At 35.8% G+C, this 72,089-nt stretch overlaps 1 protein-coding gene and 1 long non-coding RNA gene across 2 annotated transcripts in view; one reads left to right on the forward strand and one right to left on the reverse strand.

The window, feature by feature from the left end:
* Window positions 1-5,784: 5,784 nt before the first annotated feature.
* Window positions 5,785-32,508, forward strand: LOC100167471 (toll-like receptor 6). The gene is made up of 2 exons (XM_003248912.4): window positions 5,785-10,108; window positions 31,514-32,508. The coding sequence occupies exon 1, from the start codon at window positions 6,198-6,200 to the stop codon at window positions 10,077-10,079; it is 3,882 nt and encodes a 1,293-aa protein (XP_003248960.1). The 5' UTR covers window positions 5,785-6,197; the 3' UTR covers window positions 10,080-10,108; window positions 31,514-32,508.
* A 37,830-nt stretch (window positions 32,509-70,338) lies between these two features.
* The window catches only part of LOC115034304, a 16,448-nt gene continuing 14,697 nt past the window's right edge, over window positions 70,339-72,089 (reverse strand). The window contains exon 2 of the long non-coding RNA XR_003839663.1: window positions 70,339-70,897. This is a non-coding gene — a long non-coding RNA (uncharacterized LOC115034304). The remainder of the gene's footprint in view (window positions 70,898-72,089) is intronic.

Below are 72,089 nucleotides of genomic sequence, written 5' to 3' on the forward strand. Positions count from 1 at the left end.
TTATTTAGATAATTATTTATACTTATAATATATAAAATATTTAAATAATAAATAAATTATTATTAATAATAATTTAAATAATTTAAAATAACTATAATATCTGATTATAAGAATAATACTAAATTGAAATGGACTACTTTAATATTTTATATTAACATAAATATTTTTTTGAGGCTGGGTACACATATTTTTATTTTATATCCAATTTTGCGTAACGCTTTGTCTATCGTCATAGAAAATAATAAAATGTAAAACTTACCTAATTCCCACTAGGTATATTATATATACAATTAATGGTTACTTATTGGTACAAATTTATGATTCATGCATTTTTTTCGAAGTGGAAAATATCGAGTAGCGTGATACGTTTGTCAATACACTTTTTTTGTTACATAATTTGAGCTATAATAACTTTTCGTTAGAAGCTGATAAAAATAAATTTCTTTGTCAGTGTACAGTAGTGTTGTCAGTGTTATTAACACTGCCCGTGTGACATAAATGTAGCAACCCACTCGCTATTTTCCATTTCGAAGAAAATGTATGAATCATAAATATGTATTAATAAGTAACCATTAATTGTTTATATACCTAGTGTGAATTGGGTAATTTTTACATTATATTCGTTTCTATGGTGATATACAAAGCGTTACCCAAAATCGGTTAGAAAATTAAAATATCTGTACCCAGCCCAAAAACATATTTAATATGTTAAAAATTTAAAAGAATCATAATACATAATACATATACTTACAGTGAAAACTCGATAACTCGAATTGGTCGGGAACAAACAAAAATTCTAGTTATCGAAAATTCGAGTTACAGAAAAAATGTTGTGCACTTTGGTACATTTTATTGAAATGCAGGGGCCAAGACATTCTTTCGAGTGATCGAAAATTTGACTTATAGACGTTCGAGTTATCGAGGTTCTGGTGTACTACTTATTAGTATATTATATTAAACTACAAAACATATATTTAAATAATACAGGTATATTATAATATTTAATTTTACCAAATTATGTATCTTAACAGTGCGTATAAAAACAAACAAATTATGTTAACTATTTAATATAGTTGATGATGAAAGTATAAGACAAATAATATTATATAAAAATATGGTAAATAATTATCTGGATATTTAAACATTAAAAGATGGCCGTTTTTGTTATATCCATAAATAAGATATGATATAGATGAATCCTTCAAAAGCTATCTAAACGATATCGAGTAGATGAAATATACAAAAACTAAAAATGTATCTAGATAATGCGCCGGACTCTGCAGATAATGAGGACATACGCATGCGCGTGATAAGGATATTATATCGCATTCGTGCAATCGTGCGTATTCTAGAGGCGCGGCTGACCGATTGACTTCGAACGGCACTGCAAATCAACGGCCGCAGACAAATTGGATTTAATATTTAATGTCTCTCGCGAGTGTATACAGCTCGGTTACATATTACACTATGTGCTGTGTATGAGGGTTGAAGAATAATCGCAGGATAAGCGAACAGGGGCCGTAGGGAATAGACCTGCAGGAGGTACATTTTTAAAAAGAATTTATAATACGACTGCGTTGTCGTGGAGCCGTCATTCGTTTTTCTTATACAGTGCATGGCGTTCGTGTGTACACCCAGCGATATATAATATGATATTATATATATAGACGACATACTCAGGTATATAATATACAAGATGGGAACTAAACATTAATAATTAAACCTTATTAAAAAAGAAAGTCGCCTACCAGCTCCACTATCCGTCGCCCATACGCACGACAATATTATAATAATATATACATTATTACACATTATAATATTATATTATTACTCTATTATTATTATACGACATAAACATCAATCGATATTACATCAAAATACCTATGCGTATATACTATTGTTTTAAAAAAAAATCTTGTTCTGACGCGACGTTCTTTGGGTAACATCATTTAGAACGAAATTGACCAGTCAGCGGAGTCAGGTGCACGGACATCTATAAGTGGCAGCCTTTTAAAAGGCAAATAGGTAACAAAAGCTGAATCATTGAGAATAAATGAACCATAACTTTTGACTAGATTTTTTTTTAAATTGTACAGCGTAAGGCTGAACTTTAGAAAAAAAAAATACTTTAATTGCCTATCCAAAACGCCGTGTTGTCGTGATATTTGTAGTTGAATTCAGAAATATTGTCTTGCCGTTCATTCTCAGTAGCTGTTATATTTCGAGTTCTTCAAACTTCATGATCTTTCTATGATGTTTTAGAATTGCTAAAATGAAACATTCGCATATAATTTAATCTTCGTTTGCATTTCTAATTGATTGAGCATCTGCAGTTACCTGACATGATTTTACTCATATATATCTTATTGAGATAACCCTAAGTATTGTACGCGACGATTACCAGACACTTTAATCAATACTTAATAGTTATACAAAACTAGGTAGAACAAACCGATATTTTATTTTGTTTTCCGATAGTTTTTTGGCGAACATTTTAATACATCTGGATATTATTATATATTTTATTCTCTGGATAATTTTTCTACATAATTTTTTATTTGTTTATTTGTTCATAAATTCATAATATAATATATATCATTATTTATTATGTAGGATATTTTTGGAATGTGAAAACCTAACATCTATTTCAAACACACCAACCATCGATCACCACCCCGCGTGGTCTTGTTTTCGCGTGTCAACCGGTGATTCGGGAAAATAGTTCCATAATGAGATACTGCTGCGTATTTTATTTATATAGTCCTGTAGATAAAAAGTTTGAAATTAATGACAACAAGTATACACACAAAACACACATACGCTACCCACCCGTCGGTAAGCCACTAAAACGTCGATGGTTTTCAAGTAGTAGGTACCTATTCTAAACGTACCACTCTATATAAAAAATGTTCACTACATTTAAGTGTTTACCTTGGCATGAGTATATTTTATTATTTTATTTTCTAGCATTTTTTTCTTTATGTAACTTAAACATAAAACGGTTCTTCCGAAGAGAATGTTTTAATGTTTTTTTTCTATTGACATTTGAAATTATACTGTGACGAATACCTTGCAGGCTTATCAACTTTTGAATTTATTCTAATTTGTATTCATATCGGTGTATCAAAATTCGTTTTTAACGTATTGGCCCCGTATTAATATAAAATATACGAAGTCCAAATAAATATGACGTACTATGCCGTTATTGAAAAAAAACCAATGGAACGTAAAATATACCTTTAAACGAAAAATTCAATGCACTGTGTGGAATAAAAGGTCACGGCCATACAGAAAATTAGTTTTAGAAAACATATTTTTAGTAAAACAACAGTTTCTACGCCGTTTTTCTGGATATTTTATGCCCTTATTTTTTTTGTTTTTAAAAAAGGTAAGTGGGTACAACGGTACTATAACATATTTTTTTTATTTTTTTGTTTATTTAGTGAAAATTTACGATCCATACAATAAGTGGTACAATAAGTAAATGAACACAATATTATAAAACAATTAGAAGGAAACATCGTTTAACTGTTAAATGTTTTGAAACTATTCCAGCTATATTATAGTACACCTACCTATGTATAGTATAATCGTTTCAATAAACTCGTCAGACATTATTGCAATATCGCGTGTCTCGTTTATTGTTTTGAAATCGGGGCCAGCAGATGTTGGAGTGCAGAACGGATATAAGTACATTCGACGAGCACACGATTTGTTTTCAAACGAATTCTCTTAAGTTATAATAATAATAGTAATAATATCATATTATACAATATATATTTTGCGTTCCAATATATGCAATAAATATATATGTTTCGCCGATTAAGATCAACTTTACGGAATGTCTTTATGCGCTAAAGAATAAGGAAAATGAAAAATAAACCACGTGCGTGCATATGACATATACAGAGCAGCAGCTGTACACACGATATGTGGTACTCTTTTGTCGGAGTAGGTATACGTAGTTTCCGATTTTCTGAACTAATATAATGGTCGCGAATCGCGACATCTGCGTAACAAACGTCCCTAAATTGAAAAAAATAAATAACAATAATAACACACCACTTATCATTCATTTATATGATGTCGATTCCCGAGTCTGCTTTTTATAATATACTTTTTTTTTTAAAATTGCCATTTCGTTTCGTATTTATTCTTGTATGAATGAAAATAAATAACAATAATAATGATGATGATGATGATAATAACGGACCGTCGACGACAACGGCAGGCAAATGTCACGAACAAACATCGTTTATTGAAAACTCGTTGCGAAGATATAACGAAAAAACGGGCGAGGCCGTCGTATATTATATAATAATAATATGCGCCTACCTAATAACATTAATCCTAATTTAATGATTTAATAGTTGATATCACAAAACAACGTCGTGGAGTCCATAGGCGCAAATAGCGTTTGGGATTTGGGTGGGGGGGGGCTAAGGCATTTATTTGATAATATTGAATAAGCTTAAAACAAAATGTAGGAAATGTTTGGGGGAGGCTAAAGACACTTTTTGGGGGCTCAGCCCCTAAAGCCCCTCCCCCATATTTGCGCCTATTTCGTGGACGTTTCGCGACAGATTAATAGCATTTTTCCGTCATCAATTCTTCGACCGGATTCCGACGGTAAAAATTTCGACTCAACCGGGCGCGTTGTTCCGACGTTCGAGAGGTTCGTGCGCGCGTTTGGTTGCGTGACTGCAAACTACGAGGGGCCGCACGCCAATTCCAATGTTTCGCTAATATTAATACAATATTGACACACAAGCACACACGCGCCCTACGACAATCCGGTGACTGGTGTGCGAGCGTGGACAAAACTTTTACGAAAATAATAAAATGTAACGACGGTGACGTTACCATACACGTTCAAACGGGCACGTCGACGTCGTTTCCGTTACCGTTGTTTCGGTATTAGGTGTAATAATATAATATTATTTATTATTATTATCATTCCGAACGTTGACGGGATCGCGTGGTGGAACAAATTTGGTGTAAGACGTCGAGTGACGTCGAACAACCGAATGATAATATTCTTTCGTAATACCATGGGAAATGTGTGTTCCGGAAATACGGCTAATAAGCAGATCGATTTCGAAAATCGAAACGATCCGGTGGTGAGTATCCACGTTTGGTGGGGTGTACGCCCGTTCGGCGAGAGTAAAAGAAATTCCGGACACAAAGAGACGCACGACGATATTGTTGTTGCGGCGGATTCACGACGATGTGCCCTTGTGCCGCGGCTCGAGATCAGGTGGTGGCGGTGGTCAATAATACTATCATATTATTATAATATATAATATTATACATTGTATTTTTATTGTTGTTTTTATTGTATATTTGTACCTAAAACCTTCGGGTCGTCGTGTAGTGTAGTAGTAGTAGTGGTGAAAAAAAACCCGAAAGAAAACATAATGTTATCCGAAGAGAGCCCATTGTGCGACCTTGCGTTATACGACCGACCCCTGTGTCTATTGTCGGTGCGACACATATTTTCGACGGGCGGTGGGAGGGTGGAAAAAGAAGAGGGCGAGAGAAAAAAATAAATACAGAACCGAAAGAATAATATCCCTCGGCGGCGGCGTAACCACCGCAGTTACTTATGCACAGAAGCCGCCGCCGCCGAATCCCGGTGGGGTGGCCGCCGCCGCCAAACAAGTGGTTGCACTTCGCGCGCCAGCGCTCGACGGCGGCGGCGGCAGAGACTGCGGCCGTCCGCCGCGCGCTCTGGGAGCTGAAACGCGGTGGCCTTCCGCCGGCCGACACACACGGCCGCCGCCGATCGCCGCGACAGTTTCTCGCCGTCGACCGTACCGTTCGGTCCGCAAACGTTTTGCTCGACTTAGCGCGCGAGTGTCCGTATTTATTTTTTTTCCGTGTCCGTGTCCGTGTGTGTATTTTATGTGCGTCCGTCGTTTTACGCGTTTGTGATTTTTTTTTTTCGATTTTTCCGTCGTACGCCGTACGCGAGCCGGAGACACTCCTAAGTGTCAAACAACAATAATAATATATTCTTATAATAATAATTATTATTTTTTTTTTTGGGGAAAATTAGAAAGAAAAAAATCGTAAAATTTTTTTTCCCGTTTTTCTCACGCGATGTGCGTCCGGTGACGGTTTCGGGAGTGAGTTTTTTTTTTTTTTTTTTGACCCCCGACCGACCGATTGCTGCCGAAAACTGTATACCGCCGACGATGACGTACCGTCAACGATACGCCGCCGGCCCGTTGGCGTGGCTGCTGATGTCGGTGCTGGTGTCGCTGTCGGGCACCGCTTGCGCCAACAACGGCGACCCGGTGTGCGACTGGCAGCGCGTGATGGCCGCGGACGAGGCGCAGCCGCTGCGCGTCGTGCTCAAGTGCTCGTTGCGGACCATCAACAACGCGGACAGCGTTATATCTAACCTGACGTCCGCCCAAATGGACATGATCACCAGCCTGACGCTCAAGTGTAGCGACGTAATATTTTTCGAGAGCAGCCTGGAGAACAGCTTCCTCACGCAGCTCCGGCGCCTCAACCATCTGGACCTAGAGTACTGCAAGATCAAGTACGTGCCACCCGCGGTGCTCAGCACGTCCAGGGAACTAAAGAAATTGCGCATCCGTACCCACAACACCGACTGGTCCGCCATGACCATGGATTTCCATTCAGACAGCCTGCGCGGGCTCGTCCAGCTCCGGGAACTCGACCTGTCCGACAACAACATCTGGAACCTGCCGAAAGAGCTTTTCTGCCCGCTGGTCGGACTCGCCAACCTGAACCTCACCAAAAATCGGCTGCAGGACGTGTTCGAGCTGGGCTTCTCGGACTGGGGAAACGGTCCGACAGCACCCGGTAAGACGTGCAACACCGCGCTTGAGGACTTGAACTTGGCCAACAACGACATCATATCGATGCCCGATAACGGACTGACCAGCCTCAGGGCGCTGAAAAAATTGTACTTGCAAGAGAATCAGATCAACCAGATCGCGGACCGCGCATTCGTCGGACTCACGTCCCTCAACGTGCTGAACGTGTCGAGCAACCGGCTTTCGGCACTGCCACCCGAACTGTTCCATTCCACTCGGTATCTGCGCGAAATTTACCTGCACAACAACTCAATAAACGTACTTGCGCCGGGATTACTTGAGGGACTCGACCAGTTGCTCGTGTTGGACATGTCGCACAACGAGTTGACCAGCACCTGGGTGAACCGCGACACGTTCTCCGGTCTCGTCCGGCTGGTGGTCCTCAACCTCGGCCACAATCAGCTGTCGAAAATCGACTCGCACGTGTTCCAGGACCTGTACAGCTTGCAGATACTCAATCTCGAGCACAACAACATCGAAATGCTGGCGGACCAAGCGTTCGCCGCACTCAGCAACCTGCACGCGCTCACGCTGTCGTTCAACAAACTCAAGCACATCGAACCGCTGCACTTTTCCGGGCTGTACGTCATCAATCAGCTGTTCTTGGACAGGAACCGCATCGATACGGTGGACGAACACGCGTTCCAAAATTGCACGAACCTGCACGACTTGGGCCTGTACGGTAACGCCCTCCGGCAGGTGCCCGCCGCCCTGTCCAAGCTGCACATGCTCAAGACGCTCGACCTGGGCGGTAATGTCATCAGGCACGTGAAAAACGCGTCGTTCGACGGACTCGACTTGCTGTACAATTTGATATTGTCCAATAACGAGATCGGCAACTTGACCGCGAACACGTTTTCCACGATGCCTCTGCTCCAGGTTCTGAACCTGGCCTTCAACCGACTGACGCACGTTGACCAGCAAGCGTTCGGTACGTCCAACAAGCTGCACGCCATCCGGCTGGACGGTAACGCGCTGTCAGATATAAACGGTATGTTCGACGGCTTGTCCAAACTGGTGTGGCTCAACGTGTCCGACAACCAAATCGCGAATTTCGATTACTCGTACTTGCCGTCCAGCGTCGAGTGGTTGGACATGCACAAGAACGCCATCAGCAACCTGGGCAACTATTACGTGCAACGCGACACGATACAAATAAAAATGTTGGACGCCAGTTTCAACCGCCTCACCGAGATCACAGACACGTCGATACCGGACAGTGTGGAAAACGTGTTCCTCAACAACAACCTTATACACAAAATCAAAATCAACACGTTCCTGCGGAAGGCCAACCTGTCCCGAGTGGTTTTATACGCCAACAAAATGGAATACATCGACATCGCCAGTTTGCGGCTGGACCCGGTGCCGGAGAGCAAGGAACTGCCGCAGTTCTACATCGGTGACAACCCTCTGAAATGCGACTGCACCACCGAATGGCTGCAGCGCATCAACCAACTGAGCGTGCAGCGCCAACACCCCCGCATAATGGACATGGACTCGATCATGTGCCGGCTGGTTCACTCGAAGACCGAAAAGTACAAACCGCTGTTGGACCTGAAGCCGTCGCAGTTCCTGTGCGAGTACGAGTCGCACTGCTTTTCCGTGTGCGAATGTTGCGACTTTGACGCGTGCGACTGCGAGATGACGTGCCCCGACAACTGCACGTGTTACCACGACCACGTTTGGTCGTCCAACATCGTGGACTGTTCGAACGCCGGGTACAAATCCATCCCGGCTCGGATCCCGATGGACGCGACCGAAATATATCTGGACGGCAACGATCTGGGTGAACTGTCCAGCCACGTTTTTCTCGGCAAAAAGAAATTGCAAGTGCTGTACATGAACAACAGCAACGTGGTGTCGCTGCACAACAAGACGTTCAACGGGGTGCCCGACCTGCGGGTGTTGCACATCGAGAACAACCAGCTGGACCGGCTCAACGGCGGCGAGTTCGAGACGCTGCCCAAGCTCGCCGAACTGTACCTGAACGACAACCGGATCACGAGCGTTGCGAACCGATCGTTCGCTCCGCTCAAGTCGCTGCAAGTGCTGCACCTAGAAAACAATCAGATCAACGAGTTTCGACCGTGGCAGCAACTGAACGCGGCCAACACGCTGACGTCCGTCTCGCTGGCTGGCAACACGTGGCTGTGCGACTGCGACGTGATCGTCGGGCTCGAGGGGTGGCTGAAGAACAACGATTACCCGCCGTCGACGATGCTGTGCTCGGACAAGATGACGCCGGTGGCCTCGGCCATCCAAAAGTGCCAGTCGGAGCGCGACACCGGGCCCAGCATCCACCGGCCGTTCTACAACACGTCCGTGCTGGGCACCGACTACGTGCCGTTCGTGGCCGCCAGCCTGGCCTTGTTCATCGTCGTGTTCGTGCTGGTCGCTCTGGCCCTGGTGTTCCGCGAGGACCTGTGCTTATGGGCGCATTCCCGGTACGGTGTGCGCGTGTGCAAGTCGCCGTCGTCCAGCGAGACGGACAAGCTGTACGACGCGTACATGGTGTACAGCATCAAGGACGAAGAGTTCGTCAACCACATACTATCCACCAGCCTGGAGCGGTTCGGGTACAGCCTGTGCCTGCACTACCGGGACATACACGTCATCAGCCCCGCGTACCTGATGGACAGTTTCCTCGGGGCGTCGGACGCGTCCAAGCGGATAATCGTCGTGCTGTCGCTATCGTTCCTGCAAAACGAATGGGAAAAACCGGTGTTCCGGACCGCGTTCCAGGCGTGCCTGGAACGGGCCAAGACGAAAAAGCAGTCGGTGGTCGTTTTGCTGACCACCACGATCACGCCGGACCGGGAGCTACAGGCGCTGCTCAAGTCGTGCGACGTGGTCACGTGGGGCGAGAAGCGGTTCTGGGACCGACTCCGGTACCTGATGCCCGACCCCAAGCCCATGGCCAGCGCCGGCGGTGACCTGAAGAAAGTGATATGCGACGGCCGACCCGTGGCCAGGTACACGGCCGCTCCAACGTCCCTCGAGGCGTGGATCCGCATGAGCCCGGCCTCTGTGACGCAGTCGCAGGCGCCCACGCAGAGCTCGTGCATGTCCGAGGAATCGTCGCAGAGGACCACCGACGAGGACGAGGACCCGTCCAACCACAGTTACGTGTCCATCGATTACCAGCAGAGGCATAAGCTGCACCACGTGTACAGCAGCATACCGGACCCGATTTACAATCAAGCCGGAGGGAGGACTTATTTCGTTTAGAGTACATGATAGTACCGTCATCATAGTCGGTGAGTAAAAAATAATAATCATATTATAATAATTAGGTACGCAACAGCAATAATAATAATAACGATAATAATCATACCAAACGACTACGACAGTCTAGTTCGAGTGGATTTCCTTATACAGGAAACTGCGGCGCTCGATAATTTGCGGTCTCGAAGTCACGTTTTTTATTTATTTATTTATTTTTTATATGTGTTCTGTCTGCACCTCGCGAAATATCTCTTACTCTCAGATATTCTCCGAGCGCAGACGAGCAAAAAAGAATAATACTGTTAGAGAAAAACCAATAATATAATATAATAAAAGTCCTAATATTAGTATTATTATTTTTACATTCGTAGGTACCTATATAAAAAAAACACACACACACACGGTAATAGATATACTCAGCGTCCCGCGAAAACCATATAATATTATGTAATTTACGCAGAAAAACAACATTCTAATTGCCACGATTCGCGTGCGCGCGAGCACACAAACGATGACGCGTTTACCTAGGTATATAGTCTCAAACCGTATAGTTTTCTTGCACGACGGTTAATTATTATTAATATCGTCCTCAGCGCTTCCCGTTCGACATTTAATAAACTACCGACCGTCGAGTATCTTTCTTTTTTTTTACTCCGCTCCGGGATCGTCACCGACCGTCGCATTATAATATAATAATATAATATAATATTTTGAATATTCTAATGAGCCATCTCCTCCGTGACTTACGGGTGGGTGTAGGTGGGTACTTTGTGTACCCGTTGCGTCGTACAAGTCGTTAATAATAAAATAATCATCGTCACGATAAAACGCGACCAGGAGGAGATGCGCGCGGACCGTCGCGCGACAGCCACGACGACAATTCGTCTCCCGCTTGATTTCCGGGCAATCACGACCGCGGCGCGCGCTCATGCCAAACAACGCACCGCGCGCGCGACAAAAATCAAAAAACGATAAAGTGTGTGGGCAGTGCGCGTGCATGATGAGATACGCGGCGAGCAGGAGTGAAATAGTAATAGTAAAAAAATAAAATAAACCAACACGACTAATCCCGAATATCTACACAACAGTTTACGTCCATGTACCTTATATATATCGACGGCACATAGTTCGGAAATTATTGGTTTTACGTCGAACCGGTTTCTCTACATATTATTTTTTTTTTCTTCACCACCATTTTTTTCCTTCGGAAATTTCGCTTCTGCCCGTAGATCGTTATTTTTTATTTTTTTTAACGATATACGCCCAACGTTAATTGCCCCGATCCTGTTTTTTACCGATTACTTAGGTTCTCTCTGATCAAATATTAATTTAAAATATATATTTATACATGTACCTATATATAATATACAATATATGCTGTGGGTATAGGTTTTGTATAATATTATTATATTATCATACGCTCGGCCGATATTCGGCACGCTCCTTCCCCCACCCCACCCCTTGCACAATATTACGCGTACATATTATGATTCGTTGTCGCGCGGTGACTATATTATATTAGTTGCATAGGAAATTAGTACTTAAACAAACTAACGGAACGTGAAGTAGCCAAAATGAATGATGACTATACCTATATAATATATATTATATGGCCGGCAATTATATGACGTAGTACCTAACCGTTTTACGCAGACGACGGTGACTTGTCGAGGCCCGCTAATTTTTTTCGGATATAGGTACTCGCCGAAAACGTACAAATGTGAACCTAAAAAAAAAGATGCGACAGACACCCCGTGGCGAAGGATCGTGTAACGGCAGTTACTTGTTGTTAAATGATAATATAAATAAAAAAAAAATATATGTTAAGTATTTATTTTATGAGCACAAAAAGAAATTAAACATCGAGTACCCTGCTGAATGTCCTCTGACGACCCTACGGTACCTATGGACCCAGAATTCATGTCTTTGTTCCAACGCAACGGTAACACGGGATTTTTTTCAATTGTACCTACCTACTGGTTAGTGGGCATACACGTAACCGTACGTTCTTTTGAGAATTCTTTTTACAGTATAGTATATAAATATTATATCGTATGACGTCGTTTTTTTCCTGCTTCGTACAAATAAATAATATTATTTGTATCAATACCAATATAGAACGATAATATGCAATATTCGTGCAAACGCATTATTAGTAGATACAACTATTATGTTGTTATCCTGGAATTTGAACACTCGGTATGGAAAAAAAAACCGACTGGATCGAGTTTATAGTTCGTGTGATTTACACGAACAAAAAATAGTTGTGACATTCTATGAGATGTTGATAATCGAGTCCGACGGTTTTCATCGTACAAGGAGACGGACAAAAAACCATGTGATAAATAACAATTATGTATAGGTACTCATAATAATGTATATAAGCGAGTAGTACTTACTAATATTACACTTGTGTTTTCATAGTAACTCTCGAAACGCATTGCGTTTTTTTCTTTCATTGTAACATTAAATTAACCGTGTGTATAATAACATCATATTATCGACGCTCGTTAATAATATAATAATATAGCTAATCACTGGTTTCGGAGTGAACCTGCAAAGATGGAATTAATTTCATTTAAATTTAAATCCTCCACGTGACGACGAAGGTCCGGTGGAAAAATTCGCATCGCTGTAATATTGTAATGATCGGCCGGGGATGGAGGGGGGAGGGCACAGGAGAAATACGAAAAAAATGCCTTTATTATTGCGCGACTCTTCTCCTCACGCGCGTCCTTTGCGCCGTACTATAGCTTTCTCCTCCCGTCGTCGTTCTGCTCGTCTGTTTGTTTTTTCTTCCACCGGTCGTGCACGTCTTGTTAGCGTCCTCATCTGTGCATATATATATAGTTGTAATAGTCGTACATAAATAATATAATAATATAGGTATATAATATTATATGCACGTGGAGCGTAAAAATGTTTCCTCGTCCACCGTAGTCGCCGCCGCCGCCGTTGTCTCTTGTCTGTGTGCGTGTGTGTGCATGGCCGGCGGTCGGATCGGTTTCCAATTCCTATGTATATACATATAATAATATATAGTACCTATATACATACTGTTTATGTGTAATACATGCGTATAGGGTACCCGCGATGAAAATTACTGTTATTATGACGAACGGACGATTAGTAACGGTCTGCGCCGTGCGCGCACGGCGGCGGCTACCTATTTACAATAAGGGCATTTTTTTGTTCTTCTTCTTTACATGCAGCAGTTATATATATTATACTCTTCACGAAATAATAATATTACTCAGGCATCATATACTGCATGTACGCACGCACGATGCTGTTCGACAACAGAATGTTATACTGCTGAAAGAAGGGCAAAAAAAAAAATCACTATTGGCATCTCCCACCGAGACGACGATAATATAATTTTGACCGTGAAAACGCGATTCCTGTCGGTTTTTTTGTCCGTGTGAAATCGTGGGTGCTTTTTTCGATCGTCCATTCAAGAAGAATGTGACCCTAATGCGCGAGTTGCTCGCACCACGTGTTCCTCCGGTCCACCGTCGTCTCATCGCCCGTGTACCTATACCTATATAGGTACCTCGTCATGTTATTATATATTATATTATAGTTATAATGTTATAGTCTGAACGCGCGCGCACTCGGTCCCGTCGTCGAGATATTTTCGATTTCGTTCTTCGCGAACAACGCACGAATCATGATGATTATATATGTACCGGTCGCCTCCGGGCCCTCGGATATACCTTAAGTGGGCTTGTCAGTAGGTATACTAAATAAAATAAAAATAATAATAATAAACAAAAAGAACACCGGATTTCCACGCTACTTTCTCGACCGTGTAATTTTTATTAACTTCCCCTCCCAGGGGCTTCTTGTTGTTGACGCTGCCGCTGCATATAGTTATATATATAATATATACATACAATATGTGTTTATAATACATATATATATTTATATATGTACACATTTACCTGCAGCAGCTAACTGCAGCTAACCATCTTATTTATAATTTTGTACGCAGACAACGCCGGTATACTTGACTTGAAATTCAACGAGCCAAGCACTCCCAAAATGTCAATTACATATTTTATGTTACATAACGAGTTCAGGCGTACAATAATAATATATACACAAAATAATAATAATATAATCGTCTTCCACACGCGTGCACAACTTGGCGGCTGATGTATGGCGTGAACGACATTTTTTAACGAGCTCGGTAAATTAATATAACTATATTATATAGCAAACTCGACTAATCCGATTAAAAAAAAAAAATTGTCGTTTGCTTATGTAAGTCGTGTGCAAATTGATTCGTGTCCTTATTAATATTATTAGGGTCCTATCGTGGACAAAAAAAATAAAATTATCATTTCCTCATAAATCATTGAAATTAATATTAATGTTTCGTTACAAGCAGTTTTTATCGTGTAGAAAAAATTGGCACCGTCGTAAAATTACCAATTCGTCGATCGACAGAACAAATGAAAATTGTAGAATTTTTAAGCGCAACGTTCGCTATTGCACTGCATCGTTTACTTTAAGACGGTCGGTGTTTTTTTTTTATTTTTTAAATTAATATTCTCCGTATAGAATCGTCTCGAGAATTCCAAAGTCTTGCCGTCTAGACAGTAGACACGAAGGCGTACAACACTACGCGGAGGGGTTTATATCTACGACCGAATTGGATTGTTTGTTAATTGAAATTTCCATGGGGAGGCGGCGGTCAATTCGATTACACGAAAGACCGCGGGACGGTATGCGCACGACGACGAATTTTCCCATTGCTCGTTCGCGAGTGTGTGTGTGTGTGGGGGGTCGATAGAAAAAAAAACATCATATACCTACGACCCGTAGGTATTAGGTACCATAGAGGAGGCGACCGACCGGTAAGAAGGGAAAAGACTAAAAAGTAATAAAGAAAAAAAGACAGAACGTGTATATACACAGTGTTGTAGTACGCATCTAATATAATAATACGGTATCCTCCCTGCAATTAGCAGCGAGCCTAGCTGCAGGTCTCTGGCGAAAACAAAACAAACAGACGAAATAAAAAAAATGTTCTCGAAACCGTGACTAGCGACGAGCGCCAATGTATATAATATATTATATTATATACACGGTGCGGCCGCCGACAGGGGGAACGGGTGTACATAATTATTACAGAGTTATGTTCTATCTTTTTAACGTCTCGTTAACGTCCTGACGTTAAAATTAACAGTTTCCCTCCCTTTGATCGTCCACACACACACACACACACACACACACGTACGTGTATACACATTAAGCATTATACTCACACGCGCACGCGCATACACATCACATTTATATATTATATATATATACATTTTTTCTCTATACCTTTTTCCTTTGTAAATCATCCTCTTCCTCCCTCTCACCGCGCGTGACTCAATACCGACATTTCGCAATTAAGGACATCAGTGGCGGCGGTGGCGGCGGCGGGGATAGGACGTATTGAGTCTGTGTGATTAGATCCCCCTCCCCACTACCGCCGTTCGCCGTGCGACTTAATTGATATGTCAATTTGAGACTCGTTTTCCCGCTATATACATATATATATATATATATATATAACTTATCTATATATAATATGTACGTGAAGTCGGTCGTGATCCCGAACGGGGCACTAATGAGGTGTGCTCATCGCAAAAGGTTTTTCGCCGATTTCTATCGAGGGGCACCGTCCCGGGAAACAATGCAGCCGATTTGCGGGACTTTTTTTTCTCTTTTTCCTTTTCCATTTATTTTTAAATTACCGTGTTTTCGTGCGATTCCCCGAGTAATTATTACTATCATATTATAGTCGTCGCCTCTTCCACTGTAATAATAATAATATAGTCATTTGCGTCGGTCCCTCGCGCACGCGTTATTTCATATAATATAATTTAATATAATATAAGTAGCTTAATCGGACAACGATCGTTGCACGGTTTGCCCTTAACGGAAGAATCTCCCCGTATCTCGCGTGCGTGAATATTATTAATACGCCTTTAGAGATAAAACATAATATTGCTCGTGTAGTTTCCTATAATATTGCATATAGGTACGTGTATCGATTTCCGTAAGATCGTGTGCTGTTGTTGTATAAATATTCGTTTTTGTCGCCACCGTGGCGTTGAAGTCTCGTGTATAGATGCGAAGACCGTGCGCCTCGCGTTTTAAACTCGATCTGTACGCGATAACCACTTATACCATCAGAGACCAACTATTATACCTATCTACCATAATATGCCTACACTGGGAGAACGAAAACAAAATCCGCCGATTCAACGCGCTATCGTCTCATCTTTATAATTCAATTACCAGTAGTCCGTCCGATTACACGCACGGTGTGTATTATAATATATTTACATAATAAGGACAAAAAAATAAATATCACCACCAAAAGACCTCGTCATAGTATAATATACCGCTCGCGATATTTAAAACGTTAATAATTAATGACATTTTATCTTTTGATGAGCTCGAGCGCTTAATAATGGTATATTCACTACGTCGGTACCATTATAATATACTGAATAGTGTCCATGATATTGTTTAATACGCACACACACATATATATATATATATCATATATATGTATAAACCTATATATTACTATGCGCTGTCGTAAAATAAAAATGTAAATGTGAAATCTGATACACTCGTGTATTTTTTCTCATATTTTTAAAATTATGGTCGTAATTATAATATAATATCTCTGGACCGTTAAATCCGTCATTCTATTATCGCGACTGTGTGTGTTGCACTTTACGTTGTCGTTTGAATGTTTGATGCCGAAACTCGTCAATATAATATGGTAGGTATATATGGGTATAATAAAAAAAAAGAAAAAGAAAAATTAACCGTGGGAGAAGTACGGTAATAACAATAAATCCAAACGATTTTTTCCTCGTAACAACACGTCATGACCTTGTCGTCGGCGCAATCGGTGCGTCGAGTTATCTGCACGTTATAACATTATGTCCGGTGCAGCGGTAGATAACATAATATTTTTGTCGGATTTCGGCTATTTAGTACAACGATCGTAATAATAATAAACAATATTCACGTCCGTGTCGCCCGTCATACGCACACGGAAGCGCGTTTCCACTATACCTCATGTCATATACTGCTTCGTGGTAATATAATATTTTAATATAATACAAATTTTAATACCGCATACTAGGTGTACTGTACAAAATAATATATTACCGTGTATTTTATGCGTGTAAAACTACCACGACGACGACGGTTGTGTTCGGGCACAGCACACAATAACTGGGCACGCACGTAATTATCTCTGGTCCGAATTAACGAGCCGTTCAATTTACACACACGTATATATTATATAGGTATAGTGTGTACGTATCATATTATTATAATACTCGGCTCTGGTAAACAAACACGACCGCGTGCGACGGCGGCCGCCACACTATATTATACGACTGTTGAAAATATACTATAAATAATAACAGTAGGTAATGATAAAAAAAAAAAAACCGAAAACCGCGAGAAAAATTCTCATAAAGTCATAACACACACTCGTATATTATTATAATAATAATAATAATAATAATAATAATATAATAATTAATATTATATTATTATAATGCTAGTATAGATAATTGTTTCCCTCCGCCGCGGCGAAGGCCTCCTGCGACCGTTTTTATTATTTTTAATTATAATAATATACCTACGTGTGTAAAGAGGAATATAATACTCTCAGCAATTCTCTCTCTCTCTCTCACACACACACTCTCTCGCCTCTCTGTCCACACGTTTGTAATATGAAAATACTCGTTTATCCATTTCACCGATATTAATAATATTACTTGTAAAATATGTTATAAAAATCGTCGTATATTCGACGCGATGACGGCGGTACCGATATATTTTATGCGCAATCAATAAATACCGAGGGGGGGGGGCATCCTCCGCAGCCGCATCGTAAGGTCGTATGTGTCCGTCCCATGCACATTTAGTGTGTTTACACGCACCTGTCGGCTTTGGAATAATTGGTCATTATTTCTGCGCATAAATCATCGTCGAGTTTACACACATATATAACATAATAATAATATGTATACCTGCATAAAGTGTAATAATAATATTATTATCACATATAGGTCTTGTATTATAGATATTATGTGGTGGCTTCGAGTCGTGGTGGCTAAATGAGAAACTATACGTACAGCGCGTGCACACACACACACACACACACACACATACACACCCCCGGCCTGTGTAGACTGGTAGGAAGGTTGGTATATACTCTGGTATATACGGTTATATAGGTATACTATCCGAAGGTAGTACGTGTGTCTGCAGACGTGTTTAAACTGGTTCTCGGCCTGAACGCGGCTTATTAGCAGCGGTATTATTATTATATTATATTGTATTGGTTTTCGGTTACCCGGTCACAATTACTTTTTATTTTTATATCGGCGTGAGGTGTTTCTGGTGAAATACTGAAATATGATGATAAACCGCCGCCGCCGCGAATGACCACATTACGTCTGCGGTAATCGGACCCTCGGGCCGGTTTTTGTGCGCTCGGAGTACAATATTTTTATTCGACGGGGTCACGGGGAGACAACGAACAGCTGAGAGTTATTGGTGGCGAGGGACGAGGATCGGATGGCTGCCGCGGATTCTTAGAAACAGAAAATTTGTCCGGTGGTTCTTGTCCATTCTTGTCGCCCTCGTTCGCATATTGTTCGAATCACAAGTATTGCGCGGTCGTCCGCGTCAGTCCCCATGTACACGCCAATAATAATTTATAATTTATTGTCCGAGAATTTTCGCGCCTGTATACATCCCCTCGAGTAGGAAAACGGCTCCGTCACTCGCCCTCGCTCTCTCTTATTATTTCTTTCTTTCGGATGACATACCGCGATTGGTTTTCGGCCACAAGTACCTTCACCACAATACCGCGGTTCTATACAAAAAGCATACAATACATTATTAAACCTTATATATTGTAGCTGGTACAACAGTCTGGACAAACACCCGTTCGAATTCGCGGACGGTAACGATTTTTTTTTTTTAATTTTCATATATCGCTATGTCACCGCCACCAATATGACCTATGCAACTGCCCTCGCTCGTTCTCTCTCTATCTCCATCCCTCTCTCTCTCTATCTGCTCTCTTTCTCTCCGGTATATACCTGCCTACCTACGTATAATATTATATTTACCCTAATCATTTTTGAAATCGAGAAATTTCGGTGTCAACGCTTAATTAGTAATTACCCGCGATCGATGTCAAAGTCATGCACGTGCCCACCACAATAGACCTATTGCATGTATATATAATAAAGTAATTAATAATTGTTATATTTCATTAACCGCGTGGTATATATAGCAGTAATAGTAATAGTAAATAATATAGGTATTATACATAGTATTATAGCATGACGCGGGCAACCGTGAACGTTAAATATCGAAGAATTTCAATCATAAAAATCTGTTTTCATATATTTTTTTCCGCCAAAAAACATAGATATTGAATTTTTAATGAAAAGTAACGGCTTTTATGCATGGCGAATTGGCAACGGTATATAATACCTATTCTTCGCGTCATCTGTGAGTAGTTGAGGGATTTAAAAAAAACTATATACACGCTATAATGTAATGTATATATCGATTCTTGCGTTTAATCCTTGGCCGATTTCTAATGTCATTACTCATTTTGTGTATCGATGGAACAAAAAAAAATTATCGATATATTTTAGTACAATCACGCACGTCCGTCATCCGAAAAATAAAATTCACTTCCTTCCAAACGCATATTATAATCAATATTTCATCTATTTCGTGTTATAGGTACACAATTGTACCTTAAGGTATAGTATACATCTTTTACATGCAAACGTGGTTAATTTCAACAGTTTACGAAAGGCTAAAAACTGTGATTAACGTTTAATTTTAAATGTAAATAAATTCATTCTAAAATATGAACACGCCTGAAACCGACTACTGGATCCATTAATTCACTTTCCTATACAAACCGACCGCGCAAATCGGGCCCTGGAATCTTGCGAAACATATTATAATCGACATCGATTCTTTTATTTATCGTTTCCTTTGCCGGCCGTCACCGTCGGCGTCTTGTTGCGGCACCGGTTAAACGAACCGGAATCTTCCATACATTTTGACGGATCTCCGCGAGAAACCCCTTGGATATGAAAAATAAATAAATAAATAATAGTAATTAATATAATAATCTTCGAGCCAGAGCGCAGGCACTAGTCTACAACAGCTCTCGACACTACGGTATTTATATTTTATATTATATTATTATACTTATTTCATCGTCCAGAGTTAAATATAACAACTATTCAGTCACAAGGTCGTATCTCTCCCCGGGGTCTAATCGAAGAGTAACAACGAAAATAATAGTATCTCATAATAAAATAATATAATAACGTAATGTATAGAGACAATAAACGTGCGCTAACCTTATGTCCTATATATTATGTTATACTATACCTGTACATGTTATATGCTGCTGCTGCTGCTGCCGCCGCCGCAGTGGCGCAGTGTATTGTGTATACCTCGCAGTGCATTAAATGAGCGGGGCGGGAAGAGGACAGTGTGCGGTAATTTGAGAGAGTGAAGAAAAAAGCATTGTTGGGCCGTGTCACGCATATTACAATTTATTTCACTTGACCGGAACTAGGCTGTTTCGACGGGGCACGGCTAGCGGAATGGTTTTGGAGGGGGTGTACTTAGGTGAGGGGCGGGAGCGGCGGAGTAAGTCTATTGTATATAGTCGGACGAGCACAAGCTACTGTCACATCGTACGCCCACAGTTCACGATTATGGATAAGAATATTATACTGCAGTACCTATCTATATAGTTTCCTGTTCATAGTTGGCGTTATACTGTGCAGTTACGATTGTTACGATACCGCGCACCTAGACGATTTAGATGTATATATATATATAATAACGACGGTAACTGCAGAGTGCAGACCCTATATATTATGATATTATTATGTATATTATCATTTAGAACTGGCCCGGCTAGGAAATTGAAAAGTTCTGCTTCGGAGGCTATAAGTCGGATAAGTATATATCTATATATGTATATTGTAATAACATCATAATATTATATTATAGTGTAGGTACGTAATATTTCTGACGTAACCGATGCACCAACACGTGTCGTACGCATATTATAGAAGATGGTCGTAGATAAGTCGTAAACGTATCCACAACACACACACTTTGCAGATAAATATAGTATTATATAGTCACGAAAACGTACGCTTAGGTACGCAAAACGTGTAGTGTGCATATTAAGTCGAAATCGGATAATACTCGATAATAATATGATAATGACGACGATAATAATAATAAAAAATAGTATTTTAATTTTTGCGACGTTTTCCACACATACCTACACACCGCCCGTTTATCGATTCGATAAATGTCTATATTGATACAGCGATGATCGCGACCGATCGCGCACATCAATTATTGTGTTCATCGGTCATCGGTATATTCATTTTACACGCTCGTACACAATAATATTATTATTCGTAATATGTTGTGTACCTACGCCATATAATTTATTATAAAACTCGCGTGTATAATCGTGTGCAGTAATCGGCCGATATGCATAATATTATCGTACAATATTTGGTAACTATAATAATATATTGTTATTAGGTAATATTGCGCGACGTCCACATAAATACACACCGTGTAAATCGGGGGAGTTAATAATAAATTCTTTGGGTTGCCTCCAAAACGATTTGCATTTAAACGAAAAATAATAATATAATATTAGAGGTATGACGAAAAAATAAAAAATTAAACAATACGTGCGGCGGTCGAGTCTTCGTTGTCGTCGTGGTCGTAGTCTCCTCTTCCCGCAATCCGGAGTGGTGGTGGTTGCGGCGGCGTATGTATGCTGTGGCACGTAGGTACCAGTTTTTTATAATAATAATATGTGCGCGAACGGAAGAACAATGAGACGTATGTATTATAATTACCCCTCTGCGGTCCTCGTAACAATATCATCTCGGTATATTATTATAAATTATTATTTTCCATCTATAAAAATATCGTGAACGTATCGATAGCAATAATTAAACGGTCATTAGGAATGCTCGTGTCGCCCACACGGAGTGCATATCATCATCGTATTTTTAATAATAATATTATAATAAGAAAGCTCTGACGAACAACACAATACAATAGGTAATAAGAGGCGCCCGCCCCCTCCCCCTTCCACTCTCATGCTAAACACAATTTCCGTCGAAACCTTTACATTATCTTTTAATTTTTTAACCGCGGAATATACCCATCACGAGTGATGTATCTTATTATTTTTATAATAATACTGCAGTAGGCACAGGGTGTGCGTCATCGCGGAATACTCGTCATCTATACCGTAAATCGATATTACGTCCGAAAGAACTCGATTCGAACCTCGTCCGGGGCGCCGTTCAAGTCCCCCCGTCGCGTGATGTATATACGGCTTTACCGGAAGACGCGGGAAATATTATATTATATACCTATTACATATTATTATAATATTGTAAAATATACCGGCGCGCGTTGTTTGTCGAAAAAGCGTCTCCGCAAACGCATTAACACGTGTCCGGTCGGGGCCGGATGCGCTCGGTCGGCGAAGCCATGCGCACATGCGCCTTGGGGAACACGATTTTTAAAAACTGATGGCGAAAAAGAAGAAGAAGACGACGAGAGAGATAGGGAGAGATAAACGGCACCCCTCGACCTCGCGCGAAGCCTATAATTTTCGATCGCGCGCGCCGAAGACGATGGGGCAACGGCGACGACGACGACGACGGATCTCCTCCTCGCAAATAATAATAATATAATGACTAAGTAGAAATAAAAAATATACAAAAAACAGTAAATAAACACACACTACGCACACACACACACACACACACACACACACACACGAGTTGTTAGACGCGTAACAATAATAATAATACCCTGGCAATCGTCATCGGTTTGCCGACTCGTTAGGTATTATATACACAAATATATATATATATATATAATAATAATAATATGTGGATAGGCGGTGTTGTGTATATTATTATATACGCTGCTGCTGTTGCTGCTGCTTCGGTTGCGGCAAACCGCACGACGACGGCAGAGCGAAATAGTATAATAATATAATATCATATGGAAACTACGTGCGGCTGTGCGTTGTCTGTTGGTTTTGGTGCGGTCTGTTTTCGGTTTTTATAAAATATATTCCGCTGCAAGGTCTCTCGCGATTACGAAATAAAAAAAAATATATATAAAAATCCTATTAAAACGTATATTATACTTTTCGGTTTTCACACCCGGTGCTTTATAGCTGGTGTTTTAGGTACCCGGGGCTCGGAATCGCCACTCGCCACTTGTTTTATTGCGCCATTAGCGCGGCGGCGTCCGCGCTGCAGTCGTAGGCGTACGCATTACGATTTTATTTAAATATCATTGTCATCATCAGTGTATATATATATATACACGCTGGTAGGTACCTATCATAACAATATTATATTATATAGGTATGATAAGGCCGAATGAAAATAATAATATGTCCATTTCGACGACTATCGTATCGCGACCTAGTGCCATGTTATGACAATAATAATCGAATTATCGCTCGGTATGATGTGTGTCGCCGATCGAATCAACGATTATAAATCTACGGCCGCAGCACTCTCGCCTGTCGGAATGGTATTGTGTGTTGGGTCGCGTTTTTCGGCTGGTTACCCGATGGTTATTCTTTTTTATATATTTTTTACTTTTTATTACTTTTTTTTAGAAATCGACCCGCGCCATTTACCCACCTACCTACATATAATATGCATGTATATATATATATACACCAATATTGCGCGCGGCACCCATTGTTAACGATTATAATATTATATTATATTATACAGTACGGGTAATGATGTTTCGATAATGAAATTTAGTTTTACGAAAGCGGCGGACCCGGGTGAGTGTCGGTGGGGTGGTGGTAGAGGACGCCGCCGCCGCCGAAGACCGTTTAATCCGCCGAGTTAATTTCCGAACACAATGGGGTAACCTGTACATACGTAGTTATTATGATTTTTTTCCATCCGTATTCGCGATACGAAACGCAGCACACAACACTACTTGTTTTTACTTGCGCGTCCGATACACGCATTTATTAAACGGTTATTTTTTTTTTGCTTTATTATAAGCCGAACAAATGTGAAAATATACTCCGATAAGTATATAATATTCTCGCGTGATTTTTCACGGCGATTGGCCCGCGGTGGAGCTCGTTTCTTGACCGTGCAATTCGAACGAGTTCGTTAAAACGGGATTACTAGGTATATATTATTATTATTATACGAAGATAGAACATAGCCTAACATAGCCTAACCTCCGCTATGTGTACAGCGCTCATTAACAATATACACGGCCCGAAACACGTAACCGTATAATAATATAATAGGTATACAATATACATACACACACACACTATTTGTCTAAAATATTACGTACGCGGTACGCCGAACGCGGCTTGCAACGATAATAATAATAATAATAATAATAAAAATACGGCAGTCTACTTGTTTCTTATTAAAGGTGACTCCAAACCGTTCTCTACAGGACGATTCCCTTATTTTTCGTCAGTAACGCAGTTATTGAGTTCCAAAATTTTTAAATACTTTACCAAACTTCTGTTTTTCAAACGAGAACCTCTATTTACTGGATATTTTTTTTGAAATACTTGGCGTATACCCAAAATACAAAAGTTCAAACGACTAGACATTTTGAATGGCTGAATTATTGAAGAAAAAACTGTGAATCACCCTGTATATAATATACTTGATATACGGCAATCGCATATTTCTCGTGCACCGTGCGTTTAAAATGCATACCACGTGCGTTCTGCGAGCTTATGGTCGTCTAAATTTAACATTTTGCGAAATAACAATAACAATATTATCATTATTATTATGATTATTATACATCATGCGCTGCGAGTTTTACGGTCGATTCGGTTGTAAAATATTGTTGCACGACGTACGCAAAATACTAGCAAACTGACTTACGCGATTAACGCGTAAAAGTTGGACGGCGGAATTCGTTCGACTTGTCGAGTCGGTCGGTGGTGGTGGCGTCGGTGGGTCGCAATCCGTTTAACGAAAACAATAATCGTCAATTAACAACTCAACTTGAGTCTAAACGAGTCGCCGCCGCGCCGACAAAATCGGTAAATTGTGTCGCGAGTTTTGTGTTTATTATTATTGTTATAAATTCAGTGGATAAAAGTATAGTGACGGTAATGATATTTTTTATCCGGCTGTGACACTAGTTTTTCCGTCGTAAATAAGCGAAAATCCTCGATACACACACCGAAAGCGCGCAACTACTGTTTTCAAGCGATTACATCACTTCCCAATATTGTATGATAAATATTTTTACCTAAACTCAAATGGATGAGATTAACATTGTAGATTTAAAAAAAAACCGTACATATTCCAACAATGTATAAATTACTGAAACGACATAATTATTAATTCATAGTTGCCGTAATTGCAAGACTCGTGTCTTAAAAAAATGTAAATCATTGTGACGGCCACGGGCAGATCGACAGTCTGGCTCGGGGTTTTCTTCCCAGGGCTCATATTATTATAGATTATAAATTATAATAATTAATAATAATAAATTGAGAAAATGTAGCAACCCTCATGATACAAGTGCGTATAGCGACGATCGCAACACTATGCATCGAAATCACTGTGACTGTAATTATTGTTATCGTTATTAGTTATTACTGCGCACAAATCGTAAATATCGTAATATCATCGTGTTGATCGATAACTGATTTACAACGAGACCAACAATCCGGACGCATAATATTAAAATAATTATACATTATAATATGCTTGGAGGCGCCATTGCCACCACTGTCCAGCAGTGGCGACGACGTGCGATATCACCACTGACGATAATATTATAGCATACCTAGTTTATTATTATTATTATTATTATTATTATTATTATTACGGAGTAACGTGACCGGTATCGTTCGTGAGAAAGATAAACGAACCCGACAGCTATTTTAATCTGGAACGGACGGGCTATTGGGACGTGGGCACACCGACTGCCCGCAGTTTATGTTATATTATTATTATAATGATATTATGTAAACCGTACTATGTGTAGTGGAAAAAAAACAACGACGACGACAACGACGGAATTACACCAGAACATTATAATATTATTATTATTATTATGCGAGAGTAGCTAGCTGGATCTCCGACGTCCTGGGCCTGGCGTACCGTCGTCGGACGTTGAATAATAATAATAATAATAGTAATATATTATAATAATATTATACCTAATAATAATATAATACGATCCGAGAGACCGATATTATAATATTTTTACGGAAAATACCTACGATGTTTTGCAATTACCGCGTTATACCGTGCATCCGCGCGCCGTGGAACGGACACATGCACACGCGAGATTAGAATATCATTATAATAATAATAATTCCGAATATTATGCTTGTATTGTATTATTATTATTATTTTTTTTAAAAATATTTTCTCCGCACTACCGATTCACACAGCGAGGACGTATATAATAATAAAAAAAAAATCGTAAATGCGAAGAAAAATAACTTGACGAAAAAAATATATAAGCTATTTTATTATTTTATTTTTTTACGTTTGAATTCGTCGAATGCGTCGAATATACGTGTATAATATATACAAGTCATGCACTTGACCTTTTTTTCGAAATCAGCATAGTCCCACTCCACTCTGATACGGTGGGGGAGGGGTTGACTTCCCTGTTCGAGTGGAGTGTAATTCCGCCGCCGCTGTTACTGAGCACTCTCGAATTGCGCCTGTACGTCGTCGCTGGGGAGAAAATAATACGATTATAATATTATAATATATTACCTATAGGTTTACATGACTCCCTATTTGACGATCATCGTCTTAAGTTACGTCTGAATGATAAAATAAGTCGCTAAAAATCTTTTTGGAAATAGTACGCACCATATTGGTTGATATAAGCGGAGACTTCGGGGAAGGGGTTGGCTTAAGTCCGTTTACAACTATAGACAACGGATTCATGACACGTGGCCGAGTCATCACTAAACATATTATTTTCTGACGTGAACCGACAATAATATATCGTAAAACGGTTCGCGAGTATAATGTCGACTGTGTGTACGCTTCTTACCGCGATACAACCATGTTACGCCTGTAAAATATAATATAATAATATTATACCTGCGGACTTTCCTTTCCGATTATCGCAAGTACCGTAACCGCTGAAACGACGACGTACAGTAATAAATAATAATAACGATAATAACAGGTAATGATAATAATAATTATTATCGTTATGATAGTTCATTGTTGTCGTCGTTGTTATTGTTTTTTTTTCCGTCTTTTAGAGTAATAAACCACGACGTCCGTCACGGTCGACCTTTTCCGACTTTACCGGCGCAACGACACCCCGGTCGCGGTATAGGGTTAAGGTGCTCCCCCGTGGTTTGGTATACCGTAGTTATCGTCGCATTCTTTAACAAATTTGGCGAATAGTCCACGAATCGCATCCTGTATTGATATAAATATGATATTTTAAGTAGGTAGGTATAGGTATGATTTAGCTCGCATCAAACTATAACATTGGTTTTTTTCACTCTGTCCGGTTTAAAATTAGAAGCTGCTTCACTTTCACTCGGCTTGCATATTATTTGTTTATTTTATCAGACATCATCATCATATTGGCAGACTGGCGGCATACCTCAGCGTATTTTACTATTAATTGTGTACCCTCCTGAACCCTCCTCAGTCATCACTGCAGTTGTTTTATATTGCACGCGGGTTTTAACAGCGATCAGCGGCGGTTATATCATTGTACGCCGTTTTAAAACCGTCGACGTCCGCGGTAGAAACGTGGTGTGTTATATACCTGTACCACGGTTGTCCGCATGCACAATAATATTGTGTAGGTATATCATTATTTCCTTCTCCTCCGCTGATATTCGAATCACACTGCTTCGTATGCTGCTCACGGAAATGCCAAACGTCCGATTTATCTACTCCACCGCGCATACGATATACATAATAAATATTATTTATATAATGTACACGATGTTAAAATATACGAACGCGAGTTACGTCGACGATAGGAGCGCGCATTTCGTTATAACAATAATATCGTATATATATATATATATGTGTGTGTGTAGATACACCTACCTTATAATATATTATATTATTATTATTACATTATTATTGTGCTGCGGCCGACGATGGTAAAAATTCCGTAGCAGTACACCTCAATGGGAAGAAGAGATTTAATACACACAACTCGCCATTGAACACAGTTTACGACGGCGGTGTATTATATTATTATTATTATCGTACGCATATAACTAGTTTTCTAGTATTTTATTCGACGCGTTATTATTCCATATAATATTATTATAAAAGCCCGTGATGGCGCCTTCGCCGTCGTCGTCGTCGTATGATGCTACCCGTGTATAATAATATAATATGCGTTTGTATAACGATTGGGTTGTAAAAATAAATAGGTAAAAACGTTGTACTATACACACAAAAGCCATATAAAAAATATAATAGCAGTCAACGAATGTGCACCTATATAATATTATAATGCATATAATATGTTATATACGCATATATTATGCACTCGAGGCTGTCATTAGATCCGTTGAAATAAAAAAAAAATTGTAATTGAAATACACGTAAATATGTAATAATATAATACATGGGACGTACTGTAGGTACCTATATAGTTGTAAAACCTTTTTTTTCAGCCCGTTATTGTGTTATTCGTTACTTCCAAATCAACCGACTTTAATCTCCAGCGTACACAAATATTATGCAAATCACAACGGTCACAAAATCAAATTATTCTAATTAAATTGTTTCAAACTCTGCAGGGATAGAAATATTGGTACAACAATAATAATAATACAATAGGTTTAAAGTTTTAATTCTAAGTTTATCAGAGATCCTGAACGGACTGGTACGGATGATAGACTTATCGGCGGCAGCGTTGATGTAATAAATAATAATAACATTGAGTCGATTCATGATTACGGGCGCGCGCACAGACTGGCAAGACGGAGTTTTATCGTTTTAATAATAATATTATTATGTCGTCGCGATGGATAACGCGATTTCGAGGACAACTACCACGGTATACGGACGTTTTTACTGTTTACCATAATATAAAACCATGTGGTTAGACGACTTGGATAAAACGTGTCACACGTCATATTATTATTATTACTATTGTGTCCCTAGTTACCTACGATTGTGAATATTATTTTCGTCTTCTACGCGTTCATCGAGAGTGTTTATCGTCGCTCCATTATGTTCGAGAGGTCTCCCCCTCCACCCCCACTCGCCTCTGGGCTCGTTATGGTTAACCCCTATGACCTGTACAATAACAATGCATAAGAATATATATTTTTTCATAGAGGTAATATTACCATTATTCTTAAATTTTAATACTCAGCACGAACACCTTGCCCAGGTGACAAATGTCGAGTTCACTTCTTTTATTTTCTGGACGGCGTGTTACACGAGTCACTGAAATAATCACGTGGTATCAATATATTAACATAAATTATACGTACTGGATACTGCAGTATTATGTAATATATATACATTAATATACAGTATAATATAATATTATTCGTTATCTGTCTCGGGCTTCGTTGAATTTATTAATGTTATAGGTAATATTGTTGTACAGTACCTATGCGTTTAATTCGGCTATAAAATGTAAAATAAATGTCGCACATACCATGGTTGTGGCGTTCAAAATATTATATTACACCTAGCTTTCAACGGTGGGTGACTTACCAGCATCGTCCACGACTATGGTGCAGCAGTGCGCGTAATAATTCGGAGAGCAAACTTTTTAGCCCCTCGTTGCCAAAAACCGCGAGCGGCGGGGAACCTGCGTCGTCTTCAACGGGCTCATGGGAATACGTCCATTAAGACAGACATATTAAAATAAATTTAATTTAGGTTTTTTACCAACCTTTTTGTTGGTATTTTTGTGTTTTTTTTGCTTTCGTCGTTTCCACGGCAAAATGGTGTCCGCCAATGGTATACCGACCGGAAGTCCGGCCATGGCTGCCGCCGCCGAGTGGGTGCCCCCTCCCCTGTGGTCGACGTCGCCGCAGGTGTATACGCGTATCGTGCGCGCTGGTCAAATTTCCGTTTCGCAAAACGTATTCGAAAACCATTTTTTTTTTCACTATTAAAAAAAAATTTCTCGAAAAAAATACCAATCACGACGTACTATATACCCTTTGCGCGTTATAACACCGTCGCTAAACCGCAATCGCTCCCCTCGAATATGCTTTACATTGTCGGTCGTCTACACAATATAGGCACTGTCTTAAAATATATTATCTACAATATATACATAAGTGGTGTAGTGTTTCACCCAAGAAACCGATACGAAACGGCGGTATTTACTATAATAATATAATATAGTCTTATAATATCTCCCCCCTCTGCGTAGACATTTATTTATATTATATAGGTGCATATCATGCTTATAATACGCTTGCCTATATATTATGACGTATATATATAAACGAAAACCTACATAAACTTACCGCACCTATCTTTGCTTTATAGTGTTGTTTTTGTTTTCGCCACCACGTCTCGTCGTCGTAGTGTTATATGCTCCCCGGCTGCCTGCTAAGGGGGTGGAAAGAAGGGAGTGTGAACGAGAGAGTGAGAGACTGCATCGACAGAGTCGGTGTGCGAGACAGAGATATTATAAAGAGAGAAAATGTGATAAAGAAGAGAGGGAGAGAGATTTATAGAACGAGGCGAGGTGGACGGGGTTCTTCTTACGAGCCGTCGTTGTTTTTCATACAAATCGTCTCATTCCGCCACCGCCACTGTCGCCCCTCGCCGACGCCGCCTGTTTTCCACGAGAAGAAAACTACTTTTTCCGCCTCTTGAATACCCGATGGGAATTTATTATTAATACCGACGGCGTCTCCGCAATTTTAAAATATTCTCCCCATATTTATACCGTTTGTCCCACCACGCCCAATTGTCGTATTTTATATTATTATCTATATGTATAATGTATATAATATAATGATATATGTATATATAAGAGATGCCCGCGAAAATTGCCGTCTTCTTAATGATCGTATAATAATATTATCACTGCCGTTATCTTATTTGCAAACCGTTTATTGTATATACAAAATACATTATTGTGTATAATATAGCGAAATTGGGAGAAAAAAATAACACGAGTAACCATACTATGGCTGCAACATCACGTTGCCTCCCTTCGATCATAAAATCTTATTAGCCATTTCATATTTGTATTGCTGTTGTTTATTAACGCACCCTCTTTCGATTCGTTTATACTAATTACGAATTTTTATTTATTTTTTGTTACAGATAAACCAGAAAATTACCAACCGCCGCCGCCGCAGTCGTCGTCGACTGCAATGCTGGACTTAAACCCATCTGCTTCTTCTTGTCTGTAATTTTAAACGATAAATACTACTTGTAATTATAATATATTGTGTAAATCGAATTATTTTGTAAATAACCTCCGTTGTTATTTCATTTACGTTTTGTTTTAATTTTATATAGATTTTATACAAGCCTATTTTTTTTTTCAAAAAATATTCATTTAATATTTTTTTTTAACCTTCGTTAAAAATGACATACAGGCTAGACATTTTTTAAAAGACTGAAATGGCCTTGAGAGGTTTCATTTTTCCTTGTAGCTAATAAAAAGCCATATTTTTATAATGAAAAAAAAAATACAATGTATTCGGGGGACATTATCCTTTTTTTTTGTATTATATAAAATTGTTAGCGCTTATAATATTATGATGCACTCGATAGGTTAACCGTCGTCGGTTAAATTTTCAATTATTGATCCTGTTCGTCTGTTATTTTGATGATGTTAATGTATAGGCTCGGTCGGATCGTCGGCGTTGAAAAGTTCCTGTAATTTTAATTTCTTCTATAGTAAAAATATTTGAAAAAAAAAATTTAAAATTAAACATTTAAACATATACCGGTGCTTTTTAGAGTCTAGCGACCTAAAACTATAGCTCGACGTTGTGTAATTATTATTATTATATTATTATTATTATTATTATTATTATTATTATTATACTGTTATCGAATTTTTTTGTAAATTTTTTTATACTAACCCAGCGTGTACTTAAAAAACGGACTGGCTCTAAATGCTTAACAGATATGGGAAACCTATTCTCCCCTCGTGTAACTATATTTCCCTCTGTTATTGTATTATAAGTGTTTAGTCTCTATGTGATTTATTTTGTATTATATATATTAGACGCACATTTAATGATGTATTTAATGATGTGTATAAAAAAATAGCTTTAATAAAAAGTCATAATTTATAATGCTCAAAATTTTTGTTTGAATTTTTTTCTATTGCGTTGTGACGTCTTTTTGGGCAGATTTGAAAAAGTGACCTCCTCTTCCTCCTCTTCCAGCACCTCATCGTCATCCGATCAAGCTTTGTCTTTACGTCGAACTACATCACATCGAAGACAATACCTACGTTCAATATACAATTTATATCGGTAGTATGGACGGTTCACGTGGTTGTACCGACCAACGCTTCGAGGATGTACCTCACACTATACAATGGTTACCTAGAAAACACTATATATATCTATATGATAGCGGTCGACTAGGAAAAAACCGCCACCGTCTCTGCAGCAGTATACTACTATAGGTACACATTGAGATTATCGGCGTGTCCGTCCGTGACATTAAAACTATACACGCGTTATAATGGGTAATATTATTATTATTATTATTGTAATACCATTTTATCGTCAGAGGTTATGCGTCGCGACAGTCGGATAATGTCAGTAGTGGAGCCGGCCTAGGGGACCGCGGGAGCGCTTCTCCCCGATGTATATATATATAGGACGTTGGATTTTTCTCATCCGCAAGTGGAGGTATATACCTAACCCGTGTACCGAGGTATAAACACCACCTACACAACGATCGTCGATTCGGCTTCCGGGCGTTTTTTTGATTTGTATGAACACACACTGCACACATTTATAATAATATTATACAATGTTATTACACGAGCGTTATTATTGCTGTATCATTGTCCGGGGGTTGGCCTCCGGCGGAATTAACGCACGGCATTATTATAGCAGCGCAATAACGAATCTTACGGAATATAATAAGAGTGTGTATGTGTGTGTGTGTGTGTAATATAATATTAATATGTACATCAGCCGGCCACTATATTATAGGTACGACCCCGCGGCGCAATTAACAATATTACCGTATTACAATTTGTATATAATATAATATTGTTATATCGTTGTATAAAATATTGCCGTGACCGTTTCACCTACGATATAGGTACCTACTTATAATGTGTATACATAAACAAGACTTATAAGTAAGTATACGGATTAATATTATGTTGAAAACATTTATATTAATATAATATCATTATTATCAATGTGAAAAACAATGTCCACGACATAATAATATTATTATTATTATATTATAACGGCGCCTACCGTTAAAGGTACACGACATTGGTGTATTACATAAACACGTAATATTTACAAACGGCCATTATAATAATATAGTATATAGGTCGAAGGTCTTGGCGGGCACACGCGCTGCAGTATCCTACGCCTTTGACGTTTCAGTTTCGGCTACTTAAAAAAAAGTCTTTTGCTTAAAGTTTCGCAACGGCCAGCTCCTGCCCCGTCTCGAATTATATAGGTAAGTAGCAGTTGCAACCGAACCTAATAAATTGCGATGAGGTCATGACGACGGAGATGTGCTCTGGAGGAGATGGGAACGCTTAGCGATCTATATATTTTCGTTTCATTTTTTATCACTTCTTAATCGCACGAAAACGAGTGTGAACCCCGCGGCGTAAGCTGCGAATATAAAAGATTAACGAAAGCCCATTAATAAGGGCGATTGTAAACTCTCCCGATTTTAATGGCATGTAAACTCTCCCGATGGTAAACTCTCGCGGGTCTAGTCCAATACTACCTGACGGGAACATGTAAACTCTCCCGGGTCTACTTCAGCACTACTAAGCTAGAGGAGCATGGGAAATTATTCGTATAACAGAGTTGGTAACACTAAAATAATTTTGTTAATAATAAAAATCATTGTTGCTGTGAGCTATAATATATTATAGTCAAAATACTACTTTTTATGGTAATTGGAACACACTGATTTGAAAAAACTTAAGGTATAAATAATTAATAATTAAATAGAAAATATAGGTTAACAGTAATACAATTGATAGAAAAATTTTAAATGACATTCACAATCTCTGCTGTTAAGGCAATTTATAGAGTAGCAATAACATTTAAAACAACTCGGGAGAGTTTACGCATTACCTTCAGGTAAACATAATATTGACCCGGGAGAGTTTACACATTTCGTTCAAGGTAAACATAAAGTTTACCCGGGAGATTTTACACATTTCTTTCAGTGTACATAGATGGACCCGGGAGAGTTTACCACCGCCCATTAATAATAATAATTTTATAATATTATTTGTCGTGTCGGAGCTGATAATGCGTTTGACTCCTGCTATATAACTATATTATATGATACGAAATAAGTTTGACAGATTATTATATGCGATATGACGTGTACATGATAGTAATATATAGGTAACATCACTGCAATCAGGGATGTTGGCTTGGGTCTTAGTTCTTAGATATGCATTTTTAAGTAAATTGTTTGACATTTGCCAATATCGTTTGTATATTATACAGTAGCTATCTTGTGCAATGCGTAAATACTTTTTTGTCACACCTGCACCGAAAGTTTGGTTTTCGACCACGGCTGAAGCGTTCGAAAGCATCCTTTTTCCGTCCAGCGGGCGGAAAAGAGGAAATCCCCAAAAGTGCCGGGCGGAAAAGAGGAATTCCCCAAAAGTGCCGGGCGGAAAAGAGGAAATCCCCAAAAGTGCCGGGCGGAAAAGAAGAAATCCCCAAAAGTGCCGGCCGCCGGGCGCGTATCCCCTGCACAACCAGAAACTAAAATGTATACCTACCACGGTCCTTCCAAAACATAAACTTTTGGTTACATCTTACATTTATAGTATAACCTCCTTGCATGCCGCATTAAAATTTAAACATATTTTGTAGAATAGTCTATAATTGTTGCATAGATCCCTGCATAACCTTTTCCATGAACGCAGGGGCGTGACAAAAAATAGTATGTGTGGCTCGCGCGGGAAGGCCATTTCCCGCCCTTGCCACACAATATACTATTTTCTTTTGGTGTAAGTACCTACTTGTATGTTTTTTTCGATCGAATGGATTATAGGTATTAACAATAAAGACTTTTTTTTTTAGATATTAAACCATCAAAATATAATATACAAACTAGTTTTTAAATTTTCCTCCCGTTGTTTCTATATGTACAGCTCATTGACTGAATCGCATAATTAATCGTAAACCATATTTAATGAGTTTGAACTTTGCAAAGCATGGTAGTAGATTTTATTTTTTAATTTGTAACACAAAAGAAAACAGTGTATTATCTATGAACGCAGAAAATTGTATAAGTGTAGGCCATTATTAGGTAAAGGCAACCCAGGATTAAGGAGGTAGGGGTGGATTCGGTACCGAGGCTATCTATGATTAATAAATATAGGTATACCTAATATTGAAGTATAATATTACCTTTTAGTAATTTTACTCGTACTAAATATAACTACTAGGTAAATAATTTATAAAAATGTACCTCATATATCATATATGCAAAAGTAAAAAAATAAGTAGAAATCTATAGTAATACTTTTAAAAAATTTTGAATGTACATCTTACATAAAAATTACCTTGCTAGTATCTTGTATCTAGATACCTTTATTTAATTATCTGCCCGCGTCCCAGCATGCAGATTATAACATCTGTTTATTGTTATTGCATGTGATTTATACCATATAATGTTTGTTTTTTCTACCAGACACTATACTATATAGTATTCCTGAGACGGTAAAATTATTCTTGGCTTACGTTCCGGGAGTATTTTTAAACGATGCAAAAACATATTGCACGCCACGGTTTTTTTCATACTAAACTCATAAAAATGTATAAAATATCATAAAAATTAGATAAAACGAGTATATAATTATAGACTATGACTATTTACAGTAGATATAGGTACCTCTATGTACATTAATATAACGGAATTATACTATATTTGTTCAACCTTGTTGCTCTGTATATGTGTTTTAAGGATCATCCTCATATAATAATATAATCGTCGGTAAGTACGATGGTTATAACGTGCAAAAACGTGATATTTCATACTTAATGAACGGACAAACTCAAATTAACCTGGAAAAATATTAGCGCAAAGGTCAAGATTGTCATTAAGGTATAATAATAATATATAGGTATATAATACGCATAATGACTCGTTTTTCAATTTTTTTTTTACGTCGATGGTTCGGACATAACATTATTTGCCCCCTTAACGACTTCAGCACGCGGTAGGTAGGTATATATATTTTAATTATTTAATAATATACCAATTACCTAATGGTGTACGCATTTTGAATAAAAACAAAATAATATAATAATTACGTTTTTTCGTCATTGCGGGCCCGCGACAAGAGACGACACTTAATGAACCCATCAATATACCGTTTTGGGTTGAATTTATTACCCGCAATAAATAACAAATTGTTATTCGTAATTGATTGAATTTCTTAACAATATTTGTATACATAATATATTATATAAAAGGCAACAAAAAAAGCCCTATGGTAAACGTTTTATCGTGCGACTTTTAGACCCTTCGTCGTTTTGAAATATTAAAATATAGCGAAATGTTCATTTCAGACGATGTCGCATCGTGATATATATATATATATATATGTGTATGCGACGACATGATAATAATAATATAATATTTATATCGTATATTTTCTCATAAATTTGATGAGGTACTATTTTACGTCTACGTCGTCATCGTCGTCGTCGTCGTCAACTTATATACCTAGGCTAACCTACTATTTTATCGTTTGTCATAATACTATAGGTATATGAATAAATAATTTATTTTACCTACCTATAATATTATGTACATGGAAGGCGACGGACTAACTGCAGTGCGGATTGAAGTTTGACATATTATGCATTCGGTCGATAAGTATGTAGATACCTTACTTATACCGCATAATGAGCTGTAATAATATTTAATTATTATTGATTGAACGTTAAGCAAGAATCTCGTACTTATTATTATTTAAAAAAAAATCATATAAGCCTTTTATTATTTTTAAATTAAAAATTGCAAGTGGGTAACAACTAACAACCCATACATGGATTTTAGAGTACAATAATAGTATACAATATCGTGTTATATATTACTTTAATATTATTTTACCTTAGACGTATTTCTTTGCTATGACATGTCTGCCCATTTCATAAACTATATACAAATTTATACATATACATATTCTTCGTGTATACGTTTTCTCTTTCGATATAATTCATATAATATATATGATTATATTATGTATACACTTACGAATATTAATGTTCTTAAAATAGTTATGATAATAATATCTAAATAAATAAATAAAAAATCCACATACTACGAGCACTATAGGTACTATCTACTATACCTATACCAAAACAACTCAATTGCGAAAAATAGATTATAATAGTATTCCTATAGGGAATTACTGCAGAAGTAATAATTTCGTAATCAAATCGACAACCCCTACGAAGAAGGACGTAACTCAATTTTTCATTTTTTTGTTTTCTTTAAAATCGATACTTACTACTGTTTTTGTAATATTTTTACGTTCGACATAATATTATAATATCGTAATACGAGTTACGTTGTACATACATATTTTTTTACCGGCGTTTGTGCGAGTATCGGCGCGGAAACTCGATTACCTATGATAAAAAATACGGTTTAAAAAAAAAAAATATGTAACTCGTTCAGTTTCGCCAAGGCAGTTCTCATGGATTCTCGTCCGGTGCTGCAGTTATTATAGGTACCTATATAATATATCTCCACTTCATGGGCAACAATAATATTCCGGTCCGCAGTCTTGATCACTTTATAATTATTGTTCAGACAATAATCGTTGCAGTTATTTATAAACACTGCAGAGGCAAACAGCGGCGTAGCATTATCGTGAGGAAATACTCAGATTTGTTAGAAATGCCACTGTAATTGATAACAACGTTGGATAATATAAAAAAAATATACAATAAATATAATAGGTATATAATATGACATGGTGACTTTGTACCGCAGTCGATGACTTATAGCTGGGTATACTCGAGACCAGTAACGTATATAAATAAGGGGGGACTTGTGATGTATGGATTGCCCCCCCCCCTTTTTGGAGTTTTTTAACGGCGGGTTTTCATAAACTATTTATTATCCTCGGGCGTATTGATAGGTAATTAATTTGTTGTTATAACGGCGCTTCCAGAAGTAGTGATAACTTATGAGGATATATCAGGCCATATTTGTGTAAACTATCTGATCGGCATATAATAAGTATCAGACTTGGGTAGTATTCGGAATACTTTTTTAACGTCCAATATTAATTTGAACATAATTTATAACTAATAGATACCTAGCCAGATATAGGTATGTATTATCGAGATTATAGTAATATTCATTTGAAAACACAAAATTGAAAAAGTAATATTTTTGATATTGAAATCGAAATCTAAATCTACTAAAAATAAAGTATTCGAAAAATATTTGTAATACTTTTTGTGAAGTATTCCAAATACTTAGAAATATTATAATCATAAAGTATTCGAATACATATTCTGAATACTTTTTTTTTAAGTATTCGGAATATGTTTTTGAAATGCTTTTAAAAAGTATTTTACCCAAGTCTGATAAGCATATCTATATATACTGTGCCGTAATCAGCAATTCATTCTGGAAGATGGTGTTAATTTTTAAATATTATAACATTTTAATACCTATTATTATGTGTCTTAATCTCCTTTTATTCATTTATTCACCTTTTGTCCATAAACATAAATTCGGTGTCATGAAAATATATTACTTGTACTGTCAATATTATTATATACTGCACAATATACAATTCATATAGGTTACATATATGTAACATATTGACATATATTATAATAATATAAAGTTCGGGATATGTTCACAATAAGGGCCCCACTGTACATAATATGATTTCCAAATTTCCAATCAATTTGGGCCAAATCCAAAATGTCTTATACAATTCCCGAGACCATCCGCACACGGACCTGGATCGATGACGTGTACGTTTTGCACTGCAATAAACGAAACATGAATCAGATACAGCGAAAAAACAAAACCACGTCCACTGCAGACAGCTGAAACAATACAATAATCATAATAACATAATATGATCGTAATAATAATAATATTTATTTACCAACAGCAAAATTGTTGATACAATTGAGATTACATGCAATATTAGTTATTACAAGGCTGGTCTACTCACTGGTGTAAGGTTCAAGACTGAACAATAAATATAAACTAAAAATAATTATACAATACATTTTTCAATTAATTTATATATCACCTATATACCTAAATACAATATTTTTACATAAAAAAAATCCTCAAACTTTACACTATCAATGGAGTGTTTATTAGTTATTACTTATAACCAAAAACACAAGTTTATTATTAAAACGATAAGTTAATTTTTAACCAGATACAAATATTGACACACACTGGATACACTTATTAAATTTGGTTCTCACTTTAGAGATTACAATCCCACTTAAACTCTTATATCTAGCAAGATGAGCATCTACTGTGTATATACTTAATTAATTCCTCATACATAAACATAAATTAAATATACATCATTGTTTGTAATACATGAGGTATTCAGATTAGACGGACAATATATCCATTAAAAATATAACTACTACGGTAGTATATATCTTTGGTTTGAAAAATATAAATTTTAAAAGTGAATTCATTGCAAGTTGCAACCTTTAGTTTATTTATATGAACATTATTTATGCTCTGTTCCAAAAAAGTAACCCATTACTTATAATGGATTGAACCAAACTTACAAGAGGAATAACTCTTAATTTTGGTTACAAAATATTTTTGAAAAAAATCACTACCAAAAATTCTAAAAATATAAGAAATTGTTCTTAAATATTGTTGAAGATTCTATTTTCCTGCATTTTTATCAATACCCAAGTATTTTCCAGATTTACATTTTTTCAAATATATCCTTCAAATTATTTCGACTAGATGTCATATTATTGTACACGACTATTTTATACCTGGACATATCAATATTCTATTTCCATTTACTAAAATGCGAATAACAAGATTTATCAAAGTTGTTAGTTCCAGAGAGTTATCGTCTAACCGTTGTTTAACTAATGGTAAACCAGTATACCTACACGATATATAATATAATACAATCGCAATAACTACAGAAAGAATTAGGTATTTGACTACTGTTTTTTTTTCGGGGGGATGGTTCTTATCGGTCGTCCGTGCCAGACTGAAATATAATTATATATTATCTTATACGGTATATATATTTAGTGTTTATCTATTATTACATGCCGTGGTGATGTATTCTCGTTTCTCACATCAATAATATATTATATTGCTGCTGGTGGTGTACCTACTCGCCTAGCCTGTTATATACGCCGTCTGGTTAAGTCATTTTCAGCCAATTACCGCGTCGCACACGGCGCAGCCACCGCTGCCGGGATAATTGGGACTACTAGTAGTTTTTCGCTCCTCTAATTTTTATTTTTTTTCTCTGTTCCATTGCCAATTTACTAGCTGTATAATAGTAGTTGTCTGCGTGTACCACGCTCGTCTGATGCGACGACAATAAGCTGCCAACACACTCGAGACACGTATATAGCATACTATCGCGGCGATCGCCTTTAATATATATATATATATATATATATATATTAATATTGAGCATATACGTTCGTTTAAATGTAATATACGACGACCACTGCTGCTGCAGCTGCGCTCTTTTCGTGTTTTCGACGACGCTATCTTGTCATTATTACGAGAACACGAGAAGAAGTCGTCCGCTGCGGCGTAATGTTCGCGCGTGTTTGTCGATTTAAAATTTTTATTATTTTTTTTTTTTAGAATTTCGGTTTGAATTTCAAAAGAACAATGTCATTTTGCTTTTGACAACCCGTTGTCGTTGAACTTTTAACGACTTGTCGTTTGAGATTCTGATATAGGAGAAAGGTGGTCAGAGTGAGAGAGAGGGAGAGAGATCGACCAGAGCTATTGACTTGACAATATTATGATGATGATGATGTGTTTTATTTTTAGATAATATACATTTATATTTTTTAGAAAACACCTCGAACGCTCCAATATATATGTATAGTTTCGCGAGTAAACTTTTAAATTGAATACTATACCTATATCTATATACATCAGACTTATAAAATCATAAACTTACAGGCAACTTTCTAGCAAATCCGGCATCATATTGAGCTCTGGATCACTTATCGCATAATATAATATTATAATCGTAGGTACCGTCCGTCCCAATTAGAAATAATATAACAGTATAATATACATGCACCGCCTGCAAAGTTCCGTGGCGCCGGAATGAGCGAAACTCTATAATATATATTATAATATATAAACGAGTGTGCCCAAAATAGGAATCTATGACCGGACGGCTTTTTTGAAATAAATTATTTACTTGTAAATGCAGTAAATATGTCCGTGAAAGCGTGACACGTCGCTACAAAAAAAAAGTATAAACCATAAGTATTGATTTTGTTTTTTTGTCCATTACACTTAGGACTATAATACACATAATATTATAATAATAAAAGGTTTGTATACGAATTTGGCAATACTGTTTAGCCTGTTTAGGTATTTTCTTAATAAAATAACGATGTTTATTTTATAAACGTATATATTGTCTGCGTTTATAATATACGTTTTATAGTAATATATAATAATATAAACAGCTATATATTGTATACCCGATACATGTTTTTAAGCTGTTTGGCGTATAATTTCGTGTTACACTGTAATATATGTATTTGCACATTGTATAAATGGTCTGTTCTAAGACTATATACATTATACTATATTATTATTTAGTATTGTCGATAATCGAATATTCACAGGTATATTCACAGATATATTCTATATATAATAATATGTAGTTGTCATCGACACGGGCGCGGCAAACGAGACTATGGCAAAATGAACAAAAGATTTTTTTTACTAATCACAACGATACCGGTGAACTATATACATTATACAGGCTGTAACGGAAAGAACTTTCAGATGTAATTAACAGTGAATAACAATTAATCCTTTTTTTTTTAATTTTTTTTTTTAGGATAATTAATTTTGTTAGATATTATATAATATATAGGTATAATTGTTGTAATTTATATTTAAAAAACAATCGCCATATCGATTAGAACAAAAGTCATTGCAATGTAATATAATATAGTTAATTAAATTCGTCGGCTTGAACTTTTACTGCACCCTGTACCTATATAACAGACCTGTTTATATCTGCTGTATATCTCGTTTAGTTATCACTTATCGGTTTGAGAATTCGATTGCGCACTTAAAGTCTTTAAACAGCAGAAAGGTTTAACCGCACGCCGACGGAGTCGATGGATTGCTCGTCCTTTAATAGATATATATTATATAGGTACGGACGTTCAGTGTAAACCAAAGCGTGGGACGAGCTAATATCGCGAATGGCGAATGAGACGACTCTTTCTACTCAACAATAGAATTTAGGTGGTGTAACAATATGTTGTATAAATAAGCTATAGCGAAATATCCCCTGCACCAATATATTATTATATCGAAGCAAATTTATGTATTTAGGAGAAAATTCCAACGCGTTAAGGCAAGATAAAGTTTAATATTATATTATAAATGGCTATAGCCGGTAGGTAGGTGTAAGTACTAAAATCAAGGTAAAATTTGTAATATAATATGATAAAATATATACTCGAAGACGAAATAAAATAAAAGCTGAAACATTTCAAAGTTATAAAGGTAAGAATATAGCGAATCCGGTTAAATCCATAGAATTTCTTAAATAGAATATTAACTACCTAGGTATATATATAATATCATAATATAGACAAGTAAATATTAAGTATAGGTACATAAGTAAGTAATGGTATGTCAGATTGTTGGAGAAACATAATAAAAGAAGAAAAATAGTAAAAGCGTATTGTATAACAATGTAATGGCGAAAATTAAAAATATTTAACCCTACTGTGGAGATATCTAAATTTAGAACGTTTAATATATTTGTTAAATTAAAAGTGACGCCTTGAATAGTAAAATTATAACTACGATAAATTTGAAATCTATAATAGTTGTAGTGCTCTACCTATATGCCACTTTTTGTCAACATCAAAAAATCCCGAGTAGGTACAGTGCAAGAAATCAAAATGAAAAGTTTAATTTACCTATATTTTATAAATTGATGTTTGTTTTTTCTGTTTTAAATTTAAAATAATATGTTTATACTATAATAATTGTAAGGTTTTTATATTCTTCCACAATGTCAATTTTGTTGTATGTATTATGATTTTTAATTAGGTTTGAACATCATTTTTCATTTTTTTCGATTTAAATGATCAATTTTACATTTTTACGATTGTCATCATTCCCGAAATCCCGCGAATATGTAACAAGCCTAAGAAAATGTAAATATTAGTTATTTATCACTATACTTACATAATATGAACAAATTTAAATTTAAATAATTTTTTTTAAATTTTAAATCAATTTGTATATTATAAAAAATATAAAACGATTATTATTTTGGTATAAGTTATTGATTATGTTTTTTCATTTTCAATATAAATTTTGAATATCATAACACAAATATTTGATTTTGATATCACTTGATTTCATGGACGATTTCTAACTATTTTTACTGATATTTTAAATCGATTTTGAAATCGACTTCAAGCCTTTTATCCAAGTGTAAATAACGTTGTTAAAATAATATTGGAATTTCATATATTAAATATTATTGGCAGCGTTAAAACGGAACGCAGACGTCACACATATTATATATAATACATATTATACGGTTGTAGCGAAAATACAATAATAATAGTAATAATAATAATATGTTGTCGGTGACATTTCCATTTTCGTCTATCAATTTGTCTTTTACCCCCATCGGTGCCGCGCGTGACGCGTACACACGGCGACTGCGGTGCCGCGTCGTACAAATTACTATTCGGAAAATGCAATATTTTACCGGTCTATACACGCCGAGTACGGTATTTTTTAAATTTTTTTTCGTCGTGTCGTTGTGTGCTCCGCGTGTAAATAAAATGAAAAATCACACGTCCATAGTAGAAATAATAATAAACGGTCCGTCGTTATTTACTATATATTATATAATATATTGTCTATAACAACGTTAAAATATTATACCCAGGTATATGTCCCGCCGGGTAAACGCGTCCGACGGAGACGTAACCATAAGACATGTCATTGTATTATGGTATACGTGACATCCGAATTTGAATTTGGCGGGAAATTCAGATGCGTATTTGTCATTTTTCAATCGACCCGTTGGCCGTTATTTTGTACATACTTATACATCATGAAACCGCATTCGCGAGGTTAAGCATACTTATAAGGACCATAATATATTATTTAATTTATTTGGATTTTATCTTCTGTATATACTTACATTAATTTTAAGCGGATAATTTTAATGGAAACTTTGATGCATCTAAATCAAAATACGAAGGAGTGGTTTCCGAGTAATTAAAATATATAAACTGAGGATAATTTAGACGACTAAAAAATTAAATAGATTACTATCAAATAGATTTAACGTTATAGTGCTTTAAATGAGTACAAAGGTAGTTTTTACAAATTATAAAATATTGATGATAAATATTAAATACTATATAGTATTATTACGTTGTTATCTATATATATATATAGATATAAATGGAGGGTGAAAAATTGTGGTTACCTCATCAATCGAGAACGGCTGGTCCGATTTGGCTAAACATTTTTTAAGATGTTCGTGATTACCAGGAGAAGGTTTTTACGAAAGAAATTTTTAGGAAAATCCACAGAAAAGTAGGAAATCTGGATGTAAACAATACAACAGTGGCGCCACAGTGTATTATATATTGGTTGCTATTGGTTAATCGGGCATGTTTGTTGATTTGTATTATTTTTTTTTTCAATATATATATTTATATAAATTAATGTTTGTGTGTAGATTAGACCTCTGGGAAGAAGACAGACTAATTTAAAAATTGTTAAATTTAGTTTTTTTTATTCATCTGATTTTAGTACGGTTAGGTTAGTTTAGGATTTTGTATTAATTGATTATATTAATCCACCATAGGTGGAATACAACAAACTTGGTATAATTTTGATACTTTATAGTTAGGTAAATCATACACTTACGTACAAACATCACGGGATCCGCGATCTACCGCAGGTAGATTGCTTACCTGATAATATAGTGCTGCACTGCTTTAATTCCGGGCAACGGAAAAGTTAGATAAATTTTGATCACCATACACCGAATATTAAATAACGAATTGAACAAAGTTTGAGTCATATAGAGTTGGTACACTTAACGGGCAACGAAGGGCACGGGATCAGCTAGTAATATATAATTTTAAAATCTCTCAAAATCATGATGGACCTATTATCCTTAGGTACACGACAAAGTCAAATAACTCAAAAATTGCCCGTTTGAATTTCGTATTAAATACATAATAGACACACCTTCAAAAAACAGTTTAACTGCAATTTACTGAAAAAAGAGTTGTTCTATAATTTGAAAATAATAATTTTGTATCGCCACAAGCCACTCCTCCTCAAAAGGTATTCAAATATGTAAATAATTAAAAATATTATGGGGTACTTAAGTAGGTACATACTTAAAAATTCTAAAAACGAGTAGGTACCTATTTGAATAAATTCATTATTCAAGGGGTAAATGGGGTTGAACATTCACGGTGAATCAATCACTGTACAATAATAATATATAGATTCCACATTATTCGTTATTATTGAATAGTTCGTGATTCGACATTATGGGATATTGTTCGGACCAGTAAAAATAAAAATAAAATCATTTCCGAAATTTTACCGAATCCGTTATAACCATATTATAATCTATGATATACTTACGTACCAAGTTACGACGCATCACGTATACATAATATAATAATAGTACTGTTGTTTCTGTTGGACAAAAAACTGTTTTAGTCGCATTTCGATTTTTGATTATCAATCACTCGGGTTTTGACGTTTTCCAGTATCGATTCCATCGGTATATATTGGAGGTACTTATAAATACTGCAACTATTGTATCTATATAATACGTACACACGCCGTTTTGTACATAATATAATACCTGTATGGCTGTATATCTAAATACTAATGTGACCTATTATTTTCAGTTTTCGATTCCATACCGAGTATATTATATAGGTATCTTCGACGGCGTGCTAAGCGATACCTCGATTTTTGTTTTGTGTTTGAAAGCAATATTTTTATAATATATTAGGTTATTATATTATTCTGTAATGTGCACATGTTTATATCCATCGCGTCGAATGCCAACTTTAACGATCGTCGAGTTTCTGAAACGTATAATAATAATATGTACCTATAAGTAATATAACTATAATAATATTATATTATTATAATTTTAGACGACGGCAAACGTTTTCTCGCACAAAATCACTCGACTCGTCTGCAGCCCCCTCGCTTGCCCGTTAACGAGTATTAATCATACGAAATTATTGCGTAGGTACCTAACCTACCTACCTAATACCTATACAATGTTGTTATATAGGTACCCTATACGAGATAATTGATACGAATTACGGCGCGACACGAAAATCGCGAAAGACCGTTCACGAAATGGTTTTATTACCTATATTATTATTATATTATTATGATGTGATGTGATAATACGCGTATCCTCAGGGTTCGTGTTCGTCTGAATTTACGTATATTATTATTATTGCATATTTCGTGTGTACTTATGTGTTTGTCTTCGTGTACGGCTGTCGGACAAGCATATAGCTGGTATTTGCAATAAGTACCTAAGTTGTACATTAACCGGCGCGAAGGTTAGGTCGCCAACAAAAAATTTAAAAAATGTTACAATGGAGTGATGGTGGCGGTGATAATATGCACGAAACTATACTATCGACGATACGCGATAAACACAAAATATAAACTTCCAATAACCCGCAAACGCAAGTTTGGATTATGTTGTGGATTCATGACGACATAATCATATTATTGTATATTTGAAATTAAATAATTCGAAATGTTCCGCAAACGTCATGAAGTGTATGCACATAACGCATTAACGCATCGTACTATGTGAAAATTGTTTTAAATCCCCTGTTTAAGCCGATATTCGAACTCACAGAGTTAATATTTTTAATGCTCAACATAATAAAAAAAATGAAAAACGTACCTACTAGAAAAGTTCCTGAGTATATAAATTTAACTATATAAGTAATACCGTTAGGTTTACCAATTATAATGTTAAAAATTATATTATAGTTTAAAATACGAAATTAAAAAATTGAGAAGGTATAGGTATAATAATATAGAATAATGTGTTCAACCGTCTGTTGGTTACATATGGCGTTATCTTATAATATTCTTATTCGTTACTGAACAAAAAATATTTGGTTGAAATAATATAATATGTTGTTAAATACGGGATTAGTAATAAATAATAATCTTTTCGGAGAACACTTGAAAATAATCGAACAAGTAGGACCCATTCGCTTAATGACACTACAGCTGCAGTAAACAATTCATGTATTTTATAAACATTATATTATTAATGTTACATAATACTTTATGCTTAAAAAAAAAACAATATAGTTCACTACATGTCTACATAGCACACTGGAAGGTTATATTAACCAAGTACAATAAGTGACTATAAACATTATTATTTTTAAAGTAGGTTTATTATATGGTAGGTTGAAAAGCAAAAACAACAATAGTGGATATAAATCGAATTTTTTCATTGTTATTGGGTATGTTAAAAATTAATTGTCTATAAATACCTAACATGTAAATTAATTTTTTTTTTACGGTGGAAAAATACGTTTGGGCTTACACATTCTCTGAAAAATACTCTCTTTATAAATGAAAAAACGAGAATTCCCATTTGTCTAACCGAATACCGAAACAAATAATATAATACAAACCGTGTACAATTTTTCAAAAATTATTTACGCCCTAGAAACGTAATATGTGCGGCCGTGCCGGCGATATTTCAGCGACTTAAAAAATGCACCTCCCCCCCTTACATAGTGGAAGGCTCGAACACTTTAGTATACATCAGCAGTCCTATATTATATACGTACACGTTTTACTAATAATTTTTCTCGAACTGCTCGCGCGTATATTATTATGTAAAATAGAAACGGACGATAAAGACATGTTTTTTAAAAGCCATTCGTTTAACATTCAAACGCGTAATGGGTAATAGCGGCAATAGTGGGTTTTCGTAGTACTAGTGCATTAAAATATTAATATACCGTTTAGTGTTTACCATTGAAACATCATAACGTGTGATATGAAAATCGATAAAAAATAATATACGATATAATAATATAATATATAGGTCCCGGAGTTTCGAAAGGAAAACGGTAATTATATATATGTAACCGGGAACAGTAATGACTGTCGATAACAGCGATAATATAGCATTTAAGAAAAATATGTACGGAGTATAATATAATATGTGAATGGTAAGGTTAGGTTCTTTTAATAATAATATGCACTTTTATTACAGCCGTGTAATTAGTCGATAGTGTGTATATCATATAATAACACGTAGGTAGGTACATAACCGAAATCTGTTTTCCACCGATTAGCCGTGTAACAGGTATACAGGGTGTTCGCAACGTCGTTTCGTGATCGTATTGACAAATCGATGCATCATCTCCTGTAGCTATATGTATGCCATGTGGGTCATATAAAAGGGATGATATGGGGGGTCAGATCCACGAGCTTTTTTTACAAGACGTTTTAAGATATTTTTTTTTTGGAAAATGCTCAAAAACGATATAACATAATATACCCGTGTATAATTAATATTAATGATATTATGTATAGCATAGGTATTTACAAGGTAGAAAACAATATTGATTTAAACATCATCTAATCGCCTATGCGGTTTCACCGTTTCAGGTTACTGTATAGGTGCTTACTTGCTAAGCTGGGTCCATTCGGTGATAGTAAAACGAGATAGTTGTGACAATATCATGACATAGTATTTATGTTATTATAGGTTTATGTAGCTATATTAAACTATATAAACATGGGCTTAAGTGACTACTGTACTTTGAATTATTTTTTCATACGCCAAAGACTTTTATCAGAGGGTTATATTTATAATGGTGTATATATATATATTATATATATACTTAATATATACTACCTAATATATACTTTTATTTGTACAAGGGTTAGGTTTTTTTCCACTAAACTCCCGACTAGAAAAGTTATGTAGGTATACGCCACTGACTACACCAGCATTATGACCCGGCAACACATATATAGTACATAGGTACATACTACCTATCTAATATTATGGACTTTACTGCTATAGTATTGCATTAACTTATCGAACTGATTATATAACTTGGACACATTTCAATTCACTAATTTCGCTTTCCGAAGGCGTAGTTTCGTCTGCATTAAACCAATAGTTATCAATTAATAGTGCACTTGACTGCAGAATTTAATGTCGGACGACTCGCAGCACGAATCGAGATCATTGCACGCGCATGCCACGTTGTAAAATCGAACCGATCGTGAAGCTAAATTTTAGGGCAAACAAGTGGCACTTTGGTAGTTATCATAATATGTATATTATATTATAACTTCTCGATTTTAGGCACAATCTGAGAAAAAAACTTAAAGCCGCATGTTCCACAAATCCTGCAGGTGCGAGCCTCGGGGGACCACTTATAAAAAATTATGTAACGAATAATAATTATGAACACGTGTATACCTATAATATGTATAGGTAATATGGGTAGGTAAAATAACTGAACGCCGATTACGATAAATCTATTTATGAATATAAATCGAATATCAGTTTTTAAAATGAATTAGTCACGTTTGCCGTGTGAAATTTTCATTTTAATAAGAATATTTTGTAATAAAAATAAACATCTCTCGCTAATAACCACATATTATTATTATAATGTGTGGTAGGTATACGTATGTCAATAATATTATTGTGCCTGGCGAAAAACGGTATTCTCATATTTTGTTTTCAGATTTCTTGTTATCGTTTTCAGTTAAAAGTGTTTCGACTGACAGTACACGCTGTAAAGCCGGGTTTACACTGCACCGTGACGTGTAAAATAATCACAGTTACCAAAGTCACCAAAAGATACCGTATAGTTAAATATATATTCAATTTTTGACCGTGTGGTTACGTTTATGTGCTTAAAAGTGATAACTAACATAAAATTATATTATGTTCTCATCAGGTACAATACTATTCATATCATTGGTATTGCATTTTGGTATAAGCATAAAAATACGAAATCACATGACACGGTGTAGTGTGAACCCGGTTTAAGAGTTGCAGGTACCTAGGTACCTACATAATATACTAAAGTGCACCGCGGTTACGGTATATACGCATTGGCTATATTATACTTTTTACGACTCGCCACCGACGCGAACTTTTACATTATTATTTCAATTACTAGGACATATTATATAATGGGTGGAATTTTCAATTTTTTTCCCTGTCCAAAACCAATAGCTGCAGTTTTGTACCACGACCGTGTTCTTCTGTATATAGGTATTGTATTTTCTAATCTTCCCTTGTTCGGCGCCCACCGCCGTGTATATAACCGAAACCCCCGGGAGCTGGATGTCGACTAATTATCGAAAATCGGTGTTATTATAGATGAAAACCATGTCAAACATTAAATCGCCTAATTGGCGGCGGCGGCGTACTTGCCTACCGGACGACGAGTATATAATAATATGTATATACACCGAATTTGATATACATAATATGTTTATTTTAAATTATACAATTACAACTCAAAACAACAGTACCCATGTCCTATATATATAATGTTATATAACTACTATTACATGCGAGTACTTTGTGTGTGTTTGTTGAGCTAAGAATCGTTCGTATGTCCTGATTTGAATTCGGCGGATTATCGGATGAACCCACCTATATATTATTAATTTATCAAATTATTAACATATAATTATTAAATATTTTTGATTTAATTACTACGACTTTATAGAACTCTTAATAGTGTGTAGGTGCACTTATAATATTGTCGATTAGAGTCGCTCAAAGAATAATAAGTGTGATATCGAAAATTATTGGGATCGTGATTGATGTCTCAGACGATACACACGATTGTAGAATAAATTAATTACTCATATAAAAAAAAATAAACAAAAATGTAGGTTTGAATAAATAATTTCACTACAACGTACACAAAATTAAATTAAATAGTTAATTTCTACTTTATGCACAGTTGTTGGTTTGTTTATTTATTTTTAAATTAAATCCAATCCTATACTATGTTATTATTCAGGTTTATTTACTTAAAAGGTGGGCCAGAAAAACGTTTTTTAAAAAAACTTATTTATCAAATTAAAATTAAAATTTTGAGTAATTATAAAAATGTATTCAATATCTACCTACTTCAATTTGCTTAACCTAATATTACACGTCAAAAGTGATGCATTGAAAACGTATTATTATTATTATTAGGTACTGACAAAAATATTAAATAGGAAAACGTTAATAAATAATAATACGTACATGTTTAAGTATTAGTAAAAGTTGTAAATATACGTTGATTTATATTTCATATTTACATATTCGTACCTACTATTTACAAACGCATTTTTCGCCTTGGGTAATACTATACTGATTGCGAGTATGAAAACGAGTTGGTAAAATAATAATTATTAAACGTCTAATGCAATATTGTTTCTATGCTATGTATTTGAAGGTAGGTAGGTACCTATATAAAAACATAATAAGTATGCTTATAATACCTAGTATATAATATTATTAAACTATTTAAAATTAGTGAAATTTTTTTTGATACCGTTATATAGTTACCTGAAAATCGATACCCGTGTAATATGCATCAAATGTGTATGAACGTTTTAAAATGGCTCGTTTTTGATATATCTACCCCGTAAGATGGATGTGAGATTAAAAAAAAAAAATGCTCTTACACTATTTGTAAAGTCGGTAAATAATATTTTTTATGCAAAATACTTTTCGAGATTGTATTATGAAAACCTCATAAATTCAGCATAGAATGAAAAGTTAACAAAAAAAAACATTTAGGTATATGCGACGCGCTTAGAAAGTTTGCCATAAAAAGTGTGAGCACTTTTGAAAGTTTGCCTAAACGGTAAAACTACTAACCGTTGGCATTTTATGCATTCGATAAGTAAACGTAATAACTAATAGTGATTATGTGTTCTACCGCGAAGAAAAATTGACTCGAATTTCCTACGAGGCGAATATTTTCCCGACGTTATTTTCGAAACGGTTCGAAGTGATCCTTTATATCCCATTTTTTTTAACTATACGCGCGATGCCACATGAATATGTTATCGATGTTCGTTTGCGAAATAAAAAAAAAACACAAAAAAATCACAGCCTGTAGTAAACGGTCGTAAATTTTTAGCACCTCCTTTTTCTTATATAGGTGGAAAAAAAGTCAAGTTTGGGAGCGCACTGTAGGGACCGTCTGGATAGCAGCCAAACCAATAATTTCTGTGTTCACATAATGTCTCACGACTTAGGACGAAAAAAAAAATGTATATAAACCGTTTTCCCGTCCGACGTTGTTTTGCATGTTTTTTTCCACATACACGTATATATAAGAATCCCGGCGCCATTCGAAATTACACAGTTCATTGGATTTTACGGTCATTGTAAATTTCTGGAAAAAAAAAATAACAATAATAACATTCAGTATAACGACGACGGACACAATAAAATATATACTCAAAATCGTGTTACCGCGGTATATTATATTGTTACGACGTGGCGGTGCTTAAAAACCATCATTGTCTTTATGTATGTAGGTATTATGCATATAGGTATACTGTGCAGGTAGATATATGGTACACGGGTACCTTTATATAGTATTTTCAGGTGAAACTCTAAATAACACTGTTGTAGGTACCTATATACTATACTGTTGAAGGGACACATAGCCGAGTAAAATATGAGTATTAACGTTCCGACCGCGACGCCCAATTGTCTAAAACATACCAATTTCAAAATAACATAGAAAAACACAACTGGGTGTTTTTTTTTTAACCAGCAGATAATTTTAGGGTCGAGACTATCTATATATTATGTATTCGAATTAGGAGGTAGGTATACACATTATACATATATACGCACCCAGTGTATACCTATCTATGGTTTAATTATTATTTGAAATAACGAGTTACGTCCGCAATGGATGATGATAATATTATGACCACCCGCGTTAGCGATCAGAAATTGACTAACTGCAACCTTGAACCAATGCGTTCGTACTACTATACATTGTGCATGTACACGATAGGTATAGTTGTACAGTGTTTGTCTAGTTAATTTTTTTCCCCAAAGCCGCCGAAACGATTGTATCGTTCCCAAAAAAAAAAAAAAAAATGTAAATCTTTAAACAACAGATCAACACGTCATATATTTTATGCATACCTATACGTCCTGTAATACCTAATAATACGTAGGTATAGGTACGTGTCTAATCGATCGAGTTTTACACTGTGCACACATAACATATATTATATTATATTATATTATAAAATACCAACGACGGCGCACACGTCCTCAGACACCCATCTGCATTTTGATGTCGTAATTGTTGACAGCGTGTAATCCGTACCCTTCCTTTAGTTTCTTCTCCTACTTCTTCTTCTCCTACTTTACTTTTTTCTTGTTTTTTTTTTTTTTTTAATTTTCAAAAATGTAGACATTACTATATACTTCTTGGTGGGCTTTTCAATTGCGTTTCCGTTATTACACTGCCGGCTGTAATGGTATACTATTACGGTCGCGCATACGCTGCAAAGAGATACATATTAATGACTTAATAATGATACCCGCGGTGAGCCCTTGGCAGACATCTGTCCGGAATTATCATCCGAAAAACCGGCCGTTTCGATTAAAAAAAAAATAAAACCGTCCGACAATTTCCTCGTCGTCGTCGGAGTTTCGTGAAATGCAAACGATTTATATACGCTGCAGCGTATACATAAATAACTAATAATACAATTATTATTATGTGTAAGTACAAATCAAAAACAATATCACAAAATACCGGTGACACGAGTATAATGATGGTAATAATATTATATCTTATTACTATATTATACAATAAATAATGATTATGTAATAATAACGTTATAATTGTATTTAAATTTTATTTTATGGCACTGCTTTGTTGCAGGGCACCGTATACGAATGAAGAATAGACAATAATAATATATATATAATGTCTTACCGATAACACTTCAAACCGTCAATTATTTTTTTTTTATTATTTTAATTTTCCAAATCAAATATCACTGTTTTTTTTTTTCAAACGATTCTCCAATATATAAGAGTGTCCATATAGAGTCGTCTAATTTTATGCAAACGACGGCCGAAGAATTTACACAGCAGAACGATTTACATAAAAATAATACTTTATTTGATACGGGTTTTCGGGGGCTATTAAGCGCGTTCGAAAAACAAAAAACCGTATTCTCTTCGAAGGAAAAAAACCAAACTTTATCGATTACTATTTATATACGGTAATATACAATATAATAATAATATTATAATATAGTAATGCGTTTAATACCTATATAAATACTATACGCACAAAGCACGGCATAATATCGTAACGTATTTTATATTATATACATATTATGCATAATAATTCAATAGATCGCTGTGGGGTTGGAGGGCGGAGGCCCGGCAGCGTACCACAATATTCGTATAGCTAATATGGTAATAATAATAATAATAATAATAATGATATTATAACAGCAATATTCGAAGACCGGCTGAGTATAATATTTATGTACATAATATATATATATATATATATTATATATATACCTATATACTATATTTATATAGTATAATATGTATATGAATATAACAGTTTACGACGACACGCGTTGCACGCGGAATATACAAAACGGACGTTCGTCATCCAGGACGTATAATAATAATAATGGTAATGGTAATGACGATAATGATTATAATACCGCGGTCGTATATACATATATACCTATGTTTACGGTTTCGATTCGATTTCAATTGCGCATTGTTTGTGTAGTGTACCTATAATATTATAATGTATGGGTATAGTTATAGGCACACTCACGTCGGCGGGGAAGTCGTCATGTTGATGTGCTGCGATATAGTCCGCCACCGCCACCGGCCACCACCCTGCGGTATATACCTACACACACAAATACCTATACCAACGAGGTGAGCTCAATCAAGAGTAATCGGTTATTGAATTCGAATCGTGTCCTTCGGTGTACCTACCTATGTATATCCGCAGTGCGCGTATTATATATAGTACGTATAATATAAACGGAAAAAAATATTATTAGAAAAAAAATCCTTTACCAATTTAAGCATGTGATGAGGCTTAACCCGGGCAGGGAATCATTATAAAACAGAAAAAAAAGTAACAAGACGGCGACGTGTGGCCTAAAAATCCTGACCGGCTGTGGGCGGTGCGCTAACAAGGTATGTACACACACACACACACACACACACACACACACACACTGTACCGTCGTATATAGACTTGAGGATATTATCCCGTCACTGACCTGTTATTATCGTTACTCGTCTGAAATGAGATCCTTAAAATAAAGAGAATGAATAAAAAAAGTATATATATAATATAATATGTATTATACATAGGTATAATATTATGTATAGGTACCTACCTCGCGGTCTCCGCGCGGTAATTGCGCCGGGCACGACGACGGCGACGTGAACGGGCGACGACGTATAGACGGTCAAGTGCACACACCGGAATCATGCCCAAACAATTTTTATTTATTTTTTTTTTTGGGGGGGGAGGCTACCTACCAGGTTGCTTCTATACGCACACGCACACATATGTGTACACGCGCATGTCTTGTGTATGTCTACAATATTTCTCGCGCAATTAGGCACGATTTTTTTGGGTGTTCGTCTTACAATATTATATCCTCTGGTGGTGTCTGGGGTGGGCTGACGGGGTGTTCAAGTTAGATCGACCCGCGGGGTGGTGAGGTGTAACGTGCACAGGTCGGATCTGTGGGAAATCGAGTCGCCCGGTGGTGGGTCAACAGAGTCAAAATAACTAATCAAAAAAATCAACGCAATGGGATGTCGACCAGCACATGGCGAGTTATTACAAGTTATATATTATATTATTAGTGAATTCCGGCCGATCCCACCTTTGAACTTCGAATCCGATTGACCTTCGCGGTCGCCCATGACGTTTTTTTGGTCGTTGACGGGACGAGCACTGCAGGGTTAATGTACTTGACGGAAAAGACTCAAACGCCTTACGGCCACTATCGACCATTACTATATATTATTATAACATAGGTACTATATAGGTAGACTATAATATAGGTTAAACAAACATGTATTGAAATTTGTATATTTTTAGACTGAAAAACAACTATTTTTATTATATAGGTACAATATTATCGTGTTGATGTATCGTGTACAATATTGTGTATATAAGACAAAACGAAAGAAAAAAAACGTAATCGATAGCACAATACTATTATTTTATTCAGTTCGTTTATCGACTTTGAACGTGGTAGGTATAATATGAATATTTAATTGTGTGCAACGCGTTTCGTTAGGTGTAATATTATTATCATAATAATAATATGCGTCCGTTCACTTTTACTTACACCACGCGGTTTCGAATGACTATTTGAAATGTTTAATTTATTAATGACAAGTCGAACGCATATTTGTTTTACATATTATGCACACCGATTATGCACAAAAGCGATATTCTTGTAAGTTTGACGTAATAATAATGATAATAATAATAATATTATTATACGTACACAATGTGTATTCCTATTATATACAGCCATCAAGGTAGGTATCATATAGGATACGAGTGAAGTTTTTAAAACATTTATTATTTATTTCTCCCTTTACATTTCGTATCACGTGGTGAATACACGCACACCGAGCTGATTGACAAGTCTAATTAAAATTCAATTCTTTCGCCTTATTTAAAAAACGTGTCCTCTTGAGTTTCCTCGACTCATTGTAACCAGTCAAATTACAAGAACTGGTTTTTTTTCCCCATCAATGACACCAATAATTTAGTACAACTCGCTCCATGCACCGACTGATGGTTTTTATCTAACTACAACGACGACGTATTAATTAACTCTATAAAACGCGCGTTGCTCTAAGCTATGGACTATTTATTTAGATAAACCGAATATTTAAATTGTTAAAGTTAAATTATTGGAAATTTGCATTTTATTATTTGGAATCGGGTAGGTGTATTTAATTTTATGAGATAGGACGCAATAAAAATAAATGGTAATATACGGTTTGAACACAAAAGTGTGTTTTTGTATGTGCGCGTGCGCTATAAAAAAATCATTTAATAATGAATAATTTTTTTGTATACGTAACACAACGCCAATGCTTTAAATGGTAATAAATTCACTTTTACGAAAAAAAGATTAGATCGAACGGTATATAATACGCGTTCAATGTTCATAGATTATTTCCAATACGACACTATAATAATGTACACATATAAAATATAATAATATATTATATTGGAAAGCATAATATATTGTGTGTACACTTGCGCAGATAGTAAGTAAACCGACACTACGGGTATGATAATAATATATTATATCATACGATATGGCTCGAACACGTTGGCCGTGTTCAAACAAATATATTGTTTTAATTATATATATTTGTTAAATTAATGATATAGCACATCGTGCGTGTACACGTACAGACACACTTGTACATATTGGCTATTGTATATTGTAGTGTCTTAGGAAATGTATTGTTGTTTTGAGTGGGTCACTGCGGCTGTTTCATTGCGCGGCTGCAGACCTGTATTATAGTTTGGTAGCCGAATTTCAAAAACGGTTCGGCTTTCGGTGCTCGCGTCGTGTATTGGCCGATAATGTATGTTATTAAAATACATATTATTATATTATGCATTTATGGTTGCGATTCGATGAGAAAATAAAAAAACATTTAAACATTCCGATCATTGGTGTCACCATTGATTTTGAAACGGTCGCGCACATGATATTTGGTACACCGACTTTTAGAAAGAGCATTTGCTAAAAACAAGTGCTTATCGAAATCAAAAACGCATCGTTATAAAACCCGTTCCTATATCAAAACGTCGAAAATACACACAAACGGCAAACGCAGACATGTACCTATATGGCGGTATAATAAAACACGGGTACACGCAACGGTGTGAGGAAAAAAAAATTAAAAAATTTGAAACGAAACAATATATATATTGTTAGATAAGATTAAAAAACAACGCTCGTACTGTATAATATATTATATAGGCATATATATAAGCACCTCGGCACCTGTGACCTATAGGCGCAGTGTTTACAAAGTCATTAACGGTTATGTGTTGGAAAAGTAAGTATTATAATGTCAATATTATACACGTTGGGAGATGAGCGCATATACATTATTATTATATATAGATATGTTTTAGGGCCATAAAAACTATACGAAATATCTATACGTCCGCTTTAATGAGGTTTTTTTTTTGTTCAATGGTTTTAGTTTTCGAGATAAATATAACATTTATAACTATATAACTACCTATATAATATACATATATAAATAAATATGCTGCAGGTCTATACGCTTCGGATGATAGTCGTATAGGTATAAGTAAAAGCATTACGATAATATAGTCTTATAATAACAGACGACGAGACGATATATAATATTTGATCAAAATTATCGATTTCAGTCATGTATTACATTATTTGAATAATAATTATGGACCAAAAATCATCGCATCATTTATAATTAACGTCCGTCCTTGACAATATAAAATATTATTATGATGTACGGCGTACTTAATATACATATATGCTATTATATATTATCATAATGGCTTATAGAGTTTGAAATCATCGACAGAACTCGTTGCTGAGCTGCTTACGAAGTTGTGTTAACAGTAGCAGCAGCAGATATCCTGTGACGCCGTTGGTGATTTTGATTTCGTTTTTCCCGTCGCCGCCGCTGCACTGAGGATGCGGTTGTAAACGTATTTTCACCAACGTCACAAAAAAAAAACCGATTATTTCTACTCGAGTCTAGAAAAAAGATTCTTGAGCTCGCTTGATAGTGTTATCGAGCGGCGGAAAGTGTCTCACACTACGGCGGGCATTATAGCTGTATAATATAACGAGTTAATGAAGTATGAAGACCTGCAGAGGAGATTCGTTGTCGCCGAGTGTTATAATATACCACGACTCGTTTAGAAGTGATTTTAAGAAATGAAAAAAATGTATACGTATACCATCAACCGTCCCCCGAAGGATGTTTAATGAGAAAAGTTAATAAAACACCTAAAGTTGCTGCAGAAAGTCAGATGGCCGGCAGGCAGGGACGGTTCGGAGAGCAGCGCTGCACGACCTGCTATACGAGAAATATAATATTATAACACCGCATAATGTTGTAGGAAGTCATTGCAAGTGATCGTGGCGACGGCAAGTTCGGGGTATGGAGGTGGGTTTTTTAAAAAAGAGAAATAATAACCACGTCATCGAATGGTTGCATCAAACGATTTTCGAGTTAATGCGATTTGCAGACTATATTTTTTAACAATCTGCGTCCGCTGGTTTTACTTAAACGAAATATAATTGTTATTATATTAGAGTGTTTAGTCACATATAGATTCGGATAGCGTGCGGTCGTCTCGTCGTCGATCTCGATGACTATGATATAATATCGACTGCAGAAAATATAAAAGGATATTGTCGCACGCTGTCAGATTATCGAAAAATGGTCGAAATCGCACGAATCCTCAGCGAACACGAACGGTCCCAAGTGGTCACAACGTTTACTACACTCGGACATAATATAGAGAAACAACAACAATTGATAGATCTATAGAATCGCGGACCTAACGTATATATGTATATATATATATATTATATACGATACATATACAGAGTGATTCACTCACTCACTAATTTCCCCTTCAATAATGTAGGTATATTATGCTGTATTCAAAATTTGATTTTTGGAACCCATAATATTTTTAATTAAATACCCAGACACATTATATTTTCAGATACTTAGTTTTTTATACCATTTAAGGAGTGTCCTTGATGCATCTAAATCGAAATTTAAGCTAGTAATAAACTAACAGTAATAATCCTTGATAATAATATATTGCATGGTTTTACATCAAATATTAATTAGGTGTAATATTTAATGGTCTAGTACTTATACTATAGGTATTCAGACAATTTTTACAATTGATAAAAATATAAAATGTTAATATTATATTAATATAAATTATCATAGTTTTCAAACCGTCATGTTTCTCCATAATATATTTTAAAACCTCTATTATCATCGTCGACTACCTTTCCTACATCGTCATAATATAGTACGCATACATTTAAATAATTCGGAAAATACTTTTTTGAATCTTGTAGATCAACATTTTTTCAACAACTTATCTGCTTAACAATTTATAGTAAAGAAAGACATTCTAATTTTTTGAAATATAATAATATATCGGTATCTCCAGAACACTAAACACGCATAAAAATCGATGTGTTTCGAATATTACAGTATTCAATAGCATAGAACCTAACCTATCCCGGCCATACTTACAAAATTTCAAACACCTTTCTGAATTTGAACGAATATTATATTATAAAAAAAAAAAAAAATGCATTGACCATGCTTGGTGAACCGACTTGTGTCCTACGTATAAAAGCCGAATGATGTGCCGTGAAGCACGCGGTAGACTTAACACCACAAACACACACGCGCATACTACACTGGGAACTGCAGGGAAGTATAACGAACCGTGTCATATTGTAGAATCGGTGTGGCAGGCACACACAATGGTCGTAATATTATTTCCTATTATTTCGTTATATTTTTTTTCCTACCGACCACGCGGGTGATCCTGCAGCGTCTCGCTGTACATATATACATATATATATATATATATATGCACGCGATGACCGTCGTGTTGGACCTGACACCTCTTTCCTTTCAACAAAACATAATATAATATGTGCGTACGCATTATATATGTTTCGTATATATATATATATATATATATATATATGTGTTATCCCTGCAGTACCTATGTATGTATCGAACGTCAATCGCGTCACCACAATATACAATACCGCACGGACTCGGTCAACCCTTTGAGTCCGACACTCCGACCGTCCGTCAAATCGACAGCCGCGTCTTTCCGGGAACAAAAAAATAAATAAATACAAAACCAGAACCGCACCCGCACACACACACGTCCCATCGTACATCGTTCCGAATTAAAATCCACACTTCCGTGTAAAATATGTCGTGCGCCGGCCAACCCGAAAAACGTGCCCACACACAATGCATAAATCGTTTGGTGAGTTTATAGTTTTACAACTACAAATATACACTACCCATATTGTTATATAGGTACTATACCTTTGAACACGACTGCTGTCCGCCAGTGGCCCACTACGGCTATACGCAGTCACTGTAGTGACTATATATAGGTTTATCAGAGGCAGCAACAAAATACCCCTCCGACGAAATATAAACTTCACGAGCTGTTAAAACCGAAAGTATAGGTACTCGCCCGACTAGCTCCGTTTAATAATAAATAATGTGCTCAGTTCGATTGGTCGGATTCAATAGTATATCTATACCGTGCACAATAAATATATTATTATGTGCGGTATATGGTATAATGTACATTGAGTAATACCGATTTTCGGAATAATTGATCGCCGTTCCATAATAATCTAAAATATATACTTTTATTACAACGTCTCGAGAGCTACCTATACATGTATAATCCAATCTATATAATATAATATATTATATTATTACGGGGTTTATTGCGTTTTTCGTTGTTCGAACGATAAATCTCTCGTATATAGCTGTAGTACCTATATGAGATCTTTTATACTCGCGGTTAAGTCGTATTATTATGACGTCACGATCTCTTGGCTTATTCAATAAACGTGTAGTTAATTCGCGACTATATATAGGGGACCATCACTATATGCAGGGTATATGTATTGAATCAATATTCAACGGACATAAAATATTATAAAGCACAATACGCATGTTTTGAAAATAATATATCCAACTCTTACGTATAAGCTCGCATAGAAATGAACATTATTTATTAGGAATGCTATTGTATTATATACAATTATATTTCATTTGTAGAAAAAGGTAAAGTTTTCAAAACAATTACAATGTAAGCGGATGAACTTTTATACTCGCCTTGTAATTTTATGGAGCTTAACCCTCTTTTCCCGACTTTGAGGGGTCGTTAAAGTCCTCTCGCAGTACTTCCGAACAGTTGCGCCTATATAATACGATTTAAGTTTAATTCATTAGAAAAACACATAAACGCACTCTTCAGTCGCGACGTGTGCCAAAAACGATACCATCACTCCGAAGCTTGAGTACGACATAAATTGAACACGGTAGTATAAAAAGTTGGTAAAAAATTCGTCCATACCGAGGTCCGTTAACATAATATCACACCAATATAGGGAATGATTTCATTAACACGCCCCCCAGTGTGTACGTACTCTGTGACATTATTATGTATACCTATATATAGACAAAACGAATCGCGTGAATAAATTAAAAATCTGATATAATAACGCTCTTCGTGTACAAAACTACAGTGAGCGTACTAATTAAATGTACGTACAACAAGGTACCTACATTGAAAACTAACAATTTTCATGAATTTCTCAAGGCTTTCGAAAGTTGCAGCGGCGTGAGTCAACTTGTTTGAAACAGTTACAAAGTTTTCAATTATTAAAACCAAACCGAGTACATTTCCTCGGAAAGCAAAATGAAAAAGAATCGTCAACTTGCGTTTTGTAATAGAAAAGTTTACATGCCTATATATATATATATATATTTCCATGCATTCGCGTTATACAAGCGCACCTGATACTGAACTATATATACGATTAATTCATTTCTCTCGCTTATATAATTATGCAATATGTGTTTAAGTAAATTTCTTGTTTGAATTACTCCCGTTTTAAAATGCATATTAAGTAGGTCGTGTGAAGTTCGAATCGAAACTAAGAATTAATATACATATTTACGTATGTACCGAAAATAATGATATATTATTTACCTAAATGTCGTGTTTTTCTATCTGATTATAATATAGTACGGCCATTATTCTCGTACGTTTCGACGAATCGTCATGGTAAAGTCAAAGTCGAAACGAAATTCATTGTATATTTTTTTTAATTTATATTTTTATGTTTCATGTTGCACATTAATTTTAAAAAGAAAATTATTGAAAACCACGAAATGTGCTTAAAAAAAAAAATCAAGTGATGTTTGATGAATAACGAGCAATGATATAATATAAGACGACAGTAAGTCAGCTTGTTTTTAATTTTATAAAATATTTAGTCAGGTGAGTACCTACTTATCTTTATCTATATACCATAATATTATAATACTATATTGTTATATTATTATATATAAAGCCGAAGAATTTGTATGTTTGAACGCGCTAATCTCAGCAACTATTGGACCGATTTCAATAAAAGTTACATCAACTGATTCCTCGAGACTCGGTTGGTGTTTTTCGCTTCTTTTTTTCAACTCTTGTAGATTTCTTGAGGGAGGAGTTTTGGCTAACGATTATCGAATATCTTTACCATGCCGTTGCTTACTGATATAAAATTTAAAAAAAAATTGGTTTAGGTTAGCCAGTGATGCCATACATTTTCATGAAAAAAAAAATGATATGTACTTAATTTAATGATTGCTATTCAAATGCACAACAAAAGGTAATGTCCTTATGTTTGTATATAGCCATTATAAATATAGACTCAAACACTACTCGACCAATTTTAACGAAAGTTTCAGAAATATTGATCTTAGAAATATCTGCAATAAAGTTTAGAGAGTAGTTTGAACCACGTTCGAAAATATATCAAGTGCTATATATATATCGAAACCACCACAGGTGAATTGCCCACCTCGGTCGAATTAGTTCACAAAGTGATAGGTATACCGATGCCGATTTGTATGTGAACTGAGTGTAATTAAAACCGATACATCTATAGTATTTATATACTGCAGCTACCTATATGGTATATTGTTATAATATCGTCTAGGTATGTGAAAATTATCGGACCGCATATAAGGCAAACTTTGAAGTAAATAATATTTTATAGTTTATAACTAATTAAAAACGTAATTGCACGAGATAACTTATATGAAATAATAGATTAATATTAAATGATTCCACCTCTCATATAATATATGCTCCAAACATTGTTGTAACAACTTTAAGTGATTAAATCGAAAAACAATATTTTGTCTGTTATTCGATTTTATATTGTATACAACAAAAGTTTCTGAAAATGTAATCCTAATTAGATCAAAATAATGGGATCGACGTGGAAAACATCATAACCGTTATGAAATATTTTAGCGAAAAGGGCAGTGATGAAGACGGCGTTAAAGAATAGGTACGTCGTTTTCATAAACCACACTGGCGCATTGTCATTTGTATATATAGGTACCTACATATAAATTAATGTAAAAACTTAATCTAATAATATTTCGGAAACAATCGACGGCGGTCCGTCGTTATAATCCGCCCATTGTTTTCGACGCAATGTTCGGTTGCTGCAATGACAGGAGATATTTCGATTCGATATACAAATTACGGAAACCTATTACTTTGATAATATAATGGCATATTGTTCTCGGTTTAAAATATTTAAAAAAAACCACTCGGTGTGCGTTTACGAGGTATAAGTACCTTTACGTTTCGATTAATTAGACGATACGTCGATACCTATAACAACGCATATATTATAATACGTTCCTTCGTGTTTTTTCTCCGTGTAATTAGATAAGAGCAGGATTTAATGATATTGTATATGTAATATGCACCGTTATGTACGGGAGAGGAAAAAATAAATATGCTTTTGTGAAAAGTAATTGCGATATGTTGTGCACCGGGGAACGGTGCTGACGTCGTCTATCTCTGGTGTTGGGGGCAGGGGTGGATAGGTAATATTTGAAGGGGCCCCCAAACTGAAAAAAAATTTGGTCACTTCGCTCGCATAGATATTCAATCTAACACCTTTACCTATAAATAAAATGTTTCGTGCGAAAATGTATTAGTTTGGTGAGGGGCTGGGGAAACGGCATATGAGAAAATACAATTTATAATAAAAATTAATTATTATTAATATTTATTTAATATAAACATTTTAATTCTTGACTTGTCGTGCTATTATTATATTGTTGAAAATAACAGTAAGTAATAATAATTTATATAAATTTAAACTATTCCTATTTGGTGAATATTTTATTCTGCAAAAAAACAAAGTGTAGACCCGAGTGGGCCCCCCAACATAAACATAGATGGGGGCCCACAGGGAAAATCCCCTTTTCCCTATGGGCCTATCCACCGCTGGTCGGGGGTGGGGGGGGGGGGGTGCACGAGGTTGCAGAGAGAGAAAATGTGATTTGCTCGAATCGCGTATTTTCGCGATTACCAGTATATCGGTTTAAATCTGCCAGCTCCCTCCTCTGCGGATACATATCCCTTACCGATGCGACGACGGACTTGACTCGTACGCGTTATTGGCTCGCCACAAGTGTACATTGACGCTCGAGCTTCCGGTTTGTCAGCGTCGACGTTTGCAGATTCGTTTTTTGCGACTTCCGAAACGAATAAATGAAGCTCGGCGGCGGTTTGCGAGCTCGGCGACACTCGTTCTATTTTTCTTCGTCCCTAGTGCACTGTGTAATCCCTGGGTGCGGCGGGTTAGGTTAGGCCGCCGTGACGACATTAAAGGGGTGCACGATCTTTTCAAATCTAAACGAAATGACGGGACCCCATTGTTTTTGTACGTTCGTCGTTCCACGGCGTAATCTCGTCGAGTATAATTCTGACGTATTCGATTTTTACGTAAATATTTGCTCGGAAATAATACTATCGGAATCGACGAGGGGGTCGCCCGCTGCATTATAGAGAGAAAAAAAAGTTTAATCAAAAGCGATCGTTGCCACGTAAATAGGGTTCGTGTTGTTGTTATCATCGTTTGTTATAATTTGAGCGTCCAATTTGATCATGATTTAGCCACCGCGGTTATTTAGAAAGCCTCCACATTTTTTTTTACGCACAAAGAACGCATTTGAATTTATGGCCTATAAAATCTCCATCGGACATTTTTTTTTTACGTTTATGTTTAAAATGTGCCATAGTTATATTCCATTATAAGTTTAAATAATCATAATTTATGTCAAATATAAGTGCTGGGCTATAATATAAAACGCACATTTTTGTAGTCGAATTTTACAGAAAATATCAAAAGAAAAATACATTTTTATAAGGTACCTATTTACTGTGTGTGTTTTTTTTTTTTTTTGGTTGTTTTTATCTTTACAGTAAATAACGTCAACATTTATGAGCATATTATAGAGGTGTACTCTTCTAGTATTTGGTTATATTTTATAACATTACAATATTACATACATAATTTATTATTCATTTAAAATATAAATTGATGCGACGCTAAAATTGTGTGTTTCAGTGTTTTGTTCGTCAGAATAAAATCACTTTATACCTAACCTAACCTATAATATTATCGTGGTATCTCGTTTAAGTATATTATATAGGTACCTACGCCGAAAACTTTTTTTCGACACATTTAACGTGGCTACGACTGATCTCTCGTCATAATATTATACGCATGAGCACATTTTGTTATTGCACATCCAGCTGCAGCAGATCATATAATATTATTACTATATTTTCGAGTTTGAAGTATTCTCATTTCTCACTGCTGCAGCAGCACAAAAACTGCAAAACCGTTGACGTTTGTTTACGAATAAAAACGTGAATATTTATTAATTTTTTTTAAATTTAAATTCGTTGTTGGCAATAGGTACGCGCGCCATACGCCTATACATATTATTGTATATAGACGGTAATAATTAATCGATTTTCATTCACACACAATCGAAACACACACACATACAAATTGAACTGGTGAGAAAAATATAATAATATTATATATAATTAACATATTAAATAATACGCGTGTATTGATAAATTAACACGAAACCGAACATCCGTAAATGGAAACTAGTCTTCGATGGCGAATGCATAAAATAATATAAATATATTATGTACATCCTGTGATGGGGTTTCACTCGGCAATGTGACGCCAGACGACCGCGACGGCGGCGCTGCGCTGGTCCTGCGAAAATATCACTGAGGAGGAACAGTGACAAAACGCACACAAAATTTTGTGACAAACTCGACCCACTGCATTATGACTTCATGACGTATACCAGGGGCGTACCCAGACATTTTTTAAAGAGGGGTCCAAATTTTTGTAACCATGTAAAAAGTATACAATCAGTTATTTGCACCTTAAGAATTTTAAATTCTGTCAATAAATGGGGAAGACCCATTATAGATAATACAGTGGAGGATGTCACCAAATATTGTTTTGCGATTTTATTTATCCGTTATAGGTATACTATGAGTTAGATTTTGATCGTCCGCTGAGTCGTCGGGACAATTCGATTATCTCTACACCACAACCGCGGTACAACAATAACGGTATACAACCTGGTTACCTATGTTATAATATTTACAAAAGTGCATCTGTAAATGATACGAGAAAAACCGCATTGCATTCGTTTGCCGGCAAATCGTTTACCTATTTGCAGGAATCGAAAACGACGACGACGACATAACGAATCCGAAACGAGTGGCTTTTGTACGTCGTGTGGTTATTTTTAATTAAAAATCGAATTACCCAATGTATATAATATTGATAATAATAGTAATAATAATAATATCATGGTGTATACCTACGCGTGGTACCTACTTCGATCATTATAATCGCGCGGGTATATTCAAATCGGACAACTGTGTATGGTATAGGTACCTAATTTATGTGATTGTTTTTTTCGAATTAAACGAGCAAATCGGTAAATGGTTTTCAATTTGTGAATCAATACAGTCAATACTAATCATCAGCAATAACCAACTGGACAATAATAATAAATTTAAAAAAAATGTATAAATAATAACGGCTCGCGGAGTAGTAATTTCGATTCATTACTTACCGAGGAGCAATGCCGTTTTGGAGAAAAAAATTTACTATTATCGCTGTTAAAATGACGTCAGCTATAATATTATTATAGGTGTAAAGCTATAAATTCGGGTTTCCGAAGTGGCAACGCGCGCTGCCACAAAGGTTCAAGGTTACACTAGCTGTGTTTATTTATCGTAGATTATAATGAATTTATAATCACATTTGTTTATTAGCGTTGCACACACACGCACACACACACACACACACACACACACACACACACACACACACACACACACACACACACACACACACACACACACACACACACACACTACATATAACGATATATTACTATATATCATACATAGAAATGAGCAAACAGAATCTCGAGGCGGCCGTCGCCCGCCGCCGCATTGTCGCAACTAAGGAAATGTTCAGAAGACTTGTGCACCCCCAAATTTAAAATGTACATCCATAAAAAATTAAAACACTTTCCATTATATATTTTGATTATTTCGAAGTAAAAATTATCAATAAATACAAAAACGATCTTACCATTATAACCTATTTAGGTACTGTATATCGAGGAACATAATAAGTAGGTACTTCGCCATTATGTTCCCGCTATAACACAATATTACGAAATAATCTTTAGCTTATTTTATGTGTTGTACAGAACAAGTCACAGTCCTCAGATACGAAGCTATTATACTAATTTGTGTATCTCTTTATCTTTGGCAGGATGAAAGACTGCCTATGAATGTGGGCGCGTTTATATTGTCTCCTTGTTTATATAATTTGTTATTGAAGTGTATCGATTATTGAATATAATATTATAATAGGTAGGTATCATTTCTAACAAAATATTTGTTTTTTCTATTTTTTACTCGTCTTACAACTGGCGCCGCACTGATGAAATAGAAAAAAAACAATTTTAACATATTATTATTATATATGTTTTTAGGCTGGATACAACTTTTTATTTTCTGTCGGATTTTTCGTAAAGTTTTCGTTGTTATGTGGTAACTTATTAACAAAAACCTATTATATATGATTCATAGATTTTCCTTGTAGAGGAAAAATATTGAGTTGCATGCTTTTTAAATGGAATTTTTTCATAAAGGGAAGCGTGTGGACATTTCTTCAGTCCCCGAGGTTTCGTAAATTTGTGCTTAAACCACCTGTGATCCGTATCGCTCGTAAAGGATATTTCTTTAATCTCTATTCTCTATCACGGTATTATGGTATATAGTTTTTTTTATCTTATTATTATTTGTGTTACCTATATTACTTCAATGTACTTGATGTATAGGATGACAGCAGTGTCGTGTATAAATTTCCACACCACCCATGAGGTATTACACGTGGCGCGTTTTTTTTATTGTGGTGTCCCCTGTAGGCCTAATCCACATCGCAAGCGAAAATACGCGAACGCCGGTCGACTACAATAATATTGTAATTTACACAGATCGGTACAGCGAAAACTACACTTATCTCGTATGACATTTTTCGTTATTTATATATCAATAAAACATATATTTTAATATAATTAAGTAAATATCGAATTTAACATTGAATAGGTTTAAATTTTGTCGCAGCACGGCGTTCGCACATTTTCGGCTTACTATAGCGTTGAATTTTAGCGTACTTTGCCTCCAGATAGGCGTCAGGCGAGCTAGGCCACTAGCGCTGAAGGATTTGTATTTGTGACATAACATTATAAGTCCAGGAGAAGTAAAATGTATTATTTAAAATTCAACACTGTCCTAATATTATAACTATAACTATATTATTATTATATTTATCATATTATGATTATTATTAATATTATATTTTATTTATTATTATTTAAAGATTACCAAATTCCTATTTCTAAGTCTCCGCAACCACTCACTATTCCTATTGGACTTCTCTATTCAACCTGTTTTAAATGTCACGAAACCAATTTATAGACATTTTTTTACGGTCCTGGAACAAAGTGTTTATTTTGTGTGTGTGACGCCGGCCGGCGATAGTGGGTGATGTGTTTGGTGTAGAGATTAAATAGTGAGGGGACGACAATATTAATTAATATATACATTTTACAAAATACATAAAATCATCTTACCTGGTTTAGACATCTTTGGTTTAGCTTACTTGCACTGACCAAGACTTATATAAAAATAATTCCTTACCGTCTTATCACTTGCAGGACTCAATAACTTTTCTTGAAGCTTGAAGGTGCTAAGACATTGTAGGTGCATAAAAAATATTTCAGTCTTTAGTTCCGTGCAGCTCTGATAGATATAATCCTTCGTTAATAATTGCATTCATATTGTTGATGTGCGTGCGACTACGAATCTAAAAAGTGTAATTATTGTCTTTTGTTTAAAATAAAATGAACTTATATTTACGAGTGAAAAGAATCTAAAGAAAGTTAAAAATAATATAGGAAAACTTTTAGAATATAAAAATTAGAACAGTAATCGGAAAAATATATAAATTATTAATGAAAGTAAAAACTGATGTTTACTATACAAATGTATTTTGAACAAAATTAAAACGGTAATAACAAGAAAATTAATAACTAGGCAGTATACTATTTAGCCAGCATAATATCCATTATTTATTATGGGTGGTATTAAATACGAATAACTTGTTCGTGTATGTTAAAGGATTGTTTATATTGTGTTTGTGGCCAAGACATTAATAATTAATACCAATCCACTAAGGCTGTCCCTATTAACGTCTATAATAGTACATGTATAATATTAAAAAAAAAAAAAAATACTTAACAAGAAATTAACGATCTAATTATTCCTGTTTAATTATATAGGTAAATATTAGGGACCCATTATAACAAGATTACTTTGGGGATCACAGGCTTTGTTAAATTATTGCGCAATACGGTCCCCGCATTGGGTTATTGCATCCATATAATAATATGATGTTTGGTGTTTTTTTTATTTTATAGAAAGAGTAGGACAGGATCGAGTCATGTATCGAGCGACACGAAATTGTACTTTAGTTCTAGTAGCTCAAGACAAGGTATAGTTCCATTTTAAAGTTTAACCAGCAAGTGAAATTATATGTAATTGCATCACGGCGTCTATGGTATCATGCAGACATCCAAAAAGCGGAGACAACAACAATAATAGTAATACAATATATCATATCACAAAATCGGAATTTTTTTTTCCCCGGCACCAAAACGCGTAACACGTATAATATCACATAGTTGTTACTTAATATGACACAAATTGACGTGGGTACACGCGAGGAAAGGCTTGTCGATCGTGTGCAGTGGCGTATATAGGGGGTGGGTCTAATGGGCTGCAGGCTCCCCCCCCCCCCGAAATTACCGTCTTTTTAAATAGAACAACAATATATTTTATTAGGTTCTATTATAATTTATAATAATTCTTAGCCTGTTGAAAAATAACAAATACGAATATATTTATGGAAACTGTTAAATATATTGTAGACAGTAGCCTCTATGTCATAGATCACTTGCTAGTTTCTATCGAATATAGCCCACCCTAAAAATTGTTTC

Source organism: Acyrthosiphon pisum, chromosome A2 (genome assembly GCF_005508785.2).
Source record: "Acyrthosiphon pisum isolate AL4f chromosome A2, pea_aphid_22Mar2018_4r6ur, whole genome shotgun sequence".
NCBI lineage: Eukaryota > Metazoa > Arthropoda > Insecta > Hemiptera > Aphididae > Acyrthosiphon > Acyrthosiphon pisum.

Excerpts from the sequence above, each read along its gene's own strand:
- LOC100167471 (XM_003248912.4), top strand. The coding sequence starts at position 6,198 with ATGACGTACCGTCAACGATACGCCGCCGGCCCGTTGGCGTGGCTGCTG.